The 72,089-nt window shown below is 38.2% G+C and overlaps 1 protein-coding gene and 1 pseudogene across 1 annotated transcript; one reads left to right on the forward strand and one right to left on the reverse strand.

Annotated features, from left to right (window-relative positions):
* Positions 1-8,578: 8,578 nt before the first annotated feature.
* On the forward strand, positions 8,579-10,112 carry LOC145044961 (epoxide hydrolase 2-like). The gene is made up of 3 exons (XM_078993326.1): positions 8,579-9,129; positions 9,241-9,485; positions 9,688-10,112. Exons 1-3 carry the CDS (start codon positions 8,653-8,655, stop codon positions 9,929-9,931), a joined length of 966 nt encoding a protein of 321 aa, XP_078849452.1. The 5' UTR covers positions 8,579-8,652; the 3' UTR covers positions 9,932-10,112.
* A 25,828-nt stretch (positions 10,113-35,940) lies between these two features.
* On the reverse strand, positions 35,941-36,362 carry LOC145028111 (18S ribosomal RNA; annotated as a pseudogene).
* Positions 36,363-72,089: the final 35,727 nt, after the last annotated feature.

The following is a 72,089-nucleotide window of genomic DNA, read 5'->3' on the forward strand; positions in this document are numbered from 1 at the left end:
CAGTCATGTTGAAGGTTTTGTGAGCATACCAGATAGACTGTAGACTGGTGGGGCATTATGTGTTTTGAGCATAACAACATATCCTATGTGTGCATGTAAACCTAAATTGATCGGATGTAAGTTTTCTTTAATAGAACATGCAAAAAATGAACACAAAAGAATAAACCCTACTCTCTATTTATTATAATTGAAATTCACAAAATAAAGGGTTATAATACATACCCTTAAGATTGTTATTGCAAACAATCTTGAATCCTTGCTTGAAAGACCTTTGGTAGCAAGCGCCGCAAGTGTAGCGCCTCTAATGGCGCACAAACAAACTCAATCAACCAAGGATTACTATATATATATATATATATATATATATATATATATATATATATATATATATATATATATATATATATATAGAGAGAGAGAGAGAGAGAGAGAAGGGAAGGAGAATTTTGGCTCTAAGCCTTTTCTAAGAGTCTATGGATGAAATCCAACCCTAAGGAGGGTTTATATAGGTGTTAGGAAGGTTTTGGATAAGACACGTGTATATAAGATAACCCCAATCCCTTAACTTCCTCCCTAAGGCACCCAAGGCACCCTAAGAGCCTAAGAAAACCCTAGGAACACCCTAGAATTCGTCCCCCCCCCCCCTTTAGAGAGGTTCTAGAATGCTCAATGCTCGACTATTGAACATTGTCTCCTTTAGTCATTGCAGTTTCAATTAATTATTTTAATCCCAAAATTAATTTGTGATTAAATATTAATTAAAAAATATGATTTCTAATAAATATATTATTTCCATAATACATTAATAAATCATATATTTAGATTTCTAATTAATTTATTAACCAAGAAATAAATTAATAAATCATTCTTCTCTTTCTAACAACTATCCTATTCAATTGCCAGGTTTTAAGGAAACCGAAAAGGACATTGCTACTATTAATTCAAGTACATACCAATTATAATTATAGGCTTAGACACCAAATCCAACAGGGCGTTCCATTTAGACTGAAGTGTAACATCCCATTTAAAAATAGAATAATTAATGATATACCCGGAAGAAGTAATTTTATTATTATTGTCTAAAATCAAATAATAATTAGTGGGGTGTTAGTTTCGGGGTGCCAAATGATATACTTTTGATTACCGAGGATTAAAGTGTAAGTCTGGGACTTATTTTGTAAGGATTAATGGGTAACTTTTGGACTCATTCTGGAAGGATTTATGGGAACTTGATTACAAAGGATAGATTACAGACTTCATTTGAAAACAATTTTGTAGAGGAGTGGCCATTTATTAGCACTTGGACTTGAGTTGTAAGAAAAAAAGAGAATGAGGGACTTTTTGCGTCATTATGGGGCAATCTTTATATGGGACGGGTATATAACCTAAAACACATCACCCTCTAAACCCTAACACTAATCGAGTGTTAGCCGCCACCCTCTCCACCCTTATCCCTCTAGCCACCACTACCCCCCCTTCTTCCTCCTATCTTCGACGTCGCAACTTCCTTTTTTGTCGAGTCACAAACCGTCTTCGCTGGAGTCGTTGAGCACCACCACCACTGCCCATGCCGAATGTGACGTCGTGAATGGCCGGAGAAAAGTCTACCAAGAGCAAAGGCGCCACTGTTACATCACTTTTCCAATAATGGGGTCGCCCCTTACCTATTCATCTCACTCTTCTGTTTCCTTACTCCACTGTTAACCGCCACTACCCATTTTTCGTTGAAGGTCAAGTAGTCGTTGGGAACGCCTTTCGGCCGCTGTGAAATGGTGCTTGAGCTCGTGGATTCGTGAAGGTGTTGTGTGTGTGTGTGTTGCTGTAACAAGGTGAAAATGCAGGCATGTGAGTTTCTGATGAGGGAAAGTCGTAAAGGACCACCATGGCGGCTAACCATGGTGGCTACTGCCGTCAGTACCATCTCTGCCGCCACCGAGCACCGCCAGGTGGGTGGCTAGGTTCTGTTTACAAGCAGAAGATGTGTGGGTGTGTTCTACTGTTAGTGTGTGTATCGTATGTGTGTGTGTGTGTGGTTGTCTTAGTGGGAATCACAACAGGGCCACCACCACCACCATGAGGTGGTGGCTGCCACCATATACCACCACCGGCCACCACAAGGGTGATTGTGTGTATGTTTATCAGTTAGTGTTTATGTTATTTTCTTGATTAAAGAATTGTAACATGTAATTAGAAATAAGAATAATGAACAGAAAACTCAAACCACCACCTCCTGCAGTCACCAGCCGACGTGTTGGGTAGAGGTATGCCTAGTTTGCATTTTGACTCGTTTAGGACACTTGGACAGAATGGGCCTAACGAACCCATAATGGGCCCAATGAAGCCCTAATTGACCTAAAAAACAAACCATGTGATTAATGGGCTAGTAATTGGGTAGGAAACCCTAATTAAGGTTTGGAAAACCCTAATGGCATAAAACCCTAATTTTTTGGAATTTATCGGGACACAGAAGAAAATTATTTAATAAACTTAAACTATTAAATAATAGTCATTGGAAAATTAACCTAAGGTAATATTAGACTTAATGGATTAAGTCCTTAATGGGTTAAGTAAGAAACACTTAACCCTAATTGCCATTTCATGTGAAAACCCTAATTTCACTTGGGCCTTGAGTTAGGCCTTTTCTATTGGGCTTTGGTGATTGGACTATTAATGGGATTTCCAAGAATAAGCAATCAGGCTAAATTATTTTATGGGTTTTATGATAAGGTCCATGTGAGAGTCTTGGGCCCAATTTGTAAAATTAGGCCATAGATGGGCCATAAATGGGCCTTTATGATTATGTGAGATTAGGCCATGGGAATACCAAGAGTTTAGATTATAATAATTGGATGGGCCTTAAGGAAAGACCATGTAGAGGTCTGGGCTCAATTTGAAAATTTGGGCCATATGTTGGGCTTTAGTCCATTGGTTGACTATTGGGCCTTTGGAGTGTAAGTTGGACCTTGGGCTTGGAACCCAATTATTAATTGGGTGTTGTTTGATGTTGACAACTCGAGAATCTGTCATCCAGCAGATGGAGTTTTATTCGTGGGACTTCAGCTGTGTGAGGTGAGTTATCCTCACTGTACTTAAGGGTGTAAGGCACCAAGGCCGGCCTATTTGGTATGCTATCCTGATATGTTTTTTGATTGAGTATTGTATGATCTTTTAGATCAGTATCCTGGTAGATGGGATGTTATATGTTGTTATGATCTGTTAGATCAGTATCCTGGTAAATGGGATGTTATAAATTGTTATGATCCATTAGTCAGTGTCCTGGTAAATAGGATGTTATATGTTGAGATGATCCGATAGATTAGTATCTTGGTAGTATGTTGAGTATGAGTTAGTGTTGCATGTTAGTTGCTATTCAAGTTGGGTAGATCTGTAGGACTACCTGTAGTATGATGTGATTATCTGTATGTGCATTAGTTGTGTTATATGTTGACATATTATATGGATGGGTTGAGGTGATATTGCTCCATGCGGTAACCAACAACCCGAGAGCATTCCAAATACGAGATGAGGGAGACTCGTATTGTGGGCTCGATGACAATCCATATGTGATCTATTGGCCCGGGAGGCAATCCAGACTTATACTATGGGCCAAGGGGTAATCCAGTATGTAAAGTTGTAGACCCAGTACATGCTATTATTTGTAAATGTGTTATGTGCAGTGTATCAGTAGTTTTGGGGAACTCACTAAGCTTTGTGCTTATAGTTTCAGTTTATTGTTTCAGATGCTTCAGATATCTCGGCAAGGCAAAGGCGTGACCATTACATCCTCGTGTTTTGGACTTATGGTTTCTGGGATACTCTGACATTAAACTATTTTGAAAACATTTTGTAATAACTAATGGTTTTTAGATGATCGAAAAAGTTTCAAATTGGCTTGATTTTTATGGGTATTACAAGTTGGTATTAGAGCCTTGGGTTGAGTGAATTGGAGGAACACTTGTGTGAATCCAATCTCAAATCAAGGAAAATATTTTCAAAATGATTTTCATGTGGTTTTCAAAATAATAATGGAGGATGCAAGTGTATGATCAGACGGAGTCAGTAAGTAGACCACAAAATACCATACGGTTATTTGATATTGTGATATGTTAGAACAACATACTAGTACTAGGCTAGGGGTCTTCTGGAATTACCTAATTGTATGATACCTAATAGCCTAGAGTTTTCCTTATATGAAATTGAAATCATTACTGTAGTTGCTCAGTGAATGCATCATAACTTATACATAATTAAGATCTTATAGCCTAAGAATATTTGGTTTAGCTTTATTTCATGTTCCTAGATTAGTTGCGGGCTTAAAGTAGGACCGAGTATTCGAATGTCTATAGGGTCCAATGTTATGTATGGATAGCATACACTAGTGCTATAGGGTTAGTGGAAGTTTCATCGATGGGTGGGTCGTGAGAGGCCGAGAGGCCAATTATGAGATAGTTTAGCATTTCTCTAGGAGTGAGGATTGAGCGCTCGCCATGTTATGTATAGAGTTTGGCCATTGTGGTGATAATTGAGACAAATATGGATAGGTGTGAAAGGTAGTATGGGCCCATACTACTGAAAGCACATGATCCATACGCGTATCAAGGAAGTCACAACCGTTGGGGTTTAGTTGAGAGTTGGTTCCCTGCCGTCATATGGCTTATAAGAGATCTTTTTGGTGTATTATCATAATGGTGGTTACAAGATATCTTGAGATCGGATCCGAATCAAGACCAGGAGCTAGCAGCCAAGATAGGTCACTAATGTTAGAGAATCGTGTCAGTGTGATCATCTGGGAGGTGGTGATCGAGATTGTACGGGGATAGTTTCCGAATATGTTTGGGTCTATTAAGACCGCCATGGTTGAGTATTTTGACGAGTGCTATGCAACCATTATTGAAACGGTTGACGCATCAGCTACAACAACTGTAACGGCGGCAAGGTGGAGGAGTTGATCAAGCTTTCCAGTACTGAGACTTGTTAATAGGACATATTCTGATGAGCAGAGGGTTGCAGTTACTTGGGACCAGGGAGATATTTTGTACTCATTACATTCCACAGGCTGAGAGGGAGTAGATATCGCATGATTTTCTGGAATTAAGACTTAGGGCGTTTTGCTCGAGGCCGAAATGCAAGTCGTAGGGATTCCGAAAGGGAGTGATGATTATGCTCAACTGGAGTTTTGCAGATGGAAGTAGAATGGTTAACTGAAGGATTGGAATGTCATTTTCTAGGGCAAGGATTATACCATTTCAGTTTTCGAGCTCGAAGGAACGAGCAGGCTTGTGAACTCATGATTTCGGTTGTATTCCAACTCAGGGTCAGCTAGTTGCAGGGGTTGGCGATAGTATTTAAAAGCTGGTCAGCACGCATGAGTTGATGTGGCATGATTATCTTGTGAGGTACACACGATTACCGTCCTAACTCATAGGATCTAAGATCCTTTTCTCTTTGGATCTCTTGTATCGGGCGGTAAGGATTGATTATGCGATTTATTGCACTTTTGGGATTGGAGACTATGTCATGGGAGTAGTGGTAGCACAGTTTAGGGGAAAGGTTGTTTCAGCTACTACAGTTCAGCTGTGGATGATTGAGATGGTGAGTGAGTGAGGGTGCGAGGCCCTAAATGATATGATTTCTAGAGCTGAGAGTGGTAGAATTGTTGGATCACTTTGGGAAGAATGGTATCATGTGGGAGGTCTACGAGCAGGGTCCCACAAGATGGTTATTCAACATTGTTAGGATTCTGTGGTTTTAGTAAACCGTTATTTATTGGTGGATGAGAGCGCCAAGGGAAGTAGCTCGTTACTGAGATACTAGTTGGAGAGCCTATCTTTGGGTCTTGAAGATTTGAGTGTGGGCTCATTTAAGCATTAGAAACTGTCGGCTAAATTATGTTGGGGTTCACACCAGTGGGTGGTGGTTAGTGTTCTAAGTGGGGCAAAATTGGGAATTCTCAGGTTGAGCGTCATCTATTGAAGGTTTTGGGCTAAGGAAGTGACTAGGGCTCAAAACGGACACTTTTTGTGAAGTTTACGGTCTTTGGACCACTCTCTTGGGAGTTTACGGTCGTAAACACATGGGTTTATGGCAGTAAACTCATGTTTGTCCATTTCTCTTGTGTTTTGGTGGTTCTAACTCATGCATGCAAGGTTCTAGTCACTTATACGAGCATAGGAAGGTGTTAAGGGCACTTAAACACCCTTTGGAGGGTGTTTACAGTTATTGAATATTCATTGGGAGTTTACTACCGTAAACCCATGAGTTTACAGCAGTAAACTCATGGTTACCCCATCCATTTTGTGTTTCAGGGTCCTTAGATCATTCATACAAGTCCCTAGTTCATTAAGCAATCATTGGAAGGAGTTTGGGGGATCAAAATCCCTTTTTGGGGTGTTTACGGTTTTGGGATATTCCCAAACCGTAAACACATGTTCTTGGGTTTATTTTATGGATTTGTAAGCACAATAAGAAAATAACTAGCTAGGAATGGTATACTTACTTAGAGGAACCTTGCAAGGGTGTTTTAGGACCCAAAAACACTAGTGTGTTCTTGGTGTTCTTGATGAACACTTGATGATCTAAGCAAAATCGAAAATCCATGGATGAAGTGTTGTAAAACACAATATTAAGTGTTATATGAACAAATCTAGGCAAGAAACACTTACGTTTGAGCGGATTTGACGGAAAAGAAATATGATACTTGAGAGGATTTCTTGAGTGTTCTTGAGGTGGAAGTTGGAAAAATGAGAGAAAATGACTAAGTGTCATATTTATACTCTCGGTGGTTTGCGGTCGTAAACTCCGAGTTTACGTTCGTAAACTCCAAATTTTTGGAGTTTCGCAACTTACGTTAAACACGACAACTCTAAATTTATACTTCCTTATTTTTGGTTCGCTTGACGAATATTATTTAAAATATTTCAACGGGATTAAATCCGGCCAAAAATGTTCTGAGATGAATTTCGCTAATTTTTGAAGTGCTTAAATGCGGAATTTATACAAATAAAAATTTCAGGTTGTCACAAAAAACAATGTACACAAAAACAATCGATCAGATTTTTATTATAGTACATTCGTTACTCATTTATGAATAAAATGTATGCTTAAGTTTTTTACAGTTTAACTATCATTTATATATAAATATAACACGTAATAAAACTTTTTTTTTTTTTTACCTAAAATATGTTTTTTATATCATCTTTCGTCGCATGTTATATTTATATATGATTAAAATGTGTATTAGTGGTCGTCATATTTTATATTCATATATAAATAAAAAATTTATTAGATTTTAGTTACAGTTCATTTTTTATTCGAATATGAATAAGTAGTATATTAATAAAAGTCGACGTGTTTAAAAATTTTGAACTACTTATTAATATATGAAAAACAAACAAAGTGTAACAACATTATGATAAATGCGTTTTTCATATATTAATATAAATTGTGAGGAAGACTAATACATGTTTTATTTATATGTAAATATAATATGTAACCAGAGCTGATGTAAATTGTAAAGAGTTTATATATATGTTATACTCATATATTAATGATATTTATACTATAAAAAAATTAATCATACTTTTTATTCATAAGTGAATAACAAATATGCTGTACTAAAAATCTTATGTATTTTTATTCATTTATGAATAACAAGAGCTGAAACTATAAAAATAAAAAAATAAAAATTATCTTAAAACTATATCAATATTGATGTCTATTTATAGAAAATAAAAAATTATGAATTTTGATATATTTAAAATCTTTTTTCGATAAAAATATCATCTTAAGAATTAAAAAAATGAAAAAAAAAACTATGTTTTTGTATATTAATAATTAATATAGTTCAAGGAAACTTGTTTTGTTGGAAAACACGCGTATTCCTTTCACATTTTCGTCCATACATTGGAGGCTTTTGCGGTAGAAATAAATGATTGATTGAGAATGATTCCTATATTTTTCACCTTTTGTAAATTCTCAATTGAAGTTACCTTTATATATATATATATATATATATATATATATATATATATATATATATATATATATATATATATATATATATGAGTCAAGATCAAGTAAGAAGGAAATTTTTGGTAGGAAGGTAAGAAGTTTTTTTTCTACATATTTTTTTCGCGAACAAACAAAATGAATCATTAGATGATTCATTTGTAAGATGATTCACAAGAAAAAATTCTCAAAAAAACATCTCGATGATTCATTTATATAATGATTTTGTTGTTATTCACTAAAATTGTCATAAAAGTAAATTTTTTCTTAATTTACTTAAAAATGAATCATAAAGATATTTTTTTGAGAATTTTTTCTTGTGAATCATCTTACAAATGAATCAACTAGTGATTCATTTTTTTTGTTCGTCAAAAAAATATGTAGAAAAAAAACTTCTTACCTTCCTACCAAAAAAAATTTCTTACCGGATCTATATCCTATATATATATATATATTATTTTGGTAAATGTTAATAAGAGATAGCGGTGGGGGGCGTTCTTGGAGTCAAATGTCTTCTAGAAATGGCGGGGTTACACAGTGTACATACTACCAAATACCATTTAGTCTTATAAGTATTGATATCTGATACATCCACATACCAACTGATCCACGACTACTCATACTTTAAAACTTTTGTTGAAAGAGATGGAGGGGATCCAGCACAAGACTGTTAGTGCTAATGGACTCAACATTCATATAGCTGAAAAGGGTCAAGGTCCATTGGTGTTGTTCCTCCACGGCTTCCCTGAGCTCTGGTATTCCTGGCGCCACCAGATTGTGTATTTGGCTGATCATGGTTACCGAGCCGTGGCACCAGACCTGCGTGGGTATGGTGGCACAACAGGTGCACCGGTCAATGACCACACCAAATTCACCTTGCACCATCTCGCGGGGGATATGATTGGTCTTCTTGCCGCAATAACAAGTGAAGGTGAGAAGGTTTTTGTTGTGGGTCATGACTGGGGAGCGATCATTGCGTGGTACTTGTGCATGTTTAGGCCTGATAGAGTTAAAGCTCTGGTCACCCTCAGCGTGCCATTTGTTCCATGGAACCCAAACGGAGACCTCGTCCAGCTCTCAAGACATGTATACGGAGAGGAGCATTACATGGTCAGATTTCAGGTAGATATCTTTTTTTTCGACAGTTACTATTATTACAAATATATAGAAAAGTGGCAAAAAAGAAGTCTTTGATTGTGTTCGGCTTTATTTTTTTTGCTTTTTTTGCAATAGGAACCAGGAGAAATTGAAGCTGAGGTGGCTAAAATGGGTATTCCAGTTTTTCTGAAAAAGTTTTTTACACATCGAGACGCTGAACCATATTACATATCCAAAGGCAACGGATTTCGACATTCACCTGGTGATACCCCGGTCACCTTGCCGCATTGGTTGTCAGAGGAAGATATTGAATACTTTGCTAGACATCTAGTAAATACTGGCATCACTGGTCCTGTTAACTATTATCGAGCTCTTCATTTGTAAGTCCCATTTACTCCCAATATAACTCTCAAATACCGCTGCAATCTACATAGAGAAACCAATACATATATGAAGTCTAGTTGATTTTATATATATGATTCTTTAGCTTCATTTTTGAGTTTGATATATATATATATATATATATATATATATATATATATATATATATATATATATATATATATATATATATCATTGTAGGAATTGGGAACTCACGGCGGCATGGCATGGTGCTAAAGTGAATGTGCCATCAAAATACATCGTTGGGGACCTAGACTTGATGTATAAAATGTTTGCCAAGGACTACATACATGGTGATGGGTTTAAAAGAGATGTTCCACTTTTGGAAGAAATTGTTATAATGAAAGGTGTGGCCCACTTTATCAACCAAGAGACACCGGATGAGATCAGCAAGCAAATAATTGAGTTTCTTAGTAAATTCTGATTTCATTTTTCTTTTCAATGCTCAGGCTATGCTATGTATATATTGTATCTAAAGGGAAAATAGACAGCTTCTATCCGTCTCATTTAAATAATAATGTGTTGTAATAAGAGCACATATATGGTGCAACTGGAAACTCTTTTTGTTGTAACAATGTGTTGGATGCTACTCACCTTTTCGCTTTTCCACTTCTTCACGAATGTTGGAATCCGGATACACTCGGAGACTGTTTTGTTTCATAATTAAACTAGACGAATATTTGCGTGTTGTGTAAAATACAACAATATATTTGAATATATATGAAGTATTTTTAAGTCTATGTTTTTTAAAATATATTAATAACGTTGTTGTTGTTTGTTTTTATATAATAAATTTTATAATAAGTTGGTATAAATATTGTTTGTTTTGAATTATATTATAATATAGACATCTTTTAAAATCATATAATATCAATTGTCTCAATAGCTTCTATATATGGGTTACTCATGAACAAAATTAAATATAATATATGGTTTAATGATATTTATAGTTGTTGTTATGATTAATTAATTTTAAAAAGTTTATATGTTTGTTATTTTAATTTCTATCAGTATAATTATTTAAAACATCAAAATTGTTTTTATTTTTAAATGTAACAATATAATTTTTATATATAATGTTACTTTTAATTATTATTGTTGTAATTTATTTTAAATAACATATTTGGGAAGTCTTAATTATTTTAATTTGGTTTAAAAAATTTAGTTTTTTTAAAATTTATTTGATGAATAGTGTTAGTTTCTTTGATTGTAATTATTTAAAATAACAAACATTGTTTTTGTTTTTAAACATAACATTATAATTTTTTGTATAATATTACTTTTAACTATTCTTATTGTAAGTTATATTTAAGTTACTTATTTAAAAATTCTTAATAACTATAAAAAATAGTTTCATGGTTTTTCTGTTAATTTAGGATCGCAATTTAGGTTTAACACCATACTATATAACTTATAACCATTTATAGAATAATCTCTCGATTTTTTTAAGTTTAACTAAAATTCGGATTTAAGTTAACCGTTTAACATTATATTGAAATTAATAATTTAACCATTTTGAACAAAATTATAAACTATACAAAAGTTGTGACTTTGAAATCACAATTGCTTACTTACAACAACATATTTAAACTAATAAGTTAACTATAATATTTTAAAATGTTAAAGTCATAATTTTATAAATATAAGTAAAATATGATATTTTAGTATTGTAGTTTAGTTAATTTATTATCATAATTTAGTTTTTGCATTAATTTAACATTATCAACCAATTTATAATAAATATTAGAAAGAAACTCAAAAGTTATGGATGTTTCAAATGCATGTGGTGTAAGTAAAAATGTCTCATTTATAAGTATATTAGGTGAATGTCCGCATGTTGTGCAGAAAAACCTTTATAGTTGAAATCTTTATAAATATATGTTTTTTTTAATATAACAATAATGTCGTTGTTAAATTTGATATAATAATTCGTATACTAAATTAATATAATATATTGATTATTCTGAATTATATGATAATATATATATATCTATTATAATAATATCAATCGTTTGAATGACTTCTATCCACGAGTTACTCATGAATTAACAATAACGTTGTTGTTAAATTTTGATATAATAATTCGTATACTAAATTAATATAATATATTGTATATTCTGAATTATATGATAATATATGCATCTATTATAACTACATAATCTCAATCGTTTGAATGATTTCTACCCGCGGTTTACATATGAATAATATTAAATATAATATAAGGTTTAATGTTATTTATAGTTGTTGTTATTATTAATTATTTTTTTAAAATTTATTTGCTTAATGTTTTAATTTCTATCATTATAATATTTAAAACATCAAATATATATATTTTTTTATTTTAAAGGTAACAATATAATAATTTATATAGAGTTATTTTTAACTATTTTTATTGTAAGTTATTTTAAACTATTTATTTGAAAACTTTTAATGATTATAAAAATATATTCATGAAATATTTGAGTTAAATTGAGATTGCATTTTAGTTTTTGCATTTAACATTACAATCTATCACTTTTAACTATAAACAAAATATTCTTTGGTTTTTTTTAAGTGGAATTGAAATTGGTGTTTAAGTTGACATTGTAATATTATATTTAAATTAACAATAGTCTTTTGTCCAAAGTTTTCAGAAGTTGTAGTTTTAAACTGATAATGATTTACATACAACAACATATTAAATCTAATAAATTAAGTATAATATATTAAAAGTTAAAGACATAACTTATAAGTAGAAGTAAAAGATAATATTTTAACATTCAAATTTAGTTTATTTTTAGTTACACTTTAGGTTTGATATTTATTTAACGTTATTAACCAACTTATAATAATTATTAGAAAGACACTGCAATTTATCACTTTTAACTATTTACAAAATATTCTTTGTGTTGTTTAAGTTAAACTAAAATTTATATTTTATTTGACCATTTAGTGTGATATTTAAATTAATAATTTAAGTATTTTATACAAATTAGTCAAATTAAAGTTATAGTTTTAAAATGATAATGGTTTACATCCAACAATATATTAAAACTAATAAATTAAGTATAATACGTTAAAAGTTAAAAAAACATGACTTTATAAGTAGAAGTAAATATATATTTTTTAATATTGAATTTTAGTTTATATATGAGTACACTTTAGGTTTGCTATTTATTTAACATTATTAACCAACTTATAATCATTATTAGAAAGAAATTGAAAAGTCATGGGAGTTTCAAATGAATGTGGTGAAAGAAAAAATATATTGGAGTTTCAAATGAACGTTGTGAAAGAAAAATTGCTTCCTTTATAAGTATATAACTAGGCAAATGTCCGCGCGTTGCGCGTTTCAAATGAACACCTATATGATTGAAGTCTTTACAGATATATGTTTTTTTAAATATAGCGATAACGTTGTTGTTAAATTTGATATAATAATTCCTATAGTAAATTGATATAATATATGTTTATTATTTTAAATTATATGATAATATATACATCTATTATAACTGCATAATTTCATTCGTTTGAATGACTTCTACCCGTGAGTTACACTTGAATAAAATTAAATATAATATATGGTTTAATGTTATTTATAATTGTTATTGTTAATTAATTTTTTAAAATTTATTTGCTTAATGTTTTCATTTCTATCATTATAATTATTTAAAACATCAAACATTGTTTTTTTATTTTAAAGGTAACAATATAATCATTTATATAGAGTTATTTTTAAATGTTGTTATTATAAGTTATTTTAAGCTACTTATTCGAAAGCTTTTAACGATTATAAAAATATCTTTAGGAAATATTTTAGTTAAATTGATATTACAATTTAATTTTTGCATTTATCACTATAATTTATCACTTTTTACTTCTTACATAATATTCTCTGGTTTTTTAAGTGGAACTGAAACTTATATTTAAGTTGACATTGTAATGTTATATTTAAATTAACAATTTAAGTATTTTGTCCAATCTATTCAAAAGTTGTAGCTTTAATATGACAATGGTTTATATACAACAACATTGTAACGACCCAAAATTCAAGACCAAAAATTTCTTTTAATAAAACATTACTTTAAGCAAAGTCATCATTCCAAAACATAATCAGAGTATAAGTTTTCAAAACACATATTCATTATCAAAGTAAACATTCCCAGGCTGTCTATTCAATGGTGTGTGCCATGCGATCACCTCGAACTCTTCCCTCCGCTACCAGAAGTACCTGAAACCAAAACTGAAAACCGTAAGCACGAAGCTTAGTGAGTTCCCCACCCTACTACATACCATGCATAATCACATACTGCACATACTGGGCCACGCCCGCTATCTTGGGCGTCACCCCCTGCTTCGGGCCTCGCCCGCTACAACGGCCCCGCCGCTAAAGGCCCCGCCTGGCTTCGAGCCCCGCTCGGTTACAGATCTGTTTCACTTAGGCCTCGCCTGTCACAGGGCCTCGCCCGCCAACAAATAATAACACATAAACATATCACAACACATAAACTAAACACATACAACTGGTTCTGTCCTAAGGCCTCGCCTATCCTGGGCCTCGCCCTTGTCCTGCTACTGATGAGTTCTGGAACCCCGTCCACTCTCCTACTGGTAGTGATATACGGGCCAAGCCCACTCTCACTCCTTCCCTAACTTAGGCCTCGCCCATGTTCTGCTACTAATGAGATATGGAATCCCATCCACACTCTGCTATTGGTGAGATACGGGACCTCGCCCACACTCACCTCCCTACCAGGCACATACATGTATCACACAGACAACAAGTATAAACTATCATATAAACAAATCCTTGGGCACCTGCCCGCTATTAATGGACCTCGTCCTGAATATCGTACTAGGGCTAACCCCCGGGTCTTCTACTCATAACTACATGGGCCGGCATTGTGGCCTTAGACCCATTCACACAAAGGGAAACTCACCTGCACTGGCTGAACTTGCTGATGATCTCACTAGCTGCTGCCCGACAACTCACCGAACTACTGCTCCCCTTGCTCCTCGAACTACCAATATCAATGCAACACTGAGTCTAACTGACCCCCGAAAGACAACCAAGTCAACCCTGGTCCAAGTCAATGTCCTGGTCAAGGTCAACCTTCCAGGTCAACCCTACTCGCCGAGTCACCCTACTGACTCACCGAGTTCATATATTCAGAATCCTTCCCTTCGCGTTTCGACTCGCCGACTCAGTCCATGACTCGCCAAGTCTACCGATTTCTGAGTCCTGACCTGTCCAACTCACCGAGTCTCCATCCGACTCACTGATTCGAGTCTCAACTCGAAGGGTTTGGGGTTTCGCAACTTGACTCGCCGAGTCCAAGAACAGACTTGCCGAGTACAAGGCAATCTTCATCTGACTCGACGAGCTGTTTATCCCACTCGTCGAATTGCTCCTCACCTTCATGCTACTCGCCGAGTCCACTCAAAGGACTCGCCGAGTCCATTCAAATCCCCTTATATGCAAAGGGCTTTTGAGTCATGCATGGACTCCAAACTGTAGATCTACCCTTCACAAGCCTATTTCTCACGTAAATTTGCAAACTTTACGTGTAGAGAAGGAGATCTAGGCAAAATACACCATAAACTAGGGTTTAAGGCAAAGAGGCTCCATAATCAACTCAAGGGCTGATACTTTATGCTTCTCAAGACCATAATATGCTTAGATCTAAAGTAGCAACTTCAGATCTGGCTTCTAACTCAAATAAATAACATTATGGCTAAAAAGCCCCAACAACCACACATAGATCTAGGTGAAAAAAGGGTCCAAGAACTAGTTTATTACCTCCAAATGCTCAGAAATGTACTTACAATCCCAGATCTATAGTCCTTTCTTGCTCCTCTAAGTTCCTTCTTCCTTCTCCAAGCTTTGATGCACCCTTCAAGGCAACAAATGGCTCAAATAATGGATATGGAGGCTAGGGTTTGGTGTTCTGGGTTTGAGAGGAAGTAAAGGAACCCTAGGGGAGATAATGAGGTGTTTAAATAGGCTCCAAGTCCCGATTTTAGGGTTTTCCTCGCACAGACCAGACTCGCCGAGTCCCCTTGGCCGACTCGCCGAGTCGGTCACTTACTCCTCGACCCGGATTCCGCTCGGACTCGCCGAGTTCCTCCTTGGACTCACCGAGTCGCCCTTTAAAATTAGGGTTTTCTTTCCTTTCTTGGCCTTCTAGACTTTGGGTGTTACAACTCTCCCCCACTTAAACTAAACTTCATCCTCGAAGTTTGCTATGATCCACCGCCTGTGATCTACCTCCAATACCCCACTAATTAGTCCAATCCCCAGCTGCCTACATTCGCTGGTCTTCCGCCCGGTTATTCAGACTAACGTCAATCCTTGCGGAAAATAATCTCGGGTCAACCCTGACCTTGTAGATTCTGGAAACCCAAATTACTCAACCGACAATCCTTCTTGTACTCTCCGAGTACTGCAACGGAACCCATAGGGGTTCACCCCTTCTTTCCTTGCGCGATTTCCTTACCTTCCCAAGGCAATGCTCCATAACCATCTATCTCCTCTGCCATTGTGAAGACCCTATCTTCACCCAATCTGTTGGATAAGGTGTCTAAGTCCATAACTATTTCTGGTATGTACTTGACCCGACCCGACATTGTCCATTTGGGTTGCATGGCACCATGCAATTGGATAGACTAAAGGAGAGAAATAACACTTGGAGATTATTAATATATTATAAGTTCTAATATATTAATAATATTATTTGATTAGTTTGATCAAGAATTAATTTAGAATTAATTAAGTGATCAAAAGATAACTAATTAAATATATGGGTTGATTATGTAAATCATCCATATATTGTATAGTGGGCTAAGAGGCTCCATGGATTATCAAGTTGGGTTCCACCCATAAGATGCTCCATGGATGCTCCATGGGAGTTACAAACCCATGGGTCATGGAAATGAAGAGTCATGACACATTAGGGTTTACATGGTGTAACCCTAGATGTGTCAACACTATATAAGAATCCCATTCTCCACCAAAATCGGTTACACTAAGGAAACAAGAGGGCTAGGCCGATTTCAAGAAGTGTGTATTCTCTCAAAAGTCTTTCCAAGAGCATTTGGTGATGTGTGAAGCATTTGAGGCATCACACTTGGAGTGCTAGGCTCCTAAGGTTTCAAGGAACATAAGCAACAACGAGGTAAGTTATTCTATCTATCATTCAAGTTAAAAATTGTTCCCCATGTATGCTAGATAGGAATATAGCCTTGGAATTCAACTTTGCATGATAATTAGACAAACATAGATCCAAGGTTATTAGGGTTGCATGTACACTTAGGAAGTGTTAGAATGCTCAAAACCCATCAGTGGTATCAGAGCCTAGGCTTGTTTGTTTGTTATTTGTGCTAAAAAAGTTGAACAAAGTCGAAAAACTTGCTGTCTGACTGCTGGACTCGTCGAGTCCATGGGGGGCTCGTCGACTTCACTTGTATCTTCAACCTACTCGTCGAGTAGGTTTATGCACTTGGCGAGTAGGGTCGACAGAGTGCATATTTTCGACTTTAGTTGCTGGAAATGGATTAGAAACATTACCCTAAACTGTTTTGGTACTTGAAAACTTGTTTTAGATGGTGTAATGTCTTTGCTAATTCATTTACAACAACTAGTTATCAAAATTACAAAGTTTTAAGTGTATTTTGATTTATGAAAGTGTTCATATTCATGTTCTTGTTCTTATGATGTTTTAGATGATCATAAGAATTATTTGTAACCTATGTGGTAGATTAATTCTTGATCATAATTTGTTTTAATGGAGTCCATAACTTGTCCTCAAGTTATGGAAAACCAAGAGTCACACTTGAATAAAACCATTAAAAGAACACAAGAGTTAGAAAAATGAAGAGTCTTCATTTTATTACTCTCTTAAACTCATAAGTTACAAGAAATGAAAAGTTTTGAAAGTTTACAAAACTTGCCCTCAAGTTTTGGAACAAGTAAAGTCTTAGTAAAACTTTAGTTCCAACCCTTAGAATTTTAAAAGTTAAAATTCAACCCTTATACTTAGATTATTATAATTTATGAATTATATATATATATATATATATATATATATATATATATATATATATATATATATATATATATATATATATATATATATATGTATAAGAACAAAGTCGTCTTATCGCTAGTACGCCTCATTCACGAAGCTGGTCTATAAGGTGGGTATAAGGTTGTTGCCTATAAAATGGCAACTTAATGGGTGTCCACTCTCACCCACCGCTCGCTTGACTGGTGGAGGGTCGTTATCCGAACGGGTAAGAGAAGGACTTATAAATTCTCATAAAAGTATGATGAATATTATAATGTAAATAAATGTTTATTAAATTCCCAATCTTAGTTACTTTAGGAAAAATGTGAATAAGGTGCTAAACCATGAAATTACACTTTACACTTTGTTTAAGTCGTTGGTGGAGCGTGTGTGGTTAACCGACACACTAACTTGGACTTAACAAGGTAGGTAAAGGGTGACTTAAGGTTTATTATAGTATCGGTGGAGCGTGTCTGGTTTACCGACACATCGATTGAGTGATAAACTTTAAGGGTACCAAGTGATTTGCATGGTTACTTCACACCTCGTTTTGTGATCCTCGGTATCCCAGTCACAAAACTTGGAGGGCACACTAGAGATTGAAACATGCCTTTGAAAAGTTCATTGAATCTCAAAGAATCTAGGAATTTCTAAGAACCAAACAAAAACCTAATATCTAATATTTCGGTTTTCGTGGTGGAAATTGGTGAATCGTCATTCACCTACCTTTCAAATATGTTATAGCTTGGATTACGACATACCTCTTCTAAGTTATAATATATTGTGATTGGATCCTAGCCTTAATATTACATTTGGGTGTATTATTAAGGACTCTGTTAATATCTAAACTAATCTTGTCCTCTTCCTTCAGATGTCTTCAAACAATGCTGCTTCTGGCTCTAATCCTAATGGCTCCTTTACCCTTATGAACTTGTGTGGGAAAGTCACCTTTGATGGATCCAACTTCAATGAGTGGATTAGAAACATCAGGATGATTACTCGCTACGAGGACAAAGAATATGTCCTTGACAAGGAGCTTAAGGTGATTGATGAGACCACTGCAACTCCTCAGGAGATCACTGACTTTCAGGCACATGAAAAGGATGCTACGAAAGTAGCATGCATCATGATGGCCACGATGATAGTGGAACTCCAAAAGTCCTATGAGGATTTCTACCTTTATGAAATGCACCAAGATTTGATGGAAAGATACCATCAAAGTGCACGACAAGAGAGGTATGAAATCATCTGCTCCATGATAACAACCATGATGAAGGATGGGGATTCCGTCACGAGCCACATGCAGAAAATGCAAAGGTATGTGGATCGATTGCTGAAGCTTAATGTGAACTTTCCTGAGGAGCTTGCAATAGATATAATTTTGCGCTCCGTACCATTGTGCTATGATCCATTCCGCATGACATATCCCATGAATAAGGAAGAGGTCACACTCAACAAACTTCAGGGACTTCTCAAGACCGTTGAATTAGGTCTTAAGGGGAAGTCGGTTGTTAACACTCCTACTCCAAACTCCACTCCAGTTTTGGCAATCGGGAAAAGTCGAGGGAAGAAGAGAAAGAGTTCTTCGAAGGGTACCAAGGTTAGGACCCTTGATGGCTCTTCTTCAAGTGGAACCAAGAAAGGTTTCGTCACTCCTTCTTCTGACCCAAAAGAGGCTGAATGCTTCTATTGCCATGAAAAATCACATTGGAAGCGGAACTACCCAAAATACCAACAAGATGTGAAGGATGGGAAAGTTAAACCCAATCATGCAGGTATTTACACTATCATTTCTAATAACCCACCCCATTCTAAGTCTTGGGTCCTTGATACCGATTGTGGTATTCACATTTGTTGTGACTTGCAGGGACTAAGAAGAAGTGAGAATGTGGAGCAAGGAAGAATAAACTTAATCATGGGGAATAGGAAAGTTACACCTGTCACCAAGATTGGAGTTTATACTTTATCGCTAAGTAGTGGTTAAATTTAGATTTGATTAAATGTTGTTATTCGCCAGTAATGGCAAGAAATATTATTTCCTTTCATGCATTGTATAAACAAGGTTTCACCTTTTCATTTGATAATGAAGTTGGTTCGATTAATGCTTTCTTTAATAATGTTCATTATTTTAAAGCATTACCTTGTGATGGTGTGTATGAAGCTGTATCTGTTATAGATAACTTAGGAAATAATGTGTTGTGTATTGATTCTCTTAATAATAATAACTTGGATAAATCATCATTATGGCATTGTTGTCTTGTACATATAAGCAAGAAACGCATAGGCCAACTCCAAAAGGATGGAGTCTTGGATTCGTTTGACCTAAAGTCAAATGATAGTTGCGAATCATGCTTACTTGGAAATATGACAAAGTCACCCTTCACAGGCTCGTGTGAGAGGGGTGAAGGTTTGTTGGACCTTGTACACACGTTTGTGTGTGGACCATTCAAACATGCCACAAGGGATGCTAATCGTTATTATTTGACTTTTACTGATGATTACAATAGATATGGATATGTCTACTTAATCAAGCATAAGTTAGAGACTTTCGAAAGGTTTAAGGAATTTAAACAGGAAGTCGAGAATCAATTGGGCAGGAACATTAAGATGCTTCGATCCGATCGAGGTGGTGAGTATCTTAGTTCAGAGTTCCTTGACTATCTAAGGGAATGTGGGATTGTCTCACAATTGATACCTCCCAGGACACTACAACTGAATGGTGTGGCTGAGAGGCGTAATCGAACCTTGTTAGACATGGTTCGTTCCATGATGAGTCGAGCTTCGCTACCAATCTCATTATGGGGGTATTCCTTAGAGACTCCTGCCCATATCCTTAATCTAGTCCCTACAAAGAAAGTTACCAAAACTCCTCACGTGATGTGGACTGGTAAAGTACCCAAACTAGACCACATCAAGATTTGGGGTTGCGAGGCTTTCGTGAGATGCGAGACTCATGATAAGCTCGAACCTCAAAGCGAGAAGTGTATTTTCATTGGCTACCCGCAGCAATCCCTTGGTTACCTCTTCTACAGACCTAGTGATAATGTGGTCTTTGTAGCAAGAAGAGGAGTCTTTCAAAAAAGAGAGTTTATAAGCCAAGGAGACAGTGGGAGGCAAATTGATCTTGAAGAAATTCAAGAATCAAGTGGTGAAGGAACTTCAAACTCTAGCCCTCATCTTGAGGAGGAAACTCCTGTTGAGCCAATTGATGAATTTGTACATTTGAGGCGTTCCACGAGAGTTAGGAGTGCACCTGAGCATTACTATGGATTCCATATTACTGCACAAGGTGAGACACTTATTAGTGATGGGACACTAGTAAGTCAAGATGACCCTAACAGCTACGAGGAAGCCATGGCAGGCCCCGAGTCTGCTAAATGGAAAGAGGCTATGGATAGCGAGATACAATCCATGTATGACAATCAAGTTTGGAACTTGGTTGAGAATGTACCAGGTCGTAAGACAGTAGGGTGCAAATGGATCTTCAAGAAGAAGACCAACATGGATGGTAATGTACACACTTATAAGGCTCGACTGGTTGCAAAGGGCTTCTCTCAAATTCCTGGAATGGATTATGATGATACCTTTTCTCCAGTAGCCAAGATTAAGTCTATTAGGGTTATGTTAGGCATAGCCGCATTTCATGACTATGAAATTTGGCAAATGGATGTCAAAACCGCTTTCCTTAATGGAAAGTTGGCTGAAGATGTTTACATGAGTCAGCCAGAAGGTTTTGTCAGCAACAAGTACCCTAATAGAGTGTGTAAGCTTGAGAAATCCATTTATGGATTAAAGCAAGCACCTCGCAGATGGAATCTTTGCTTTGATGAAAAGGTCAAGGAATTTGGCTTTTCTAGGAGTGAAGATGAATCTTGTGTGTATGTCAAGGCTAGTGGGAGTTTAGTTAGCTTTTTGGTATTGTATGTGGATGACATACTACTCATAGGAAACGACATCCCAACCCTGTAGGAAGTAAAGTCCTGGCTTGGGAAGTGTTTCGCTATGAAGGACCTTGGTGAAGCTGCCTATATTCTAGGGATAAGGATCTTGAGAGATCGGAGTAAAAGACTAATTGGACTTAGTCAGAGTAGCTACTTGGATAAGGTGCTGAAGAGATTCAGCATGCAGGATTCCAAGAAAGGAGAGTTACCCATACAGAGTAACACCAAATTGAGTAAGACACAAAGCCCTAGCACTGAGGCTGAGATAGCAGAAATGAGTCGAATACCTTATGCTTCGGCTGTAGGATCGATCATGTATGCTATGACGTGTACTCGACCTGATGTAGCCTTTGCCCTGAGCATGGTTAGCAGGTTTCAGGGGAACCCTGGCAAGGCACACTGGACTGCGGTAAAGAATATCCTCAAGTACCTACGAAGGACTAAGGACTGGGTCCTTACTCTCGGTGGGAGTGATGACTTGAAAGTTGTAGGGTATAGTGATGCTAGCTTCCAGACTGATAGGGATAATTTCCGCTCTCAGTCGGGCTGGGTCTTTACCCTAAACAGAGGAGCAATTTCTTGGAAGAGTTCCAAGCAAGAGACAATGGCTGATTCAACTTGCGAATCAGAGTATATTGTAGCAAGCAAGGCGGCAAAGGATGCTATATGGCTAAAGAACTTCATCGGAGACCTTGGAGTTGTACCAGCTATTAAAAAGCCAATGGAAATTTTCTGTGATAGTGAAAGCGTTGTTGCCTTAGCCAACGAACCAAGGGATCATGGGAGATCCAGGCACATCGACAGAAAATACCATTTTATTAGACATCGAATAGAAGAAGGACTCCTCGTGGCAAAGAGGGTATCATCGGATGAGAACCCAGTAGATCCCCTCACGAAGGGACTGACTCGGGTTAAGCATCTCCAGCATGCTTGGATCATAGGGCTGAAGGATGATATTAGATTTAGTAGCTAGACAACCTCGAAATTTGTAAAGTGTAATTGACATTAGATGATGAATAAAAGGTGTTTTATTTATGAGTAAAGTGTTGCTATCTCTTGTCAATCGTTTACTATATTTCTTTTGCATGTTTTGACTTCCAGAATAATTTTGTTTGGTATAACATATTATTCAAACCTCCACAATTGGTCATATGTCGGAAGTAGGTATGAATCAAGACTGTCATGATTGGTTGCAGAGGTCTAGGGTGTTAGACAAGGCTACAACGATCATGAGTGCTCATAAGTTCTGAGTATTGGACTCAACCCACGCTCACTGGAATCACTTCATGGAATTCTATCTCGAGTGATCGTGAGACGGTAATATCATATAAGTCTTCAAACCTAGAGATATGATTTGTTACTTACAAGTTGGTTATGCATTGATTGTACGAAAACGCATTGGTAACTCGATGTTATAAAACGTGCTTTTGTGTTTAATTCAATGAGTGGTAGAACAAACATATGAGTCGAAGTTTATCTGTTCCTTCTTGGATTAGAAGCTGATATCTGGGCCCCTCGATGATTTTGTTTTGACCTATGTACCGGGCCCGGTCAGAACTAAGTTGATGTGTTCAATTAAGTTCTTTGTCAAACAAATCGGAAATCGAGAAACAAACTGTTGGACAATAAGTAAGACATTGTTCCATGTATTTGTCTGAATGATATCTAGATCAGAGGATTATATGATCACTTATCTTAAATGGCGTACCATCATCTTCTCAGTTCCGAGAAACCTTGAAAAGAGCTACGATTGCCGATCGGTTCCTGAAGTCATACTTGCAGTAATAGTTATTAGACTTATCCAAGTGGGAGACTGTTGGATAAGGTGTCTAAGTCCATAACTATTTCTGGTATGTACTTGACCCGACCCGACATGGTCCATTTGGGTTGCATGGCACCATGCAATTGGATAGACTAAATGAGAGAAATAACACTTGGAGATTATTAATATATTATAAGTTCTAATATATTAATAATATTATTTGATTAGTTTGATCAAGAATTAATTTAGAATTAATTAAGTGATCAAAAGATAACTAATTAAATATATGGGTTGATTATGTAAATCATCCATACCTTGTATAGTGGGCTAAGAGGCTCCATGGATTGTCAAGTTGGGTTCCACCCATAGGATGCTCCATGGGAGTTACAAACCCATGGGTCATGGAAATGAAGAGTCATGACACATTAGGGTTTACATGGTGTAACCCTAGATGTGTCAACACTATATAAGAATCCCATTCTCCACCAAAATCGGTTACACTAAGGAAACAAGAGGGCTAGGCCGATTTCAAGTGGTGTGTATTCTCTCAAAAGTCTTTCCAAGAGCATTTGGTGTTGTGTGAAGCATTTGAGGCATCACACTTGGGGTGCTAGGCTCATAAGGTTTCAAGGAACATAAGCAACAACGAGGTAAGTTATTCTATCTATCATTCAAGTTAAAAATTGTTCCCCATGTATGCTAGATAGGAATATAGCCTTGGAATTCAACTTTGCATGATAATTAGACAAACATAGATCCAAGGTTATTAGGGTTGCATGTACACTTAGGAAGTGTTAGAATGCTCAAACCCCATCACAATCTACTACTCTCGCTACTTCGAGTACGGGTCCTTATCGCCAGTATCCACTTGGCATTCTTTCTAATATCATTTGGTGTCGAGCACCCCATAATCAACTAACTGAATTCCACCATACGCTGCATACTCGCACTGCTACTGACTGGAAATTCTGCTATTCCTTTCTGGCTTCCGGATGAACTGAGACCACCCTGGTCCCTACCAACCTATCAATATCTGGATTATCGGCTCCCACCGATCGCTGACCCAACACAACTACTAGTCGCTCCTAGCGACTTTCGAAGAAACTTCAACCATTTATACTGCCCAGTCTATTCTACCATGCTGGCACTACAATTTCCTGGGATCCCCGATCCCCTATCTTGACTCTAAGATCCCTACCAGGTCCCACCTGTGCCACTAAAACTCACGGGCCTCGCCCACGGGTCTCACCCGCCCCTATCCTTCTAGTCTCTCTTGCCTAACTACTCTCGAAAGGGCCTCGCCCACGGGTATCACCCAACCATACTACTGAGCAACCCTGCTCTCAAGTCTCACCTACACTGCTATTCTCATACGGGCCTCGCCCACGGGTCTCACCCAAAAATATCCTAGAACGGCCTCTCCCAAGGTCTCACCTCTCCAGGGCTGTATAGCCAAACTCCTTACCATTCTCATTCATTACCCATCCCTGATACCTATCTGAAAGCTAGGAGATAAGGGCCTTGCCCCAACTCCGCGAACGAAGCTACTATGGAATGCTACGGCTTACCCGCAGTCTTACACCACCTTCTATCACCATCTGCTAGTGAATGCTACGGCTGCCTCATAGTCTGACAACACTTTCCACCACTAACTGCTAGTGAATGCTACGACTGCCCCGTAGTCTTACAACACTTCCCACCACTGACCGCTAGTGAATGCTACGGCTGAGGCTCTCCCACCGCTCTTCCATGCTCTACCTGCTGACTATGCCACTATCTACTAACACGAAAACATCCCGTGCTATCTGACCTTAAGATCTTCGTACCGACTCACACGAGTCCTACAGGCAATCCTTCAACCTGAATTCTGATCCACATACTCACCATCACCATTACCCGCACGAACTGATGGGGAGTTTCGCAAACTCCCAACCCTGAAGTACTTAATCCATCAAACGCTGAACTACCTCTCTTCCTTCTCAAAAATCACGTACGCGTTCTGGATTTGCGTGCTCTCACCCTTGTACACTCGGAGGATTCTCCCCCACTTCGATCCTGCTTACACCTAGCTGCTCAATGAATAGAAATCTCAATCCTTGCTACCATTCCATAATCAATCTGCTGAGGAATCCCAAGCTTACCATAGCTAGGGATCTAACCTGTCCATTTCTAAAACTTATACGACTCTGAACTAGCAGGACATACCGAGTCCCTCCAAGGCATGCTTCAGATACCGCACCCTAAGTAACCTTCTCCAACATAACCCATCCCTTAACTACTATCCAAATATCCAAGGTATGCTGATGGCATATATCTCGATCACAATCAAACCGCTCAAAAATAAAATACTCATATTGATAATGATGCAGAACCATAACAATATAATCATGCACAAATAAAAGAACTGACAACGGAAGTCGCATACCTGCAACATCCAGCACTACTCGCGCATCCAAAGTAGCCATCTGAAAAGCTCTTCCTCCTACCGCAGGCGCCTCTACACGGCCCTGACGGCCGTCTGGGATCCTCAAAGTTGCAGGGGCATGTGCCATCACCCGTCCTGCTGAAACCAAACTAGGGCACTAGGCCTTCTTGTGGCCTCGATGATTGTAGTGAAAACATATCAAGTTTGATCCTTGAGTGGTGGTAACAGTACAATCCTTGCTAAAATGACCGGTCCGACCGCACTTGAAGCAACCAGACTTACCACCGCTACCACTCCTGCACGCGCCCACGCGCATCCTGCCACACTTCCCGTATCGACTACGGTCCTGATAATCTCTCGATCTCGAATCCGATCCCTCGGGCCTTTTTCCCGAACTCGTGGATACCTGAACCTCATCTGGCTTCCTCTTCCAGATCTGCTCCAAATCAATTTCCCTCTCCCTGGCCTGAGAAATCATATCTTCCAACATCTTACAGCCGGACCTGCTCACGAATTCCCTGATATCAACCCTCAGCATCTCGTGATATCGGGCCTTCTTCATCTCCTCATCCGCGACATACTGCGGAACAAGAAGGGCCCTCTCCCTGAACTTGGCGGTGATCTCCGCCATAGTCTCAGTGGTCTGTGTCAAATCCTGAAACTCCCGGGCCAACTGCTGCACGTCAATAATTAGCGAAAACTCCACCCTGAACCTAGCTGAGAAATCGCTCCAAGTCATTGCGACCAACGCGGCATCATCACCCAAGGCATGACCAATCTCTTCCCACCAATCCCTCGCTCTGTCGTTCAGAATACAGAAAGCGAGTCTGACCTTGTCCTCCTTAGGACACCGGCTTGTACGGAACGCGTTGGCAACATCAGCCAACCATCTGCTGCTAGAGATGGGGTCCCTAACCCCATGATAATCTGGTGCCCCGCAAGCCCTGAACTCCTGAAATGTCAAGGTACGCACTCCCATCAATGCAATCATCTCAGTACGGAAGGCTCCCATCCTCTCATCCAAAATCTCCAATATACCCTCCTTGACCGTGCCGAAGATCAAAGGAGTCTGAGCTAGAATACCGTGCGTAACTTCAGCTGATATCAACTCTCTCATCCGCTCCTCGAGCTGCTTGGCCCCTGAACCCGAGCCCGATCCCTCTCCGGGCCTGATCCGCCCGCTGGTCTCTCTCGCAACGTCACCATATTGAAACATATAACATAACCACTATCATAATACTCCTCACTGCTGCGAGACTAAACATACGCAGTACCAGGTTCCCGGTCTTGTCTCGGCCTTTCCCGAATCGAGTACGGATCCTCTGCTTTCAGTAGTACGGGCCCATACTACCTTCCACATCTATCCGTACTTTCCTCAAGAACTGCTTCGACTCCACAAGGTCCCCTATCTACTACTACTGCTCCCAACACTACCTCATCCTAGGCTTACCCTAGGGAAATCTCTAACTCAACTCATACCAGTCCCCAACTGCTGAAGGTCTCCTTGTGATGCCAACTAGCCATCACATGGATACCATCACATGTGACGAGGCTCAGATAATCCTTCAAGTAAAAGACTCGTCCCTACAATGGTTGGACTTAAACAAGAGCTGCGCAATAGGACCAAATCCAACACTCTGAGATTATTCAACCCTGATCACATGTGACGTGGCATATCCACCTAATAGCTAACTCCCATCACTCAAAATCCCACAATGCACAAAGCAAGCAACATTCAGAAAAAGGGAAAAACCTAACCATAACATACTCAAGCAATCATATCCTCATAGCAAGAATCTGAACTAGCATGCAACACGAACTCATAAACTCAGGCATAACCTAAACAGGCTATCCTACTACTGTCTAATCGGCACTATCATGCAGATCAAAAGCACATATAATAGGCACATAAGGCATCCTCCCTAGATCCTTAGTCCTAGTCTAGCATGCTGTTCTATTAACTGATAATCAAAACAAAGACTTATATGGGTATTTTGGGGTACTTACTTGAGCTCGGTTGATGGCATGCACCACACCTCTTTTCTCTTTTCAAAGTTCTTTTCTTTCTGAATTCTCTTTGCTTTTCTAAAACTATTTTCTTTCTCAAAACTCTCTTTTTACAAAACTGTCTTTTCATTTTGAAAACTTCTATACCAATTCCTTAGTTTGAGTTTAGACACACTCGAGAGCATGTCCGAATCCCTCAAACCAAGGCTCTGATACCAACTTGTAACGACCCAAAATTCATGACCAAAAATTTCTTTTAATAAAAGATTACTTTAAGCAAAGTCATCATTCCAAAACATAATCAGAGTATAAGTTTTCAAAACACATGTTCATTATCAGAGTAAACATTCCCAGGCTGTCTATTCAATGGTGTGTGTCATGCGATCACCCCGAGCTCTTCCCTCCGCTACCGGAAGTACCTGAAACCAAAACTGAAAACCGTAAGCATGAAGCTTAGTGAGTTCCCCACCCTACCACATACCATGCATAATCACATACTGCACATACTGGGCCACGCCCGCTATCTTGGGCCTCGCCCCCTGCTTCGGGCCTCGCCCGCTACAACGGCCCCACCTGGCTACAAGCCCCGCTCGGTTACAGATCTGTTTCACTTAGGCCTCGCCTGTCATAGGGCCTCGCCCGCCAACAAATAATAATACATAAGCATATCACAACACATAAACTAAACACATACAACTGGTTCTGTCCTAAGGCCTCGCCTATCTTGGGCCTCTCCCTTGTCCTGCTACTGACGAGTTCTGGAACCCCGTCCACGCTCCTACTGGTAGTGAGATACGGGCCCAACCCACTCTCAATCCTTCCCTAACTTAGGCCTCGCCCTGTTCTTCTACTAATGAGATATGGAATCCCATCCACACTCTGCTATTGGTGAGATACGGGACCTCGCCCACACTCACCTCCCTACCAGGCACATACATGTATCACACAAACAACAAGTATAAACTATCATATAAACAAATCCTTGGGCACCCGCCCGCTATTAATTGACCTCGTCTTGAATATCATACTAGCATACTGTGCCTAGGGCTAACCCCCGGGTCTTCTACTCATAAGTACATGGGCCGGCATTGTGGTCTTAGACCCATTCACACAAAGGGAAACTCACCTGGACTGGCTGAACTTGCTAATGATCTCACTAGCTGCTGCCTGGCAACTCACTGAACTCCTACTCCCCTTGCTCCTCGAACTACCAATATCAATGCAACACTGAGTTTAACTGACTCCCAAAAGACAACCAAGTCAACCTTGGTCCAAGTCAATGTCCTGGTCAAGGTCAACCTTCCAGGTCAACTCGCCGAGTCAGTCCATGACTCGTCGAGTCTACCGATTTCTAAGTCCTGACCTGTCCAACTCACTGAGTCTCCATCCGACTCACTAATTCGAGTCTCAACTCGAAGGGTTTGGGGTTTCGCAACTTGACTCGCCGAGTCCAAAAACAGACTCGCCGAGTACAAGAACAGACTCGCCGAGTCCATTCAAATCCCCTTATATGCAGAGGGCTTTTGAGTCATGCATGGACTCCACACTGTAGATCTACCCTTCACAAGCCTATTTCTCACGTAAATTTGCAAACTTTACGTGTAGAGAAGGAGATCTAGGCAAAATACACCATAAACTAGGGTTTAAGGAAAAGAGGCTCCATAATCAACTCAACGGCTGATACTTTATGCTTCTCAAGAGCATAATATGCTTAGATCTAAAGTAGCAACTTCAGATTTGGCTTCTAACTCAAATGAATAACATTATGGCTAAAAAGCCCCAACAACCACACATAGATCTAGGTGCAAAAAGGGTCCAAGAACTAGTTTATTACCTCCAAATGCTCAGAAATGTACTCACAATCCCAGATCTATAGTTCTTTCTTGCTCCTCCAAGTTCCTTCTTCCTTCTCCAAGCTTTGATGCACCCTTCAAGGCAACAAATGGCTCAAATAATGGATATGGCGGCTAGGGTTTGGTGTTATGGGTTAGAGAGGAAGTAAAGGAACCCTAGGGGAGAGAATGAGGCGTTTAAAAAGGCTCCAAGTCCCATTTTAGGGTTTTCCTCGCACAGACCAGACTCGTCGAGTCCCCTTGGCCGACTTGCCGAGTCGGTCACCTACTCCTCGACCCAGATCCTGCTCGGACTCGCCGAGTTCCTCCTTGGACTCGCCGAGTCGCCCTTTAAAATTAGGGTTTTCTTTCCTTTCTTGGCCTTCGAGACTTTGGGTGTTACAAACATATTAAATCTAATAAATTAAGTATAATATATTAAAAGTTAAGGATATAACTTTATACGTATAAATAAAGATATTATTTTAAAATTGAAATTTCATATATATATATATATATATATATATATATATATATATATATATATATATATATATATATATATATATGATTACACTTTATGTTTGATATTTTTTTAACCTTATTAATCAATTTATAATCATTATTAGAAAGTCACTATAATTAATCACTTTTTACTATTTACAAAATATTCTTAGGATATTTTAAGTTAAAATAAAAATTTATATTTAAGTTGACCATGTCATATTATACTCAAATTCATGATTTAAGTATTTTATACAAATTGTTCCAAAATTTTATCTTTCAAATGATAATGGTTTAAAACCAACAATATATTAAAACTAATAAATTAAGTATAAGTTAAAAAACATAAATTTATAAGTAGAAGTAAATATATTATTTTAATATTACAATTTAGTTTATATATGATTACACTTTAATTTTGATATTTATTAACCTTATTAACCAACTTATAATTATTATTAGAAAGAAATTGAAAAGTAATGGACGTTTCAATTGATTGTGGTGAAAGGAAAAATGCATGAGAGTTTCAAATGAATGTGTTGAAAGGAAAAATGTTTCCTTTATAATATAGTATGATATGATATGATGATATTCATATATTAAGTTGATATTGTATATTGATTATTTTGAATTATATGATAGTATATACATCTATCAAAACTTCATAATCTTAATCTTTAGAATGAGCTCTACCCACGGGTTACTCATGAATAAAATTAAATATAATAAATGGTTTAATGTTATTTATAGTTGTTGTTATTGTTAATTAATTTTTTTAATGTATTTGTTTAATGTTTTAATTTCTATCATTGTAATTATTAAAACATCAAACATTTTTTTTTCTGGATTTTAAAGGTAACAATATAATTATTTATATAGAGATATTTTTAACTATTGTTATTGTAAGTTATTTAAACTACTTATTTAAAAACTTTTAGCGATTATAAAATATCTTTAAGAAATGTTTTAGTTAAGTTGATATTACAATTTAGTTTTTGCATTTAACACTACAATTTATCACTTTTAACTATTCACAAAATATTCTTTAGGTCTTTTAAGTGGAACTAAAATTTATATTGATGTTGACCCTGTAGTTTTATATTTAAATTAACAATTTAAGTATTTTCTCAAAACTGTTCAAAAGTTGTAGCTATACGCTGATAATGTTTTACATACAACAACATATTAAATCTAATAAATTAAGTATAATATGTTAAAAGTTAAAGGCTTAACTTTATAAGTAGAAGTAAAAAGTATTATTTTGATATTGAAATTTAGTTTATTTATGATTACAGTTTAGGTTTGATACTTATTTAACCTTATTAACCAATTTATGATCATTATTAGAAAGACACTACAAATTATCACTTTTAACTATTTACAAAATATTCTTTGGGTTGTTTAATTTGATCTATAATTTATATTTAAGTTGATCCTATAAGGTTATATTTAAATTAACAATTTAAGTATTTATACAAATTGTTCAAAAGTTGTAGTTTTAAAATGATAATAGTTTACATACAACACTATATTAGACCTAATAAATTAAGTATAATATGTTAAAAAGTTAAAAACATAACTTTATAAGTTGAAGAAAATATATTGTTTTAAAAATTGAAATTTAGTTTATATATTATTACACTTTAGGTTTGATATTTATTTAGCCTTATTAACCAACTTATAATCATTATTAGAAAGAAATTGAAAAGTCATGAGAGTTTCAAATGAATGTGGTGAAAGGAAATATATTTCATTTATAAGTATATAATGATGATAATGATAATGATGATGATAATGATAATGACTAGATGAATCCCTATGCGTTGTGCAAGAATATATTTATATAGGTTTTTTTAACGGTAAATACACACATCCAGACAATTATTTAATCATTCTCCTTGAAACATCCCAAAAATTCCAATAATTTTAAACTTTTCAAAACGGCCCTTTTACTAATACAAATGTTTACAAAATTAGTGTTCTCAAAACATTATTTAAAAATCAGTGCCTCCCAAGATCAATAACATAAAATCAAGATGTGTACGGTCACGCCTTCGCCTTGCCACAATTCTCTGAAATACCTGAAACCATAAACCAAAAACTATAAGAACAAAGCTAATTAGTTCCCCCAAATTACCAACACACAACAAATAGCACATATACAATAACAACATACTATGGGTCCAATCAACCATCGGGTTGGAATACCCAGGCCCTTAACCATCGGGTTGGAATGCCATCATACTATGGGTCCAATCAACCATCGGGTTGGAATGCCAACATACTATGGGTCCAATCAACCATCGGGTTGCAATACCCACGCCCTTAACCATCGGGTTGGAATATCAACATATTATGGGTCCAATCAACCATCGGGTTGGAATACCCTCGGGCCCATTTAACCATCGGGTTGGAATGCCAACATACTATGAGTCCAATCAACCATCGGGTTGGAATACCATCAGGCCCATTCAACCATCGGGATGGAATGCCAACATATTATGGATCCAATCAACCATCGGTTTGGAATACCCTCGGGCCCATTCAACCACCGGGTTGGTATGCCCCGGCCTGTTGGCTCACACTCAATGTAGTGAAGCCTCAACCATCGACCAAGCATATGCACATATAACAGATAATTATATAACAGTCTACAGCCAATCAATAGATCTACGAATCATTAAGCATAACATCATCCTATATACTAGGATACCGGTCTAACAGATCACTACAGTACATAATCATACAATAACTAGGTTAACAATCCAAAGGGCCTGCCTCTAAGGTCAGTGGAGGCTGAGAAATGAGATACACTTGAGCTTATAAGGATGTTTAAATAGTGCCTAGACCTCAAAAATAGGGTTTGGCAATCTGCTAATTATGTTGGCATACCCCAGCTTACGCTGAGCGTACTTACTCAAACACATGCCTCTTAAAAGTGCATGCATGGGACCATTCTTGCAAATCTTTTCCACTTAGGACCACTTTAGCCAAATATTAAAACGGTCATAACTTCCTCATCTTAGGTATGTTTTCTACAGACTTTATATCAATGGAAATGTGACGAGAAACCATACACTTCTGTCAACCCACCCTAGCCATAAAACTTCCTGAAAAAAACTCAATTTCATGAAGAACCGAGATGCCAAATTATGATAATACCCTTGGGCTCCAAAAGACAAGAAAACACTCAGATTACTCATTCCATAATACACGTATCCAACAATGGTCAATTCCCTTGTTCCCTAAGGCCCTAAGCCTTCTGATAACTGATGATCGGGCGATAGGCCCAAATAATGAAGCGATTAAAAACCCGGCATCCTGAAGGACACAACCACAACCTTGAACATACAATAACCTTCCTAGGGCAACCGAGCCCAACAGAACTTTCCAACCTGAAAATACGAATCCATAATCCAATGCAGAAAACCCACCCTATTTTACCTGAAATTTGAAGTCTCGAATTGGTTAGACTCCCTGACAGACCATCCATACTGAACTAATGCTACATCCATAACACTTTTCCATTAAACTGTCTACTCAACTACCGATGATAACAATTCCATTAACACAATGAGATATAAGATATTGATTTACTTAAGTGTCAAACCGATACGCTGCTGCTATAATTTTGAAATACCATAACTTGCCTGACATTCACAGGAAGAACCATTCCAGAGCACAGAAACATAAGCTAAATCATGGACCCTCCAACTGATGCCTTGACATACAAATTTCTTATCCACATCTCTTTGAAATAAAGACCTTGCATGGATACACGAGTTTCCACCAAAAGCCCACTAAAAAATGGCAACTCAAAATATATTCTTGTATACCATTCCCTAAAACTGATGAGCATCCATTTATGAATCTACCACGGCCCCTGACTGGGGACACTACCAGAACATGCAAAAATGATCCTCTAAACATATCGGTTGCAAACTTTACCCAAATACAAAGTTGTATGATGTACCACAACCTTAATAACCCTTGATTCTCTGCCACACCATTACCAATCACTACTCTAACGAGAAAAAATTATCAATCCAAAATTTTCCATATTGCATCCAACCCCTATCCGCTCAGGTGTACCCACACCTGGAAAACCACTCGAGACATTCACGAGGAACTTAATGATTTTCTACTTCAATACTGATTCCCAACTTGAGAATCAAACCCTTAACATCAGCTTGCGAACAAATGAAAATATAACGCATGTATTCCACCGATACTTTCTAATACCTGACTAATACTCCCAACAATCCTTAACCGTTCCCTTTAAACAAAACACATTACAACTCTCTCAACAATACACATACTGAATTACCACAAAGCATATAGGGAACCCATAATCTCGTCCCCAAAAGGGAAGAAACACCAGAGCTCTACTGAGTGACAAACCTCAAACATTAACATAAAACTTTCCCATAAATGATCAAAACAGACCCCAAACCTTGATTGAGACTGATCAAATTCCATTAATACGTACATAGCTCACAAAGGTTTTCTGAATGCTACTAAAAGCCTGAGCCTGCTATAACCAATATTTCACACCCCCAATAAGGTAAGCACACCCCGAAGCCAAAGGAACATAAAAACACCAAACTTGATGGTAGTTGGAACATTCCTTGAACTTTACATGTCACGATTTGAATCCTTCGGAGAAACCATGTTGAATGATGAACTCAACGACCAATGGTTTAGGGCACATTGACACTTAAACCACAAACCCACCTGGAATTGAACATACACTTTTCTGGAAATGGATCACCGATCAACATCTGCCCAAACTAATCTAAAAATAGCAAACTGAAAAATCCCTCAATGACTAGTACTCAAACTGAGAATCCCTGTTCTCCCCCATTTAGATCTCGAACCACCGCCCATTAATGTTGAAACCAAATCATAACCCAACCGGATCAACCAGGTACAACCATACCTGACCCTGGAATGATATATATATATATATATATATATATATATATATATATATATATATATATATATATATATATATATATATATATATATATATATATATATATATATATATATATATATATATGCAGAATGATCCTCTTGATACAGATCAAACGAATCCCAAGGGAATCCTGAATTTTAGTTGAAGACCTCTGAATTCCCAATTATAAACACTTAGTCATTAAGGATTTCACACAAAATCATAATCAACTACTGAATTACGATCCAAGCATACACTCCTTGCCTGCAATATCAAATGACAATTTGACACCTTGCTTCCCTCTATCTCAAATGACATTACTAACCATAAGTTACAAAAACTTTTGAGCTGGAGTGATTAATAACTTTATATCTGAAATCATATGTATATACAAATTAGAAAACTCTTTTGTAGTTGTGAAAATTTCAAATGAATTTGATTCAAGTAAATTTCCTGCATTGCGCAGAATAATATATATATATATATATATATATATATATATATATATATATATATATATATATATATATGCACACACACACACAGAGACACATACATACATACTATTAAAATAATCATATCGCTATTATTAAATTGAAATAATTATATTAATAAGAAGTTGATATAAAAACTCATTATGATTTGTTTGCTCCCTTTTAAGGCATCCAATAAAAAATTATTAATAACTTTAAACTAATTATGAAAAAAAAACTTTGTTAATCTTGTAAACTTATCATTTTAAGTCACTTCTTATAAGATCTGTGTCGCACACTACTACAGTAAAACATCCGAAAATCTTAACTTCCTCATGCGAAGTCAGATTTGGAGGTTCTCTATATGCATGAGTTCACTTTTTCGATTACTACGACTTTCATCAAGACTATTTATCCTAAATAGTCCTCTGTCTAAATGTTTATTTATGTGACTGGTCGTTTATACTATAAGGAGAAAATGGGGTGTTACAGAACTGAGGACATGCTTTTGGAGTTAGCTCACCTTTGCGGGATCACGACCCTTTGTATCGGCCATTGTAGCATGTGTGTCGTCCAGGGTATCAGGGGCATGCTGACTTGTAGCCATCCTAACCTTCTTCCGGCTTATCACTGACAGTCTATTATGGGTTCCAAACTCAATGATTGTAACTAAATACAAATGTTGTGCTTGTTGTGGGACTTAACCTAACACCTTACGACACGAGCTGATGACAACCATGCACCACCTGCTCGACGTTCTCAAAGGAACCCTATCTTTCAAGAGGATTCACGACATGTCAAGCCCTAGTAAGGTTCTTCGATTTCCATCAAATTAAACCATATGATCCACCTCATATGCAACCCCTACCAATTCCTTTAAGTTTTAATCTTGTGAACATACTCCCAGGCGGGATACTTAATGCGTTAGTAACAACATTGTATGGGTTGATATGCATAATGTCTAGTATCTATCATTTACGACTAGGACTACTAGGTTATTTAATCCCATTCGCTCATTTTTCTTTCATCTCTCACTATCAGTGTCGGCCCAGCAGTGTGCTTTCGTTGTTGGTGTTCTAATATGTTCTGCAAAACTTTCAATCTTGAGATTTAATTTTACAATAATATAATATTTTTATTGTTCTCAACAATATTTCTCATCTAAAAGTTTCTTATCTTTGAAGTTACTTGGTTACCCCGTCATACAAGTTTATATTAGCGACATTAATTGAATTACTTTTGTCTGACATCATGTAACTAAAACATGAACCATACAGATTTCTACTTAAGTACATTCTTTCATCGGTTTGGTAAATTATCTATATTTAAATTATTGACTTGATATTGTACACATTTAAATTTCAAATGTGTTGCTCGTTATATGTAAACACATTCACAACATTCTGATTTCGTCATTCATAGTGATTTTAGTGTAATGGTTGAATAAAATACATGAAATCATTATGTGTCTGCAAAGTTCATTTGAATTATTATCAAACATACTCAATAACATAAGTATTGAATAAGATTCTTCTTGATTATGTATTTCATCATATGTATGATTTGATTTATAATAAAATCATCTAATTTGTTATGCCCTAACATTAGAGGATCCATGCACTCTTAATGATGTCTTTGACATACCAAAGGATAAAGTTGTTGGGTTTTAAGTACTATAACACTCCTATGGTGAACATATGACCCTAATAGCTTTGGATATAAGTTTTCTCAAGTTATACATGTAGTAAATTTTCCAAAGCATGAAGGCTACAACTAGCATACAATTTGGTACATAAATCATAAAATCAAGTTGGATGAATACCTTTTAATTGTAGCTTGTAGTTTTGGCCTTTCAAGAGCTTAGCACCTCAAGTGTGATGCCTCAAATGGTTCACAAACACCATGAACAAAGGAGGACTTTGAGAGAGAGGTTAGACACTCTAAAACTGATTTTCTCTCTTCCTAAAACACTTAGGGGCTAATTTTCGCTAAGGCATAACACACACACACACACACACACACACACACATATATATATATATATATATATATATATATATATATATATATATATATATATATATATTGTAGGATTCCAAGATTCATGGGTAAACCCTAATCCATACACTTAGGTTATGATCCATATCTCATATGGGCTAACTCTTACATAAACTTTGCCCAACATGGATCAATAGCCCAAACAATATATGTATCACTGATTTACATAATCAGTCCCCATTAATTTAATTAGTCTCTTTTGATCACTAAATTAATTCCAAATTAAGACTTGATCAATACTAATTAAATAATACGATTTCACAATTAATATATTACACTTATAATATACTAATAAATCATAAATAACCTCTTTCTCAAATATCTATCCTATCAGATTGTTCTGGTGAAGGCAACCCAAATGGACCATGTTACTCTCGGATCAAGTACATACCAATTATAGTTATGGGCTTAGACACCTAATCCAACAAAAATGTACATAAGAAACTAAAACTTTGATATTTATATATCATAGTACGCATAGATCACAAATTCACAAAACTTTCTGTAGAATATTGGTGTGTATACAAAAACCTACTAGATGTTTTAATGAATCACCTACACTCTAGAAAATTAAAGACTTGCTGAGAGATATTAAATACTTGAAATTGGAAAAAATTTCTATTTCAATCATGGTTTTATCTACTTACTAAGTAAAATAGATGTTTATTTGGAATATAATCTACATTTGCTCAAGAAACGTTCCTCATTTTTCAACTTTTTGCATAAGTTATTATGAAAAGGAACCTAGATTTTGTAGCATCCATATTTATGTCAAGAACTTTTGTTCTTTTCATAAAAGTAATTTTTTTGAAAATTTATCTAAAATAAAATATTTAATTAAATAGAAACAAATAAAAAAGAATTATATACATTAATGGAAAAAAGTTTAGAAATGAATTTAAAACTTTCAAGATTATTAAAAACGTAAATTAGCGCTAAGAAAAAAAAAATGAAAACTGAGGGACTAAACTTGACAAATTCAAGAAACATAAGTTCGACCTTTTCTCGACTAAGTAGGGACTAAAAATATTGAAATATTTATTTTATATGTTATAAGTAAAACTAATAAAAAATTGTTAACTTAATAGAAACTAGTTGGGAACTAGTGAGATACATAAGTGTAGATGGAACATAAATGTTGAAGGGCGAAAGATTAGAACGTAACGTCCTATTTCCCCTCTTCCTTTTCATATGGGTCAATCTAAATAGTTGAGAGGTTAGAATAGGGATATTTAGAGCTTGATGGAATACTAAAGAGGATTGAATGTTACTTAAAGTATTAATGCTCAAAAGTCATCTAAGATGAGGTTATTAATCTTACTCATCTTTTTTATTTAGGAACCAGGGTTTATATATTTATTAAAATGTAAAATGGATCTTACTTACGATACATATTGACTTATAGTTTGATTTCTATCAAGTTTTTTGAACGACAGAAAGATTAAATAAACAGCTAGCTAGAAGCTAGCAAAAAAGAACAACATAGTTCAAAATTACATGACTGGATTTTTGACTGACACAGTCTAACTGCCACACCCCCAAACCGAGATGGTGAAAACATTCGGGGGTGGAGGACATCATGTATAGTATCATAATAATGCACAATAGTAAAACAAGCAACAACATCTATTGCATTAATAAAATAGTTAATACATGTGTGTTCTATGTATAGTAGTATGACACCAAAAAATGTAAATAAAAATAAAAGACGAGTCTAAACATGCTCCGTCCTCTCAAAAACCTGCTCATGTACCTACCTTACTGGTTCCCTGAGAATACAAGTTATTTTGAAAGAGATTATCAACATTTAAGTTGGTGAGTGCATAAATATTCTAGTGTCAAGTATTTGCATTTGTTTCATGAAAATGTTTGTAATTGTTTAGTAAAATGTTTGTATCTGACTAATGAAAATGTTTGTATCTTTCCCAGAAAATCCTATATTTTCTACATTAAATGAAAAGTAGTATTCTACCAAGACTCAACTGTTTGTATGACCTATTTTCTTGAAAATAGTGTAAAATGTATGTTTGTACTTGAAATAGTATAAATGTATGTTTTCCATATTTGTAAAAGTATCTTTACTCGAAAATAGTATACATTTCTCATGTGAGAATATCACTGTATGAATGTAATGGAAAAATGAAGATTTACAGTAGTATGGTATGAAATACACTACTGATGCACTAACTACCTTGAAAACCAACTGGTTAATTAAGGTTAAAATGTGATTAGGTTATAACAATGCTTGATAGACTATTATAAAACACGATGTTCTTCAGGCGTCGATAATGATATGACATTTTCCACCAGTAGACCTGCAGGTCCCACTGTAGCTAGCAGCAAGGTGTAGAATGGTCAATCTCTTATAGATCTATGCACAAACTCACGCTCTCCCTCCAGGAGGATCTGGTTACAAAACGTGACATAGCAAGTGTTTTGCTATGCCATGAAATAGTATCTCACATTTTTAGTTATCATGTTCTTGTTATAGTATGTAGGTTCCTTCTTGTTCCTGTAAATGAATAGTATGCTTTGTAATGAATAGTGATAGTATGTATGTATTGACTCATGCATTGTTTCTATGTTCTAGCAATAATATATATCGATCCTCTAAATTTTATACCTATTATAGTTTACTAGTATGTTTGTTAAAACTGTTACTGATTTGTAGAAAAGACTCAATTATCCAACATATGCAACTGAGTTAAGTATATTCCTTGAAATTGAGGTTCAATATTCAGGCATATATTTATCAAGTATAACTATGATTTAACCGACAGTCAGACTAGTGATCCTACCCTAAGCCCACAACCAAACAAGGAATAGGAGTTATGGTATTTAGCAATAGTCCTAAGTCCTATAAAGCATACTTATTCATAAATATGTGCACGAATATGATTTTGATATAAACAGAAATCTAAAAATAGTTTAAAAAAGTTTTAAAGTGATTTAAACAATATTTGAGCATAATAAAATCCTTTTGTTTGTTTGTTTCCACATATAAATGATTAACACAAATATATTGTTTTCTACTTGTATTATCCCCTTAAAAGCATTTAAAAAAAGTAAATTGTAGGGGTATGAACTCACATTTGAGTGAGTGATTCGAGTGAGGGTTAAATATAGGATGATTGTTTCCACAAGCTAGCTCCTGAGATAGAACATGTCCTAAATAGCAATTCATGCGATATATAGGCATGAAATTAGTGAATATAACCTCTAAGGAATTAAGGAAACAACCTAGAATGTAAGAGTTACTGACAAAAGAAGTGTTAGAACTGAAATCAAGTGGCTGCAAGGTGTTTATGGCCAGCCTTCCGTGTTCACGACCGCAAAGGGTTTTCGGCCCTTGAAGATTCTAGTGTTTTCAGCTGGAACTCGGTGTGTGTTCTTGGTGTTTGATTGTGAAATAGAGGGCACTAGATGTCCTTAACAAAATCTGAAGGTGGATTCGATGTTCTTCGGATGATAGATGAGAGAAAACTTGGGTTTTAGGTTGAAGACTTTGAGAGAAAAAGGCTTGAGTTTGCAGCTAGGAGTATAGAAGTGAGGATAAATTCAGTCAAACACATATATCTAGGTAGATTTTACGGTCCGAGGGAGGTTCATGGCCCGAAGGAGTTCACGGCTGAGAACGAGAGACGTTTACGGCTACGAAGGCTCGTTTGCGGTCCGAAACATTTGCGGTCCGAGCCTTTACTGCCCAACGACGGCTTGCGGCTCATGCGAAGGTTCTCGGGTGAAGGCTCTTTGGTTCCAAATGTTTTTCCCTCCAAAACACATATCACACTTGAATACAATGTTTATACACCTATAATTCATTACCCTAACTATATTAAAATAAAAAGAAATAAGTTTGACCTTTATTGGATAAGTTTGACTTTTACAAGATAGAAATTACAGGTTGTCACACTAACTATGATTGGCCTTAGTATTTCTATGGAAAATCCATTCAAAAAGCAAAAGCTACAATATTATCAAACATGAAAGTTTTTCTATATGTTGATGTCGGAAAGCTATAACGTTTCTATAAGACCACAAAATCCAAAGAAGTGTCGAAAAAACCGATTCCAAGACTTTTCATTTTAACTGGACCACCATATGTGAATCAAACTATTGAAACATATATGTGACACTTAAAAAATGAAGAATATCCATGTCTATCCAAACCTTCATTTTTTGACATCTCTCACGAGCCAAATCAAAAACCGAAGAATAAATGATCGACATCCTCAAAATGGTTAGAACAAATATGACACAAAGTTGAGTCAATGTCAATCCTTATTTTTTATCCAACTTCACTCAAGTATGAAAACGATGAAGAACTAGTCGCCAAACAAAAACGTTGACCTTTATAGGAACAAATATGTTCCACGTTATCAATCTGCTATCACACTGATCTGACTGTAAAATCACTGGACAACTCCAAATTACATATCCATCTATCCAAGAAATCAGTGATCGTGACCTCCTTTAGCAAAGACATCAAAGTAAAGATTTGAGTACTCTTTTCACCGCCTAGAATATCATGTCTCATGAAAATCTCCAATTCTACATAATGGGGTTAGTAAACAATGCATTAATACATATCAATTTTCTTCACTATTTGATAGACAATCTTTGGACACTTGATAATATCGATCTTAATATGTCACTCGCAGATGAATTATAAGGCTAATTTTCGAACGAATACCCATTGCTTTAGTTACGATTTAGTGTTTTTTTAACGTGTTAAGTAAGTCACGTTTCTAGTTTTAATTTATTAAGTCGTATTTAAAGTTTTAATTTGTAACACCGTAAAATTTAAAACAAATTTTCACATTTATAAACACATTTTATCAAACACATTTAAAAAAAATCCCATTGTTTCAATACTTTGGTTCACAAAATTATATTCCCAATATCAAATACATAAAAACCCATGCATGTGTACGAGTAATGCCGGTGCCTTCCCGTGATCATCACTGGTACCTGAAACACATAACACATAGCACTGTAAGCATAAAGCTTAGTGAGTTCCCCAAAATACCATACATAACACTGCTAGCCACTCGAGGCTATAACTCTGTGGGCCTGTGGGCCCTAACTCTGTGGACCCTCTGGTCCTAACTCTGTGAACCTTTCGGTTCTAACTCTGATACACTCTGATATGCACATGATATAAACCATATAGAACAATGCAGTATAACACATCACATAATAGCATACGATAACTCTGGCACATAACTCTAGTTACCACTCTAGGTAAAGTGTAGTGAGAAGACTCACCTCAGATGTCCCGGTAAATCACTAACTCGGTAGAAATACGATCTAGCCTCCGCCTAAACACATAAAGTAATACTCTCATAAATATAACTCTCAGAATTAGACTCTCCTTTCTCTAAACACCCTCAGAAGGGTAAAAGACCATTTTACCCCTCTTTTGGCTCAAAGGCCCTCATTGTTGACCAAACCCTAAAAGTCAACCAAAGTCAACGTTCAAACTTTGACCCAACTCGACGAGTGCACTTGGGCAACTCGGTGAGTCGACCTGTGTCCACTTAACTCTTTAGTCCCATTTAACACGTCGAGTCCCTCCCTTTACTCGATGAGTCCCCAGGTAAGAATCGCGGGGCTACCCCGACTCAACTCGCCAAGTCTCAAGAACAACTCGGGGAGTACATGCCATGCACAAACTCCATTGACCTCCTGAGGTCAGATATGTTCCTCAAATCCATATATCTGTCCTTCCCAAGAATAATAATCACGTAAATTCCAGACCTTGACACTTATATATCATCTAGATTGTATCATTTGGAGATTTAATCATAAAAGTGGGATCCTAAGCTCATAACTCCCAAGATAACTCATAAATCTCCAAGGGTTAAGGTCTGTGGACCTCTTTGAGTCCAGATCCAAAGCATAAACTCGATAAGGGACCAATTGATTCACATAAACATCCTAAAAGGAGGTTAGAAAACCCTAACTGTAAGTATCAATACCAAAAATGAAGAAGGTCCGAATAAATACCTCAAGTTGAAGTCTTTGAACTCTGAAACCACTAGAACCACACCTCCTTCAGTCTCCTCTTGCTCTTGATCACCTTCTTCTTGCTAAACCAATGATAGAAAGATCAAATATGGCTTCTCCTTCCTCCCAAACGATCTATCTCACTTCGGGTGCTCTCAAGGGACTGGTAGCCACAATGGAAGGCTAAGAGTGCCCTTAAATAGGCTCCAACCCCGGAGGATTAGGGTTTCATTAAATGGCGTGGACATTCCGAGTCCACTCATGGACTCGCTGAGTCCAACGCGAACCCACCCGGATGATAAACCGCGACCTTACTCGGCGAGTCTAAGCATCAACTCGCCGAGTTCCTTCACAATTTCCAAAAATAAAATATTAGAATAATATACCTGGGATTCCGGATGTTACAATTTTCCCCCACTAGAATCAGACTTCGCCCTCGAAGTCTCATTCTGCAAACAACTCTGGATGCTGCTTACACATCTCGCTCTCCGGCTCCCAATTTAGCTCTGACCTCTTCCTATGCTACCACTGCACCTACACCAGAGGCACTTCCATGTTCCTAAGAACCTTGACCTTCCGATCCATAATTACCACCGGTCTCTGAACATACTTTAGGCCTACATCCACCTGAATATCCTCTAATGGTACCATCGCCGACTCGTCGGCTATACACTTTCTCAACTGCGACACGTGAAAAGTGTCGTGAATCTGACCAAACTCCGCAGGTAGCTCCAAACGGTAGGCTACCCTGCCTACCCTCGCGATTACCCTGAAAGGTCCAATATATCGAGGCCCCAACTTGCCCCTTTTCCTGAATCGGGTCACTCCTTTCCAAGGAGAGACCTTCAAGAGTACGAAGTCACCGACCTGAAACTCGAGCTCGGACCAACACCTGTCTGCATAACTCTTCTGACGACTCTGAGCGGTCAACAACCTCTTCCTGACCTGCTGTATCTGCTCATTCTTCTGAAGCACGATCTCCATACCACCCATTACATGTTGCCCCACCTCTCCACATCAAATGGGGGTTCGACACCTCCTCCCATACAACAGCTCAAAGGGTGGCATACCAATGCTCGAATGATGGCTGTTGTTGTATGAAAACTCTGCCAAGGGAAGATATGTGTCCCAACTCCCGCCAAAATCCAAAACACATGCTCGGAGCATATCCTCGAGTGTCGGAATTGTCCGCTCCCTTTTCCCGTCAATCTATGGGTGATATGCGGTACTGAAATGCAACCGCGTACCCAACTCCTCATGAAATGTATTCCAGAACTTGGACGTGAAACGCACATGTCGATTCGAGACAATCAAGATCGGAACTCCATGTCGCGAGACCACCTCTCTCACATACAACTCTGCCAGTTTCTCCACAGAAGAGCTCTCGATAATGGCAAGGAAGTGTGCGCTCTTCGTCAACCGGTCTATAATCACCCAAATTGTATCGACATCCCTCGAAGTCCTTGGCAATTTGGTGATAAATTCCATAGCAATCTGTTCCCACTTCCACTCGGGAACCTCTAACGGCTGCAAGTTACCATGCGGTCTCTGGTGCTCGGCCTTAACCTAGCGATAGGTTAGGCACCTCTCCACGAACCATGCGACATCCCTTTTCATACAGGGCCACCAATACTCCTTCTTTAGGTCCAGATACATCTTAGTGTCCCACCCACAAATGGTACCCAAATCCGACCCTGAAAGGTTATAAGTCCCCAACTATCGGTAACGAACTCCGATACCTGCTCGATAACTCGCTCCCTCTTTTGGTTTTTTGGTCTCACAGCCTCGGCCTGGGCCCCTCGAATGGTGTCCAATACCGGAGTCATCCTTTTCAATCTCATACAAACGTCTCGCATTGGGACGCTCTTCGTCCTATGGCTCAGGGCATCGGCTATGACGTTAGCCTTACTCGGGTGGTACAGGATCTCACAATCATAATCTTTTACCACATCCAACCATCTCCTCTGCCGCATGTTCAGGTTGGGCTGATCCATCAAGTACTTAAGGCTCTTATGATCTGTGTATATGGTACACCGGACCCCATACAAGTAGTGACGCTAGATCTTGAGGGTGAACACCATTGCCCCCAACTCTAAATCGTGGGTGGGATACCTTGCCTCATGAGGCTTCAGTTGCCTTGATGCATATGCTATCATGTGCCCCCTCTGCATAAGCACCACTCCCAACCCTGATATCGACGCATCACAATATACCACGAAGTCCTCCATACCCTCCGGAAGGGCTAGCACCGGGGCTTCGCATAACTTCTGACGAAGTGTCTCAAAGGAGGCCTGCTGCTTTGGGCCCCATGAGAAAGCAACCCCCTTCTGAGTCAACTTGGTGAGTGGCACGACGATCTTGGAGAAATCCATGATAAATCTCCGATAATAGCCTGCTAATCCTATGAAACTCCTGATCTCTGTAAGTAACCTCGGTACCTCCCAACTCATCACTGCCTCAATCTTGGCCGGATCGACCAATATCCCTTTGTGGTTAACAAGATGCCCTAGGAACTGGACCTCTCGTAACCAAAAATCACACTTGGAGAATTTGGCGTAAAGCCTCTCCGATCTCAAAACCCCGAGGATCTCTCTCAGATGTTCCTCATGTTTTTCCTTGGATCTCGAATACACCAATATGTCGTCAATAAACACGATCACCGAGCGATCCAACATCGGCCTACATACTCTGTTCATGAGGTCCATGAACACCTCCGGTGCGTTGGTGAGCCCGAAAGGCATCACCACAAACTTGTAATGCCCGTAACGAGTCCTGAACGTTGTCTTCTGGATGTCCTCATCTCGCACCCTCACCTGATGATAACCCGAACTCAAATCAATCTTGGAGAACCAAGATGCTCCCTGTAACTGATCGAACAAATCATCGATCATCGGCAACGGGTAACGGTTCTTGACCGTAAGCTTGTTCAATTCCCTTTAATCAATGCAAATTCGATGTGACCCATCCTTCTTCTTAACAAAAAGGATAGGCACTCCCCATGGCGAACTGCTCAGCCGAATAAATCCCTTCCCCAACAGCTCCTGAAGCTGCGAGGATAACTCCTGCATCTCTGGAGGCGCAAGGCGATAAGGTGCCTTGGCGATAGGTGCAGCTCCTGGAACCAAATCGATGCTGAACTCAACCTACCTCTCGAGAGGCACACCCGATAACTCTTCCAGAAATACATCCGGGAAGTCACGCACTATCGGAACCTCATCAACTAACCTCGGTCTCTCTGAATCAACCCTCGTATCCATCACATATGCTAAAAACCCCTTACAACCCTGCTATAGACTCTGCCTCGCTCTAGCGGCTGAACAAAATGCCGACCCATAACGCGTACCCTCACCGTACACGGTAAGAACTCCCCCACTAGGATCTCTTATGGTCACCAATTGTCTCTGGCAGTCGATAACCGCTCCAAACTTACTCAACCAGTCCATGCCCATGATGACACAGACATCTCCCATCGCAATAGGAACTAGATCAATCGGGAACTTGACGCCGAAAATCTCGAGTACACATCCTTGAATCACCTCGGTGGCATACACCGCTCTCTCATCAGCTATGGAAACTCTCACAGTCGACTCATCACATCTCGACTAATACTGATGTGTTGACTAAAAGCCAAAGATACAAAAGACCGACTCGCACCTGAGTCAAATAACACCAAGGCAGATACAAAATTCACAAGAAAAGCACCTACACATATCATAATATAAGCACAACATCTCAACATAAAAGTAAATATATGAAAGAATATATACCAACAATGACATCGGGCGCAGCACGGACCTCCTCTGCGGTCAAATGGAAGGCTCTTGTGACATCCCCAAAATCACGGCTAGAAAAGACCGGTTTTGTTTATACTTTATTTCAAAATCAGAGTTATCTTTTAATAAAAGAGTTGCGGAATTTGTACTAAAACAGTAATATGATAAAGATTTATCAAAAGCATTTCCATAGAAATGTATTTCATTAAAAGACTCGGGATGTCATGTTCGTACAGATCAAAAGTATAAACAGTACAATATAAGCCTTACTATATTATTTCATATCTACAGGCCTATATCCGTAATCCCTCGTCCAAAACATCACACCTATGCTCATGCGTCACTACTTGTAATACATAAAACTGAGTGGGTCAGGCTTGGGAGCCTGGTGAGCACATAGGGTTTTCAACCCACAATAAATAATTTTATTAATTTCATCAATCAACAATAACCCGATTACCCGTTCCCGTTATCCTCACTTTACTTCCCTAAACACCTATCATAAGGGACCTAGCCTAAGGATCATCATCGGGACGGACACTGCTACTAAGTGGATTCCTTAGCAATAGATGTCCTAAAGGCAACCATATGGGGGATGGAGTACATCTGGTGAGCACATAGTTCAAATAAACACACAGTTCAAATAAACACCTACAGGTTGCGAGCCTGCTAGTGTTCTATTGGACTGTCTAGAATAGTCCGTGGTCGTCATCTATACTCCGCTAGATGACTGAATCATCAATAACATCTATAACGAGGCCTCTCATTATTTTATTTTGTCACACAGCAACTATTACATCTACCTATGTTTTACCCAACACATTTTGTAGATATAAAATACATATACAGTTTAAATCTTTGAAAACATGTATAAAACGTTCATCCAGCATAGATAACAAGTATTCAGATAATATGCACACGTAGCACGTAATTTATATTAAATACTTCATATCTATGTGTAAGCTGAAAGTAACTATGCACTCACCTGATTAGGTGGTGACTCAGCACTCGGACAGCGCTTCGATACTCTCAAAATTATATTCCTTCGATAAAACCTAGTATCGATACCACTAGGGTTTAGTCTAATGATAACCGCGACAAATTAATTATCTGACTATTAATATTATTATATAAGCGTTAATAACACTCAATATAACTCATAATAATAGCCCAAATAATTATTTTAAGGACCTAATAACATTCCTATATTAAAACATAAGCTAAACTAAAGATAAGATAGGTACAACTCACTTACAGCGGGTTTTTCTCGAAAACCGAGCTTCGCTGGAGCAGCGTTCCCGAGCCGAAAGGCTCTTTTCTTGGGACTCCGGGTGCCTCGGGGCTTCCTTCGGGTGCTAGGGGGTTTACCTAGGCTTTTAGGGGGGTTAGGGGGCTTAGAGAGAGAGTTTAGAGAGAGAAAGAAGAGGGTTGAGGTGTGAAGTGAAGTGAATGCCAGGCACCTCTATTTATAGGAGGCCTGACTGGTGGACTCGCCGAGTCTGAGTCATGACTCACCGAGTTGGTCCATGTGGTGGCCTTCTGGTGGTGCCACGTGTCCAATTATGGTGGTGTCACGTCACCCCCTATCGCGTATCATCCTTCAAACTTAGAAAAATCATAACTTTCGCATACGACCTCCGTTTTTGATGTTCTTTATATCCACGCGTAGGTAAAATCAAGATCTACAACTTTCGTTTAGACTCCGTCAGCTAATTCTCGACCGATCTCAAATTTAACAGTAGGAGGCGTTTAAACGGTTAAATGACCGCGAAGAATTCATAACTCCTTCATATGGACTCCGTTTTCGTCTGTGTTTTTACCATTGAGTTCCTATTAATGAGATCTTCAACTCTCATTTAGGTCGCGTAAGCCAAAAACCGCTCGAACTAAAATTCGAGTTTCAGGTCATGCACTGCTAAGCCGAATCTTAGAAAAATCATAATTTCTTCATACGAAGTCAGATTTGGGCATTCTTTTTATTGATGTTCTTATTTTAACATATTCTATGACTTTTTTTTAGATTGATAAGGCTAAAAAGTCTTCTATCGTAAATTCACTATTTACGTCTTTCGGTGCCGTGCCGGTTTTGCCGTAAAACTTCGGCGGGTCATAACTTCTTTGTTATAGCTCGGATTTCGGCATTCTTTATATGTACGGAAACCTTGAGACATATTCTACAACTTTATGTAGAGATATTGGGATTATCTCATACTTTAATTTTGACGCTCATTTTTATTCTTTATTAATTATACATTTATAATTAAATAATAAACACATAAACACACATAATTCACATAATACTTAAATATTTCATCTTTATTACTTCAAAAAGAGTTACAATAGTTGACCTAGACTATTACATTGACAAAATGCTTAGCCTTGAAACCTGGACGTTATAATTCTCTCCCCCTTAGGATGATTCCGTCCCGGAATCATGCATTAGCAAACAGATGTGGATAGCGACTCATCATGTCATCCTCTGTTTCCCAAGTGAGATTCGGCCCATTCGAATGTTTCCATCGGACTGGCACCAAGTCGACCATCTTGCGTCGTAACTTCTTAGTCTTACGGTCAACAATTGCCTCAGGCTCTTCGATCATCCTTTTATTCTCATCCATCCTTAATTCCGAGATTGGAATTATGTCGGGAACATCTCCCATGAATTTCCTCAAATAACACACATGGAAGGAGTTATGAATACCATTGAGTTCTTCGGGCAATTCCAGCTTGTAAGCTTGGTTCCCAATCTTCTGAAGAACTTTGAACGGTCCAATAAACCTTGGACTCAACTTTCCTCGTTTCCCAAATCGTATAAGTCCCTTCCACGGCGAGACTTTAAGTAAAACGGAATCCCCAAATTGGATGGTTATCGGTCGTCTTTTCTTGTCAGCATAGCTCTTCTGATGATCCTGAGCTGCTAACATTCTTTCCCTAATCACCTTCAATTTCTCAGCAGTCTCATGGACTATCTCGGGGCCCATAAACTGCTTCTCTCTGGCTTCAAGCCAACAAGACGGCGTACGAAACTTCTGTCCATACAAGGCTTGATAAGGTGCCATCTTGATGCTCAAGTGAAAACTATTGTTGTAGGAAAATTCTACTAGAGGTAAGTGCTCGTCCCAATTCCCTTGGAATTCGAGGGTACATGCTCTCAACATATCTTCCAACGTCTGAATCATTCTTTCGCTCTGACCATCGGTTTGTGGATGGTAAGCAGTACTCAAACATAATTTCGCACCCAATTCCTCTTGCAGACTCTTCCAAAACCTCGACGTGAAACAACTATCATGATCTGACACAATCGTAAGAGGGACACCGTGAAGTCTTACAATTTCCTTCACGTAAGCATTTGCGAGCTTATCCATAGACCACTTCTCGTTGGCGGCTATGAAGTGTGCACTCTTGGTGAAACGATCCACGACTACCCAAATCATGTCATGTCCGTTCTTCGTTCTGGGCAGTTTAGTCACAAAATCCATGGTGATGTCTTCCCATTTACCCATGGGTACAGGTAAGGGTTCTAAACTCCCATATGGTTTTTGATGATGTGTCTTAACCCTCGCACGTGTTACGCACTCGGCCACATACTTCGCAACATCGAGCTTCATCGTCGGCCACCAGTAGTAGGGTTTTAGGTCCCTATACATTTCAGTGCTACCGGGATGAATCGAGTACATGGTCTTGTGTGCTTCTTCCATTAGAAGATCTCTTATTCCTCCTGTTTCAGGTACCCAGATTCGATCTTGGAATACCTTCAGTCCTCGACTGTTTTTTCCGAATACTAACGTTTTGCCCAAACGTTCTTCCTTTCGGTCATTCTTCCCTAAAGCTTCTTCTTGAGCTTTCCTGATACTTTCCACAATCGTCGAGACGACTTCAATTCTTAATGCTCTTGGCCTTTTCCTTTCAAGATTGACTTTCCGACTGAGAGCATCAGCAACAATATATGCTTTTCCCGGGTGGTAAAGTATCTCACAGTCGTAGTCCTTGAGAAGTTCTAGCCAGCATCTTTGCCTCATGTTCAACTCCTTCTGATTAAAGAGATACTGGAGACTCTTATGATCACTGAAGAGCTTGCACTTCATGCCGTAGAGGTAATGCCTCCATATCTTTAAGGCAAATACTATCGTGCCAACTCCAGATCATGAGTAGGGTAGTTCTTTTCGTGCTCTTTCAATTGTCGAGATGCGTATGCTATCACCTTTTCTCTTTGGGTCAGAACACAACCCAACCCGACTCCAGATGCATCACTATAAACCGCGAAATCTTCGACTCCATCGGGTAGAGAAAGTATTGGTGCTTCACATAACTTCTTCTTTAGCTTCTCGAATGCCTCATCATGTTTCTCACTACATGTATGCGTAGCTCCTTTATGGGTCAAAGCTGTTAATGGAGCAGCTATCGAAGAAAAGCCTTGGATAAGTCGTCGATAATATCCGGCTAATCCTAGAAAGCTTCGAATCTCCGTGGGACTCTTCGGACGTTCCCACTTCATTATAGCCTCGATCTTGGCGGGGTCAACCATTATTCCCTCTTGGTTAACAACATGACCCAAGAATTGGACTTCCCGTATCCAAAAGTCGCATTGGGAGAACTTTGCAAAAAGCTTCTTCTTCTTTAACACCTCCAACACTTCTCGTAGATGCTTTCCATGCTCCTCCTGGCTTTTTGAGTAGATGAGAATGTCGTCGATGAATACTATCACAGATTTATCGAGGAATGGTTTACAAACCCTATTCATCAAATCCATGAATGCTGCGGGAGCATTGGTTAGTCCGAATGACATAACCAAGAACTCGTAGTGTCCATATCTTGTTCTGAATGCAGTCTTCTCAATATCCTGCTCTCTCACCTTCAGCTGATGATATCCTGACCTAAGATCGATCTTTGAGAAGTAGCTCGAACCTTGCAGCTGATCGAATAGGTCATCAATCCTCGACAATGGATACTTGTTCTTCACCGTTGCCTTATTCAGCTCTCGGTAGTCTATGCACATCCTCATGCTTCCATCCTTCTTCTTCACGAATACACCGGAGCTCCCCAGGGTGATGAACTAGGTCGAATAAATACGCTGTCCAACAGCTCCTGAAGTTGTGTCATGAGCTCGTTCATCTCCGTCGGTGCTAATCGGTAAGGTGCCTTTGCTATCGGTGTTGTTCCTGGTAACAAGTCTATACGAAACTCCACTTGCCTATCAGGTGGTAATCCTGGAAGATCTTCGGGAAAGACTTCCGGATAATCGCACACAACCGGTATATTCTGCACCTCTTTCTTCTCCTTCTTAGCATCGATTACGAATGCCAAGTATGATGCACATCCTTTGGTCAAACATTTCCTGGCTTTCATCAGGGAGATGATTCCAGAATTCACTCTGCATTTGTCCCCGTACACCATAAATGATTCCTTTCCGGGTGGGTTTATCCTAACTATCTTCTTTCGGCATAATATCTCGGCATCATTGGCGCTAAGCCAATCCATACCCAAAACGATGTCGAAACCGTTTAACTCTATGGGTAATAGTTCCTCATGGAATTCGTTTCCGTTTAGGTCAATGACGATGTTCCTAATACGATTACTAACAGGTATGAATTTGCCACTGGCAACTTCTACAATTAGGGCGTTATCAAGTTTTTCTACAGGCAATGATAATTTTCCACCAAATTTATGCGACACAAAAGAGTAGTTGGCTCCAGAATCAAATAGTATATTTGCAGGCAAACCATTTACAAGAAAGGTACCTGAAGCGACGTCTGCTGCCTCCTTCGCAGCCTCGAGCGTCATCTGAAAGGCTCTTGCCTTCGGCTTTGGTGGTATGTTGGGCCTTCCCGCATCTTTCTTCTTTGGGCAATCCTTAGCAATATGCCCTTCTTCACGACACTCGTAGCACACCTTCTTGTTGGTGGTGCACTCATTGGCATAGTGCCCCGTTTTCCCACACTTGTAGCAGGTTACTTCATCGCCACATTTTCCCGAGTGCTTCTTCTTGCACTTCTTGCACCATTTAAATTTGTTTCCTCCCCCGAATTTTTTGGACCGAACTTGCTCTTCTTTTTGTTGGGTTTAGCAGACCCTTCAAATTTCCTCTTCTCGCCAACCTCGATTTTGCTGGCAGCTCTTCCCTTAATCATGTCCTCCACAGACTTGGCAGCCCAGATAGCTGCCTCCAAAGTAGGTGCCTGACGTACTGGCACCGCGTACTCCCATGGAAGTCCCTTTGCGTACTTATCAATTTTCGTCAGCTCATCCGGAACAAGACGCAAGGCAAACTCCATCTTTTCTGTGAAGTTGTTCGTGTATTCATCAATTGACATGCTTCCCTTCTTCAGGGTTAGAAACTGGTTCTCTAACTCTAGCAGGTTTTGAGCTGAGCAGTACTTTTGTTTGAATTGCACCGGAAATTCTGCCCATGTCAGTTGCAGGGGCTTGTTGGGGCTTAAAGTCTTCCCCAAGGTATTCCACCAACGTACGGCACCTCCTCGAAATTGACGCACTGCAAACATGGTCTGTAGTTTCCCTCTGCAACCGCATGTCATGAAGGCTAACTCCATCTCCGAGATCCAATCCATGACCCCGATTGGATCTTCCTTTCCCGTGAAAGTCGATGGCTTGCAAGTCAGAAAATCCTTGTACTTGCATCCATTCCTCTCGACTTCCTCACCCTGGTTGTTTTGTTGAACTATTGGTGGGTTGGCTTGACCAACAGTCCCACTATAGTTTCCCTCCTCAGTTTGCCCTTCGTTCCACTCGGGCTGTTCGATCTGAATAGTTGCTTCCTCTCGATTTTGTTGGAGCAAGAGTCTGGTTTCCTCCATTTGACGATCCAACATCGCCTGGATCATCGCTTGCACTCCGGCCAATGTTATTGGCTCAGCAGCGGCTACCACAACGGGTATCTGTTCAATTACTGGGGGTTGGTTTCTGTTCCCATTTGCATTCACGTTTCAGCTACGGGTCCTTGCCATCTTGATCTATACACCGAATAAGGTGAATTTAGATCTTTATTTAGGATAGACGGTTAAATCATCCTTATCACTCCGAAACGTTTACATGCTAGATCTAATATCGTAGTCGTACGTTTAGAATCCTAAACACATAAGGTTTCCAGATCCGGTCGGCAACAGACCATAGATCCAAACAATTAACAACATATCATGCACAAAGTATTTAGCACATAAAAGCATTTTAGGCACAATTCCTAAAATAATCTAGTGCTCACACCTCACAATCATCGCTTAAACTAATGCTCTGATACCAACTGTGACATCCCCAAAATCACAGCCAGAAAAGACCGGTTTTGTTTATACTTTATTTCAAAATCAGAGTTATCTTTTAATAAAAGAGTTGCGGAATTTGTCCCAAAACAGTAATATGATAAAGATTTATCAAAAGCATTTCCATAGAAATGTATTTCATTAAAAGACTCGGGATGTCATGTTTGTACAGATCAAAAGTATAAACAGTACAATATAAGCCTTACTACATTATTTCATATCTACAGGCCTATATCCGTAATCCCTCGTCCAAAACATCACACCTATGCTCATGCGCCACTACCTGTAATACATAAAACTGAGTGGGTCAGGCTTAGGAGCCTGGTGAGCACATAGGGTTTTCAACCCACAATAAATAAGTTTATTAATTTCATCAATCAACAATAACCTGATTACCCGTTCCCGTTATCCTCACTTTACGTCACTAAACACCTATCATAAGGGACCTAGCCTAAGGATCATCATCGGGACGAACACTGCTCCTAAGGGGATTCCTCAGCAATAGATGTCCTAAAGGCAACCATGTGGGGGATGGAGTACATCTGGTGAGCACACCGTTCAAATAAACACACAGTTCAAATAAACACCTACAGGTTGCGAGCCTGCTAGTGTTCTATTGGACTGTCTAGAATAGTCCGTGGTCGTCATCTATACTCCGCTAGATGACTGAATCATCAATAACATCTATAACGAGGCCTCTCATTATTTTATTTTGTCACACAGCAACTATTACATCTACCCATGTTTTACCCAACACATTTTGTAGATATAAAATACATATATACAGTTTAAATCTTTGAAAACATGTATAAAACGTTCATCCAGCATAGATAGCAAGTATTCAGATAATATGCACACATAGCACGTAATTTATATTAAATACTTCATATCTATGTGTAAGCTGAAAGTAACAATGCACTCACGTGATTAGGTGGTGACTCAGCACTCGGACAGCGCTTCGATATTCTCAAAATGATATTCCTTCGATAAAACCTAGTATCGATACCACTAGGGTTTAGTCTAATGATACCCGCGAGAAATTAATTATCTGACTATTATTATTATTATATAAGCGTTAATAACACTCAATATAACTCATAATAATAGCCCAAATAATTATTTTAAGGACCTAATAACATTCCTATATTAAAACATAAGCTAAACTAAAGATAGGATAGGTACAGCTCACTTACAACGGGTTTTTCTCGAAAACCATGCTTCGCTGGAGCAGCGTTCCCGAGTTGAAAGGCTCTTTTCTCGGGACTCTGGGAGCCTCGGGGCTTCCTTCGGGTGCTAGGGGGTTTACCTAGGCTTTTAGGGGGGTTAGGGGGCTTAGAGAGAGAGTTTAGAGAGAGAAAGAAGAGGGTTGAGGTGTGAAGAGAAGTGAATGCCCGACACCTCTATTTATAGGAGGCCTGACTGGTGGACTCGCCGAGTTTGAGTCTTGACTCGCCGAGTTGGTCCATGTGGTGGCCTTCTGGTGGTGCCACGTGTCCAATTCTGGTGATGCCACGTCACCCCCTATCGCGTATCAGCCTTCAAACTTATAAAAATCATAACTTTCGCATACGAGCTCCGTTTTCGACGTTCTTTATATCCACGCGTAGGTAAAATCAAGATCTACAACTTTCATTTAGACTCCGTCAGCTAATTCTTGACCAATCTCAAGTTTAACAGTAGGAGGCGTAGACTGTTAAATGACCGCGAAGAATTCATAACTCCTTCATACGGACTCCGTTTCCGTCTGTCTTTTTACCATTGAGTTCCTATTAATGAGATCTTCAACTCATTTAGGTTGCGTAAGCCAAAAACTGCTCGAACTAAAATTCGAGTTTCGGGTCGTGCACTGCTAAGCCGAATCTTAGAAAAATCATAACTTCTTCATACGAAGTCGGATTTGGGCGTTCTTTTTATTGATGTTCTTAGTTTAATATATTATATGACTTTTGTTTAGATTGCTAAGGCTAAAAAGTCTTCTATCGGAAATTCACTATTTACGTCTCCCGGTGCCGTGCCGGTTTTGCCGTAAAACTTCGGCGGGTCATAACTTCTTCGTTATAGCTCGGATTTCGGCATTCTTTATATGTATGGAAACCTTGAGACATATTATACAACTTTATGTAGAGATATCAGGATTATCTCATACTTTAATTTTGACGCTCATTTTTATTCTTTATTAATTATACATTTATAATTAAATAATAAACACATAAACACACATAATTCACATAATACTCAAATATTTCATCTTTATTACTTCAAAAAGAGTTACAATAGTTGACCTAGACTATTATATTGACAAAATTGTTAGCCCTGAAACCCGGGCATTACAGCTCTCCCTCGCGCCTTCGGTACCTCGGCCTTCATTGGCTGGCTCTCAGTAGCTCTGGTAGCTGTAGGGGTAGTTCCTTGAGGTGCTCCCTGGGTAGTCCCTCGTAACTGTGGACACTCTGCCTTGCGGTGTCCGATCTGGTTGTAGTGAAAGCATACTGCAAACCCCTTGGGGAAATCCCTGGCCATATGCCCCTCCTTGCCACATATGTAGCAAGACGCCGCTCTGCACACCCCCTCGTGGCTCTTGCCGCACTTTCCACAAGTGCGGCCCTTCTGACTCCCGGATCGTGAATCAGCGGGTTTGGCCCGCTTGGCTGCCGGCTGATACTGTGCCGGCCGCCGATCCCTCGCCTGAGACTCAGCCTCCTCCCTAGCCTGGGTCTCCAGCTCTATCTCCCTCTTTCGGGCATTTGCCTGAAGCTCAGCAAATTTTCGATATGTTGAGTTCGCCAAGAAATCCCGTATATCCCTCCTCAAAATGCTCAGGTAGTGGCTCATACGTGCCTGCTTGGAGGACACGTGCTCTGGGCAAAACATCGCCCGCTCATGGAACTTCCTCGTAATCACCGTAACAGAATTAGTACCCTGCTTGAGGGTCAAAAACTCCTAGGCCAAACGTTCCCTTTCCACCTGGGGAACGTACTCATCTCAGAACATAGCAGTGAACCTCTCCCAAGTCACTGCAGCAAGCTCAACAGGCGAATAATGCGCTGTCACAAACTTCCACCAGTCCTTCGCTCCAAAGCGAAGCTGGTTCAGTACGAACCGGACCCTCAAATGCTCAAGAGATGAGCAAGTAAAGAAACATCCCTCCATGTCTCACATCCACCTCATCGCTGCAATCGGATCCTGGGTCCCATCAAACTCTGGTGGTTTTGTGTTGCTGAACTCCCGGAACAGCAACGCATCACCACCCTACGGTCTAGCCGCATCTACAGCTGCAGTGGCCATAGCAACATCGGCCTCAGAAAGAGCAGCATATCTCTCATCGAATGTCTCTATTAGGGTGGTCTTAATAGACCCAAACATCTCTGGAATCTCATCGCGGATGGCAGCAACCACCTCATCATGAATCATCTGGTGGAGCTCCTCATCGCTCACACCCCCTCCAATGGTCCCTGGTCTGTGACGTGTCCCTACCATGATGCCTCTCTGAAATACAACATAAGATATCAGTAATTTACTCAAATGTACACACACTCGATATCCCAACCCTACTTGATCTCTGGTTCCCTAAGGATTTTTACTTGGGTTGCGTACTGACCCGGTGCCTTCGATAGTACAGGCCCAATACTACCGACCACACTGACTCGGCATTCACACCAAGTCCTCCTCCCAGAGCCCCAAATCTCAAGTACGCTATTCTCTCTAATCATGTGCTACTCACTAGCAAATCTCTCATAAGCTCCTTGCTTCTATCTCAACACTCTCAAGCATTCCTAATACCAAAATCCCTAGACTAAGGCATCATTTATCAGGTCACTCTAGTCCTAATAAGAATACCTAGTCTTACTCTAGCATGCATAATATAATTTATATAGCATAGCATAACATTTCTTTTACAACTTATTGTAAGGTTATTTTGGGAAATCACCGTTCGGTCGCTGGCTGATCGTACACACGGTTATGCTCTGTCTGTTTCAAAACTTTTTTTACTCCTTTTCTTAAAAAATTTTACTTTATTATCAAATTTTTCCTCAGGTCCTCAGTTTGAGTTCAGATAAGCCCGAAGATGCATCCGAATCCCTCAAACCAAGGCTCTGATACCAAATTGTAACACCGTAAAATTTAAAACAAATTTTCACATTTTTAAACACATTTAAAAACAAAATCCCATTGTTTCAATACTTTGGTTCACAAAATTATATTCCCAAGATCAAATACATAAAAATCCATGCGTGTGTACGAGTCATGTCAGCGCCTTCCCGCAATCATCACTCGTACCTGAAACACATAACACATAACACTATAAGCATCAAGCTTAGTGAGTTCCCCATAATACCATACATAACACTGCTAGCCAATCGAGGCTATAACTTTGTGGGCCCGTGGGCCCTAACTCTGTGGACCCTCTGGTCCTAACTCTATGAACCTTTCGGTTCTAACTCTGATATACACGTGATATAAACCACATAGAACAATGCAATATAACACATCGCATAATAGCATATGATAACTCTGGCACATAACTCTAGTTACCACTCTAGGTAAAGTATAGTGAGAAGACTCATCTCAGATGTCCCGGTAAATCACTGACTCGGTAGAAATACGATCTAGCCTCCGCCTAAACACATAAAGTAATACTCTCATAAATATAACTCTCAGAACTAGACTCTACTCTCTCTAAGCACCCTTAGAAGGGTAAAAGACCATTTTACCCCTTATTTGGCTCAAAGGCCCTCATTGTTGACCAAACCCTAAAAGTCAACCAAAGTCAACGGTCAAACTTTGACCCGACTCGGAGAGTGCACTTGGGCAACTCGGTGAGTCCACCTGTGTCCACTTAACTCTTTAGTACCATTTAACACGTCTAGTCCCTCCCTTTACTCGAAGAGTCCTCAGGTAAGAATCGTGGGGCTACCCCGACTCAACTCGCCGAGTCTCAAGAACAACTCGGCGAGTACATGCCATGCACAAACTCCATTGACCTCCTGAGGTCAGATCTGTTCCTCAAATCCATAGATTTGTCCTTCCCAAGCATAATAATCATGTAAAGTCCAGACCTTGACACTTATATATCGTCTAGATGGTATCATTTGGAGATTTAACCCTAAAAGTGGCATCCTAAGCTCATAACTCCCAATATAACTCATAAAGCTCCAAGGGTTAAGGTCTCTGGACATCTTTGAGTCCAGATCCAAAGCATAAACTCTATAAAGGACCAATTGCTTCACATAAACATCCTCAAAGGAGGTTAGAAAACCCTAACTCTAAGTATCAATACCAAAACTGATGAAGGTCCGAATAAATACCTCAAGTTGAACTCTCTGAACTCTGAAACCACTAGAACCACACCTCCTCCAGTGTCCTCTTGCTCTTGATCACCTTCTTCTTGCTAAACCAAAGATAGAAAGATCAAATATGGCTTCTCCTTCCTCCCAAATAATCTATCTCACTTAGGGTGCTCTCAAGGGACCGGTTGTGACATCCCTAAAATCTCGGCCAGAAAAGACCGATTTTCATTTATGCTTTTAAATATTTTCAAAGTAAATCCTTTTGATTTGAAAGAGTTGCGGAATTTGTTCCCAAAAACAAAACATGATAAAACAATGTTTACCGAAGCATTTCATAAAAGAAATGTATTTTCATTATAATCAAAACTCGGGGTGTCATGTTCCGATACAGACCAATAAGCATAAACGAATACATTACAAGTCATATAACAAATATAAACATATGCAGACTTGTAAACAAAACAACTTGATGGTTCATCCATCTTACGCCCTTGCGCCACTTCCTGTAATACAAATAAAACTGAGTGGGTCAGGCTTGGGAGCTTGGTGAGCATATAGGGTTTTCAACCCACAATAAATAATTAAATTAATTATTATCAACCAACAATAACCCAGTTACCCATTCCCGTTATTCTCACTTTACGTCCCTAAAATAACTAACACAAGGGACCTAATCTAAGAATATTTTCATCGGGGTGACAACACATGCTGCGGGGTTTCCTCAGCAATATAAGTCAAATAAGGTAACCATGAGGGGGATGGAATACAACGAATGAACACCCAAGTTCATTAACACCTACAGGTTATGAACCTGCTAGCGTTCCACATGAATATCTAGAAAAGTCCATGGTCGTCATCTAAATTCTATTAGATGACTGGATCAAACAACAAAGAGGCCTCTCATCTGTTTATTACACACCAACTATCTACCCATGTTCTACCCAACATATTAGTAGATAAAAACGTACATTTTATACATATTTTCAAAACCTGTATAGCATGCTTGATCAAAACATTTTCCATATAACAGATGAGGCACACGCACATAACACGTATTTCATATAGAAATAATCATATCTGTAAGATAGAAGAAAGTGAATATACATTCACACACATAACAACAAAATATACACATAACACGTATCTCGTATAAAATACTTCATAGTTATACGTTATGAGAAAGTAACAACGCATTCACACGTATAAACGACAATAAACTTAATACCCTCGAACCATACTTGTATTATTATTGCGTTTATGAAAGGTAGTATACACTCACTTGATCAGAAGATGATCGGACAGCACTACGACTCGCAAAAGTAATAATCCTCCGCAGATCTGGAAGATCTCTACGAAAATCGAACTTCTCGCGGGCAGAGCTTCGGCTCGGAAACCGCACTTCTCGGGATCTTCGGGATCTCGGGACTCGCTTCGGGACTCGGGAATATTACCGAGGCTTCTCGTATGCGAGGCGTACTGTTGCGAGAAACGTCATCGCTTACGTCTTCCGAAGCCACTTGCTGCGATGTCGACAATTTCGGAGTACGCGGGGCGTACTCACTTACGCGGCGCGTAAGTCGGATCGGATCGATGACTCGCCTTCGGATAAGGCTTCCGAATTTTCAATTAAAAATAAATACAAATTAATTAATAAACTTTGGATATCCATATCTTCTTCATACGAACTCCGTTTTCGACATTCTTTATATCCACGGAAAGGTGAGACTACGATCTACAACTTTCGTTTAGACTCCGTTGGCTAATTTTGACTTTATTTTTATTATTTATTTTTAATAGGCCGGGACAGAAACTTTCGTTATAAATTCATAACTTCTTCGTTTGACGTCCGTTCTCGCCTAACTTTTTATCGCTTTGATACTAACAACGAGATCTTCGATTCTCATTTAGATCACTAAGGCTAAATATCGCTTTAACGTAAATTTCACTTTTTACGTTATTCAGCGTTGCCGGTTCTGTCGCGAAACTTCGACAGGTCATAACTTCCTCGTTATAACTCGGATTTCGGCATTCTTTATATCTTCGGAAACCTTGTTTCAACTACTACAACATTATCTAAAGATATCAAGTTTATTTTACACTTAAATTTTGACGCTTATTTTAATTCTTAATTAACCAAACCACATAATTAAGCAATTAAGCACAAAACACATAATACTCAAATAATACAATCTTATTATTTCAAAACGGGTTACAAAGGTTAACCTAGACCATTACATTGCTAAAAATGGCAAGCCTGGAAACACAGGCGTTACAATTCTCTCCATCTTAGAATGATTCCGTCCCCGGAATCACACATCAACAAACAAATGCGGATAGCGACTCCTCATGTCACTCTCCGTCTCCCAGGTGAGATTCGGCCCATTTGTGTGTTTCCATCGGACAAGCACTAACTCGACCATCTTGTGTCGCAACTTCTTAGTCTTTCGGTCAACGATTGCCTCTGGTTCTTCAATCAACCTTTTGTTCTCATCAATTCTCAATTCTGAAATTGGAATTATATCGGGAACTTCTCCCGTGAACTTCCTCAAATAACACACATGAAAAGTGTTGTGAATTCCATTCAGTTCTTCGGGTAATTCAAGCTTGTAAGCTTGGTTCCCAATCCTCTGAAGAACTTTAAACGGTCCAATAAACCTTGGACTCAACTTTCCCCTTTTTCCAAATCTTATAAGTCCCTTCCACGGCGAGACTTTAAGCAAAACCGAATCCCCAACTTCAAAAGTCATCAGTCTTCGCTTTTTGTCGGCATAGCTCTTTTGACGATCTTGAGCTGCTAACATTCTTTCCCTAATTATTTTCAACTTTTCAGCAGTTTGATGAACCATCTCCGGTCCCATAAACTGCTTTTCCCCAGCCTCAAGCCAACAAGACGGCGTACGACACTTTTGTCCATACAAGGCTTGGTAAGGTGCCATCTTAATGCTCGAGTGAAAACTATTATTATAGGAAAATTCTACCAAAGGTAAATGTTCATCCCAATTACCTAGGAATTCCAAGGTACATGCTCTCAGCATATCTTCAAGTGTTTGTATCGTTCTTTCACTCTGACCATCAGTCTGCGGATGGTAAGCTGTACGTAAACATAACTTGGTACCCATTTCTTCTTGTAGACTTTTCCAAAACCTCGAGGTGAAACGACTATCACGATCCGACACAATTGTTAGCGGAACACCGTGAAGTCTCACAATTTCCTTCACATAAGAATTCGCAAGCTTTTCCATAGACCATTTCTCCCTGGTTGCTATGAAATGCGCACTCTTAGTGAATCGATCAACGACCACCCAAATCATGTCGTGACCATTCTTTGTTCTGGGTAGTTTAGTGACAAAATCCATAGCAATGTCTTCCCACTTACCCATAGGCATAGGTAAAGGTTCTAAACTCCCATACGGTTTATGATGTTGTGTCTTGACTCTCGCACAAGTCACACACTCGGCCACATACTTTGCAACATCAAGCTTCATCGTCGGCCACCAGTAGAAGGGTTTCAGGTCCCTATACATTTTAGTGCTACCAGGATGAATCGAATACATGGTCTTGTGAGCTTCTTCCATCAGAAGATCTCTAATTCCTCCTGACTTAGGTACCCAAATACGATCTTGGAATACCTTCAGTCCATGACCGTTAGTACCAAACACCAACGTTTTACCCAAACGTTCCTCCTTTCGGTCATTTTTCTCAGAAGCTTCCTCTTGAGCTTTCTTTATAATTTCCACAATGGTCGAGACAACTTCAATTCTCAACGCTCTTGGCCTTTTCCTTTCAAGATTGACTTTCCGACTGAGAGCATCAGCAACAACATTAGCTTTACCGGGATGGTAAAGTATCTCACAGTCGTAGTCCTTAAGTAATTCCAGCCAGCGTCGTTGCCTCATATTCAATTCCTTCTAATTAAAGAGATATTGGAGACTCCTATGATGAGTGAAAAGTTTGCACTTAGTGCCATAGAGGTAATGCCTCCATATCTTCAGAGCAAAAACTACCGCTGCCAACTCCAAATCATGAGTCGGGTAATTCTTTTCATGCTCCTTCAGTTGTCGAGACGCATATGCTATCACCTATTCTCTTTGGGTCAAAACACAACCCAATCCAACCCCAGACGCATCGCTATAAACGGCGAAGTCTTCGACTCCATCGGGTAGAGAAAGTATCGGTGCCTCGCATAGCTTCTTCTTTAGCTTCTCGAATGCTTCTTTATGCTTCTCACTCCAAGCATAAATAGCTCCTTTGTGGGTCAAAGCTCTCAACGGACTAGCGATCGAAGAAAAACCTTGGATAAACCTTCGGTAATATCCGGCTAATCCTAAAAAGCTTCGGATCTCCGTGGGACTTTTCGGTTGTTCCCACTTCATTACAGCTTCAATCTTTGCTGGATCAACCATTATCCCTTCTTGGTTGACCACGTGACCCAAGAATTGGACTTCACGACTCCAAAAATCACATTTGGAGAACTTAGCATACAGCTTCTCCTTCTTCAAAACTTCTAACACTTCTCGCAAGTGTCTGCCATGCTCCTCCTGGCTTTTTGAGTAAATCAGAATGTCGTCTATGAACACTATCACGGATTTATCAAGGAACGGATTACAAACCCTATTCATTAAATCCATGAATGCTGCCGGAGCATTGGTTAGTCCAAACGACATAACCAAGAACTCGTAGTGTCCATATCTAGTTCTGAATGCGGTCCTCTCTATATCCTGCTCTCTGACTTTCAGCTGATGATATCCTGACCTAAGATCGATCTTCGAGAAATAGCTCGAACCTTGCAACTGATCAAATAGGTCATCAATCCTTGGCAACGGATATCTATTCTTTATTGTTGCCTTGTTCAGCTCTCTATAATCAATGCACATTCTCATACTTCCATCTTTCTTCTTCACGAATAACACCGGAGCTCCCCAGGGCGATGAACTAGGTCTAATGAAACCTTTGTCCAACAATTCCTGAAGTTGCATCATTAGCTCCTTCATCTCCGTCGGTGCTAATCGATAATGTGCTTTTGCTATTGGCGTGGTTCCTGGTAACAAGTCTATTCTGAACTCTACTTGTCTATCAGGTGGTAATCCAGGAAGATCTTCGGGAAATACTTCCGGATAATCACACACCACAGGAATACTCTGCATCACCTTCTTTTCCTTCTTAGCATCAATCACGAATGCTAAATATGATGTACATCCCTTGGTCAAACACTTTCTGGCTTTCATCAGAGAAATGATTCCAGAATTCACTCGGCGTTTGTCCCCATACACCATAAATGAATCTTTTCCAGGCGGGTTTACTTTAACTATCTTCTTCTTGCATAAAATTTTGGCATCATTGGCGCTGAGCCAATCCATTCCCAAGACGATGTCGAAACCATTAAGTTCAATGGGCAATAATTCTTTGCGGAACTTATTCCCATTCAAGTCGATTAAGATGTTTTTCATGCGATGGCTAACAGGTACAAACTTGCCACTAGCAACTTCGACTAATAAAGCATTATCTAGTCTATCAACAGGCAAAGCTAGTTTTCTACCAAATTCATGCGATATAAAGGAGTAGTTGGCTCCAGAATCAAATAAAATTTGGGCAGGCAAATTGTTAATGAGAAAGGTACCTGAAGCGACATCAGCTTCATCCTTAGCAGCTTCCAGTGACATCTGGAATGCTCTCGCCTTCGGCTTTGGTAGAATGTTGGGCTTAGCTGCCTCCTTCTTCTTCGGACAGTCTTTCAAAATGTGCCCCTCTTCATTACAGCCAAAACACATCCTTTTGTTGTTCGGACATTCATTGGCAAAATGTCCAACCTTTCCACACTTGTAGCAAGTTACATCCTCGCTACATTTCCCAAAGTGCTTTTTCTTACACTTTTCACACCACTTCGCTTCTCCTCCTTTTCCCCCACCAAACCTTTTCGAATCAGATTTCGAAAATTTACTTTTCTTACCAGAACCAGATGTTCCCTCAAACTTCCTCTTCTCACCAACCTCAACCTTGTTGGTGGTTCTCCCCTTGATCATGTTCTCAACAGACTTGGCAGCCCAGATAGCTGCCTCTAGAGTAAGTGCCTGGCGTACTGGCACCTCGTACTCCCATGGAAGTCCCTTCGCATACCGATCCACCTTTGTCAGCTCGTCTGGAACGATATGCAAGGCAAACTCCATCTTATCGGTGAAGTTATTGGTGTATTCATCAACTGACATACTGCCTTTAGTCAATGTCAGGAACTTGTTCTCCAACTCCAACAGATTTTGAGCCGAGCAGAACTTGCGCTTAAACTGCACCAAGAACTCTGCCCATGACAATTGCAGTGGCTCATTTGGGCTCAAAGTTTTCCCTAGAGTGTTCCACCAACGAACGGCTCCACCTCGGAATTGACGCACGGCATAGATAGTTTGCAACTTACCTCTGCAGCAACACGTCATGAAGGCTAGCTCCATTTCGGAGATCCAATCCATAACCCAATCGGATCCTCCATTCCATTGAAGGTCGATGGTTTGCAAGTTAGAAAGTCCTTGTACTTGCATCCCATTCCATCATTCCTTCCATCACGGTTGTCTTGTCTAACTATCGGTGGGTTGGCTTGACCAACTGATCCACTGAAGTTTCCACCTTCCGAGTGCCCTTCATTTAATTCAGGCTCTTCCACACGAATCGACAGTTCTTCACGATTTTGTTGAAGCAACCGTCTAGTTTCCTCCATCTGACGATCCAACATCATCTGAATCATCAATTGCACACCAGCCATGGTTATTGGCTCAGGTGCTGCTGCTACAACAGGTCTTTGTTCAATCACTGGTGGTTGATTCCTGTTTTCATCAACATTTCCAACTCCACTTCTTGTTCTCACCATTTTGATCTACACACCGAATAAGGTGAAATTAGATCCTTATTCACGATAGATATTCAAATCATCCTTATCACTCCAAAACGTTTACATGCTAGTTCTAATATCGTAGACGTACGCTTAGAATCCTACACACATAAAGTTTCTAGATCCGGTCGGCAACAGACCATAGATCCGAACAAATAATATCATATATGGCAACATACAACATTTAGCACGTAAAGCATTTTAGGCAACTTTCCTAAAATAAACTAGTGCTTGTGTCTAAAACATAATAGACACACATCTCAAAATTCCACTTAGCATTCTAAGTTTAAGTCTAGAAATCCTACAAATTCCTAGTTCGCTTAAACTAATGCTCTGATACCAACTGTGACATCCCCAAAATCTCGGCCAGAAAAGACCGATTTTCATTTATGCTTTTAAATATTTTCAGAGTAAATCCTTTTGATTTGAAAGAGTTGCGGAATTTGTTCCCAAAAACAAAACATGATAAAACAATGTTTACCGAAGCATTTCATAAAAGAAATGTATTTTCATTATAATCAAAACTCGGGGTGTCATGTTCCGATACACACCAATAAGCATAAACGAATACATTACAAGTCATATAACAAATATAAACATATGCAGACTTGTAAACAAAACAACTTGATGGTTCATCCATCTTACGCCCTTGCGCCACTTCCTGTAATACAAATAAAACTGAGTGGGTCAGGCTTGGGAGCTTGGTGAGCATATAGGGTTTTCAACCCACAATAAATAATTAAATTAATTATTATCAACCAACAATAACCCAGTTACCCATTCCCATTATTCTCACTTTACGTCCCTAAAATAACTAACACAAGGGACCTAATCTAAGAATATTTTCATCGGGGTGACAACACATGTTGCGGGGTTTCCTCAGCAATATAAGTCAAATAAGGCAACCATGAGGATGATGGAATACAACGAATGAACACCCAAGTTCATTAACACCTACAGGTTATGAACCTGCTAGCGTTCCACATGACTATCTAGAAAAGTTCGTGGTCGTCATCTAAATTCCGCTAGATGACTGGATCAAACAACAACGTGGCCTCTCATCTGTTTATTACACACCAACTATCTACCCATGTTCTACCCAACATATTAGTAGATAAAAACGTACATTTTATACATATTTTCAAAACCTGTATAGCATGCTTGATCAAAACATTTTCCATATAACAGATGAGGCACACGCACATAACACGTATTTCATATAGAAATAATCCTATCTGTAAGATAGAAGAAAGTGAATATACATTCACACACATAACAACAAAATATACACATAACACATATCTCGTATAAAATACTTCATAGTTATAAGTTATGAGAAAGTAACAACGCATTCACACGTATAAACGACAATAAACTTAATACCCTCGAACCATACTTGTATTATTATTGCGTTTATGAAAGGTAGTATACACTCACTTGATCAGAAGATGATCGGACAGCACTACGACTCGCAAAAGTAATAATCCTCCGCAGATCTGGAAGATCTCTACGAAAATCGAACTTCTGGCGGGCAGAGCTTCGGCTCGGAAACCGCACTTCTCGGGATCTCAGGACTCGCTTCGGAACTCGGGAATATTACCGAGGCTTCGGGGGTAAAACTGCAGAGCTTCGGCACAAAAACGAGAGGAAATTAGCAAATAAACCCGGAACCCTCGCATCATATTTATAGGAGGCTGGAAGCCTCTCGTACGTGGGGCGTACGCCAGTACGCGGGGTGTACTGGTGCGAGAAACGTCATCGCTTATGTCTTCCGAAGCCACTTGCTGCGATGTCGACACTTTCGGAGTACGCGGGGCGTACTCACTTACGCGGTGCGTAAGTCGGATCGGATCGATGACTCGCCTTCGGATAAGGCTTCCGAATTTTCAATTAAAAATAAATACAAATTAATTAATAAACTTCGGAAATTCATATCTTCTTCATACGAACTCCGTTTTCGACGTTCTTTATATCCACGGAAAGGTGAGACTACGATCTACAACTTTCGTTTAGACTCCGTCGGCTAATTTTGACTTTATTTTTATTATTTATTTTTAATATGCCGGGACAGAAACTTTCGTTATAAATTCATAACTTCTTCGTTTGACGTCCGTTCTCGCCTAACTTTTTATCGCTTTGATACTAACAACGAGATCTTCGATTCTCGTTTAGATCACTAAGGCTAAATATCGCTTTAACGTAAATTTCACTTTTTACGTTATTCAGCGTTGCCGGTTCTGTTGCGAAACTTCGACAGGTCATAACTTTCTCGTTATAACTCGGATTTCGGCATTCTTTATATCTTCGGAAACCTTGTTTCAACTACTACAACATTATCTAAAGATATCAAGTTTATTTTACACTTAAATTTTGACGCTTATTTTAATTCTTAATTAACCAAACCACATAATTAAGCAATTAAGCACAAAACACATAATACTCAAATAATACAATCTTATTATTTCAAAACGGGTTACAAAGGTTAACCTAGACCATTACATTGCTAAAAATAGCAAGCCTGGAAACACAGGCGATACACTGGTAGCCGCAATGGAAGGCTAAGAGTGCCCTTAAATAGGCTCCAACCCCGGAGGATTAGGGTTTCATTAAACAACGTGGACTCCCCGAGTCCAACGCGAACCCGGATGATAAACCGCGACCCTACTCAACGAGTCTAAGCATCAACTCGCCGAGTTCCTTCACAATTTCCAAAAATAAAATATTAGAATAATATACCTAGGATTCCGGATGTTACATAATTTACTTTGTCATGTCTTATAGAATGTTTGTATTAGTTTTATATCAACAATTACTCTTTATGCCCCTTAATCTTAACTTCACAAATTGATTTCGAGTATATAAACCATACAATGGTGAAATTATGATTCGAATCATATATCAAAATTGTAGTGATAACTAACATATACATATCTTTTCGAATCTCTATTAAAGTTTCCAAACTCAATATATATGAGTAATAACTCTTAATTTTTCATTTGGATGAATTCAAGATTATTGTGAATTTTATAAGTTTATAAGGAGATTTTAATATATATTTTGATTATGTCGGGATTTTATAAGTTAGATTATAAATCCAAAATGTTAATACAGTTTAAGATCATCAAATAGAATTATCTAATAAGGATTTAATTTTATTTTGGTTACTTAAACATCAAAATAGAACTTATGAACTCATTTGGTGAATTGTGCAAAACAAACCTTTTGTATAATTATCCTTTAAATAATGATGTACTAATGAATTATGCTACAATTTAGTGTATATATCAAGTTATTGGATGGTATTTAATTATGCTAAGTCATCGGAACAAAAACGATTCAAGTTAGGAATGATTTAGACTTCATCTAGTTGCTTGAAAACACTTGATAAATAGTTTTGGTAATTAGACCCTTCTAATCAACCAAGCCATCGTTGGGTTTGATTTGTTTGTTAATTTGAGTTTGTCGGGTTTAGGGAAAACTCGGTATGCGTTTGGTTGTGGGAAATTGTTTTATTTATTAAGAAAATATTTTCAAAAAATATAGTTGAGTTTTCATTTTTAGTTTTCAATGAAAATTTTAGAAAACATGTTTAGTTGGAACCGGTGGAGTTTTCATTATCTATTTCAGAAATTTAGGGTGTGTTTGGTTACGGAAAATTGTTTTCATTTTCTATGAAAATGTTTTCAGAAAATAGAGTTGAGTTTTCATTTTCAATTTTCAAACAAAACTCGTTTGGTTGGAACAAATAGAGTTTTCATTTTCCATCTTAAAAATTTGAAAAACTTTGAAAAACTGTAAAAATAACTTTTCTAATTTAGATACAATTTGGAAAACTGAAAATTTTCATTTTGTTAGAAAACTTTAGAAAACTGAATGACCCAAACGCGTTTTAAAAATTTCCGTTTTTTTTGGAAAATTTTCCTAGAAAGCTAAAAAAATTTCCACAATCAAACGCACCCTTAAGGTGTGTTTGGTTGTGGAAAATTGTATTTTCTGAGAAAATGTTTTCAGAAAATAAAATTGAGTTTTCATTTTCAATTTTCAATGAATTTTTTTAGAAAACGCATTTGGTTGAAATCGGGAGAGATTTCGTTTTTTATCTTAGAAATTTGAAAAACTTTGGAAAATTATAAAAATCACTTTTGTAATTTACATACAATTTGGAAAAATGAAAATTTTCATTTTCTTGGAAAATTTAAGAAAAATTAACGAACGTGTTTTCAAAATTTCCGTTTTTCTTGGAAAAATTTCTTAGAAAACTAGAAAATTTTCTACAACCAAACACACCCTTAAAAATCTTTGGAAAATTGTAAAAATCACTTTTCTAATTTACATAGAATTTTGAAAACTATAAATTTTTATTTTCTTAGAAAACTTTGAAAAATTAAATGAAGCATACATATTTTCAAAATTTCGGTTTTTCTTTAAAAATATTTCCTAGAAGAACACACTCTCGGTTTTTGTAATTTTTCAAGAAAAATCAAAATTATGTCTAGTCTTCCATATATCTTTTTATAACAATAATGTAACAACAGCCTAATTGAGGTTATATTTTTGGAACCTATACATCAGAAATGATACTTTTTAGTTTAATAATAAAATGAAAATTGGTGATAAAGGAATTCCAGATGCGATATTTAAAGTTTATATGATGAGGGGTCAGTTTCTGACAATTGAGAAAAGACGATGCAATATTTAAAGTTTTTATTATGATGAGGGGCCAATTTCTGACAATTGAGGAAAAGGCGAGGAACATGTGAGAAATTAACTGTTAATTCAATATTATTGAATTATTGAATTGAGTTTAATTACTTACCTAATCAAATCAAATGGACAATATAATACAAAAGTTTCTACTATATCCATACACGTGGCCGTTCTAGATCCATACACGTGGCCGTTCCTATGCCAATAAACTATGACATGGAGAGGATAAAATATAAGGTTTATTTTTTTTATTATATATTTTTATTTAAAAGTACAAAATTATAATAAAGATAATGATTATTTTTTTCTTGTTTGTTATGAATCTTTAAAAATATTTTATTTTTTAGAATCGGCTTTATCGATATATAATATTTTTTAGTTATATATAACAAATTATATTTTATATAACTGTATATTACAAATAAATTATTTTGTATGATTAAAAATTATTGCACTGCGCATAAATTATTCCTCCCAAAGTTTTAGCTAGGGAATGGCTTTAGAATATTTAATTATTAATAATTTCTTAAACCTTAAGGTCACATTTTGAGATTAATAAGTTGAAGAATCATATAATGATAAGATGTTTCTGAACTGAATTAAAATGCAATTTGTATACTATTTAAGTGATTATTGCTATCAAATAAAACATG

The sequence above is a fragment of the Lactuca saligna genome, chromosome 1 (assembly GCF_052625555.1).
Source record: "Lactuca saligna cultivar CGN05327 chromosome 1, ASM5262555v1, whole genome shotgun sequence".
In the NCBI taxonomy this organism is placed as follows: domain Eukaryota; kingdom Viridiplantae; phylum Streptophyta; class Magnoliopsida; order Asterales; family Asteraceae; genus Lactuca; species Lactuca saligna.

Bases quoted from the DNA above. Each gene is read 5' to 3' on its own strand.
- LOC145044961 (XM_078993326.1), top strand. From the start codon at position 8,653: ATGGAGGGGATCCAGCACAAGACTGTTAGTGCTAATGGACTCAACATT. The intron at 9,130-9,240 runs GTAGATATCTTT...TTTTTGCAATAG, and splicing joins ATTACATGGTCAGATTTCAG to GAACCAGGAGAAATTGAAGC. The intron at 9,486-9,687 runs GTAAGTCCCATT...ATATCATTGTAG, and splicing joins TATTATCGAGCTCTTCATTT to GAATTGGGAACTCACGGCGG.